The sequence below is a fragment of the Rhincodon typus genome, chromosome 29, assembly GCF_021869965.1.
Source record: "Rhincodon typus isolate 14 chromosome 29, sRhiTyp1.1, whole genome shotgun sequence".
Taxonomy (NCBI): domain Eukaryota; kingdom Metazoa; phylum Chordata; class Chondrichthyes; order Orectolobiformes; family Rhincodontidae; genus Rhincodon; species Rhincodon typus.
This window is the reverse complement of record NC_063360.1, coordinates 19,527,550-19,584,217: the sequence shown is the minus strand read 5'-3', so window position 1 is coordinate 19,584,217 and position 56,668 is coordinate 19,527,550. Positions and strand designations below refer to the sequence as shown.

Below are 56,668 nucleotides of genomic sequence, written 5' to 3'. Positions count from 1 at the left end.
CAAAGAAGGACATGACTTGTACAAAGAGACCTAGGAGCTCTGATACATAATTCTTTGAAATTTGTGTCACAGGTTGACAGGATGGTTAAGAAGGCATTTAGCATGCTTGCCTTCATTGCTCAGACCTTTTGAGTCTAGGAGTTGGGACGTCATGTTGAGGTTGTATAGGATGTTGGTGAGGCCTCTTCTGGAGTACTGTGTGCAGTTCTGGTCACGCTGCTAGTGGAAGGCAGCTTTTAGAAAAGATTTACCAGAATGTTGCCAGGAATGGAGGGTTTGAGATATAAAAATAAAGCTGGGACTTTTTTTCACAGGAGCTTAGAAGGCTGATCTTATTGACGTATAAAAAAAATCAGGAGGGGCATAGAGAAGGTGAATAGCCAGGGTCTTTTCCCTAGGGTGGGGGTAAAAAAAAAAGTTCAAAACTATGGTACATATTTTTAAAGGTGCAACGAGACAGACTTAAGGGGTAACTTGAGGGGCAACTTTCTTAAAAAAAAGGTTCATGTGTGGAATGAACTGCCACAGGAAGTAGTAGATGCAAGTACAGTTGGAGGGGTGGCAGGATTGCCTTATAATTCACTGACATATCAAAAGTTTTATGTACCAATAAAATAAACGGGGCAGTAACCATTTTGCACTAAAATGTCATTCATCACTGATTCAGTTTACAATAATTTTTTTTCAAAACCGCTTAAGTGTTTCAAACCTATACTAATGCTGGATGGTTTAAAAAAAAAGATTAAAAACCATAACAGGCTTTACAAAAAGCAATGTCTGGAATTGAATAATAGATTGGTCTTTATTGAACTACTATCACAGTCGTAAAGTTTAAAGAAAACCCGAAGCCTTATTTTCATATTGTGATAGTCACTATGCAATTAACTATATATTACACAATAGTGTTTGAAACGAATTGCAAATCTCAAAACTTCAAATACTTGTTGCATATCCAAAGTACTGGGTTTATTCCAGCAATCACATGGGCAGGAGAACTCATTTGAGAAAAATGATCCACATAGATAACCCAGACTGCAAAGTACTTCATGTAAATTAAACAAAATGAAATATTTGGTGTCAATTAATAATTCCTGCATGAAGCCTTCTTAGTATGAAACCATAAATTTCTACCGTGGACAGAGTACAGATGTCAGGGTACTGGAAGAACATTTAAATTAGCCCCACATCATCAAAACCTGGAGGTCATAAACCATACTTTATAAAATATTTGTCTTCTGAAGTGTGGAAACTAAAACAGGATGATAGACCATGTAGGGAATGCTGCAGCACAAATTCTCACGTGGAATATGAAGGTGGATGAAGCAAAACTGTTGGGTAAACTAGCATCAATAATGAATGAAATTACTTGTTTCTCCCAACTAGCTATAGCATCCATCATAAACCAAGATGAAAATGAAGAGTTCATTCTTCTTATATTAAAAAAACCTGGCACATATTAAAAAAAAAGCGTACAGCGAGTGTAGGTAGAGTCGTAGTGATGTCACTGAACTAGTAATCCACAGCACCAGGCTAATGCACACATAGCAGCTGGTGAAATTTGAATTAAGATCTGGATTTAAAACGCTAGCCTAATGGCAACCACAGCTGATTGTCTTCAAAAACCCATCTGGTCCACTTATGCTATTTTAGGAAAGGAAATCTGCTGATTTTAACTAGTCTGACTCCAGTGGATGATTCTTGCCTGCCCTCTGAAACGGGCTAGCAAGGAACATATCTGCTAAAAGTCCAAAGAAAAGAATGAAACTGGGGAATGAAACTGGACAGACCACCCAGGAACCCAGAAGGAAATTATAAATGCAAATATATCCTTCCTCAACCAAAGTTCTCCTTATTAACATGTGTCCCCAAACCCAAGAGCACCAGTACTTCATAAAGGCAGTTCACCAGCACCTTCTCCTGGGCAATAAGCACTTAGCTTTTGTTCCAAAAGCTAACATGACTAACAAAGTTGGAAACAAGAACAAAGTGGAGAATAAAAACAAGAGAAAGAAATAGATAGAAGGGCTGAAAGAAGGCAAGGTAGGGGTACAGTGGAGAGAGACAGACTGACACAACAAGATGATGCTCAACAGCCAGTTTTTTTTTGCAAAAGTGATTAAGGAAATGAGATGGAGCATCCAGTTTTCACTCAGGAAAATCAAAAAGCCCAACCTGTTTTAATGATAATAGAGAAACATTGACTAGAACAACAGGCTTAAAAAAATCCATGGGATTGTGGGTGTTACTCGCAAGGCCATTGTTGTTGCCCATCCTAATTTGCCCTTAAACCTATTAGTTTACTAGGTCATTTAAGAGGACAGTAAAAGTGAACCATGTTGCTTCAAGCCTGAAGTGACCTGCAGGCCAGCCTGGCAGATTTCTTTTCCTAAAGAACATTAGATAACCTGATGGGTTTTGTGACAAATGATAGTTTCGCGGTCACCATTAGGAGCTTTCAACTTCAGATTTTATGAATTGAATTTAAAATTCCATCAGCTATGGTGGGATTTCATGCCCAATGACATGGACCACCACATTATCTTCATGATGCGATCTTTTATTTCAACAGACAAACATTGGTTTAAACATCTAATCTGGGCAAAAAAAAAAAAAGGACATCTCAAGCAGCATGACACACATTATGCACTGGTGTCAATCAGGTTACATGCTGAAGTTTCTAGAGTGGAACTTTACAGAGAGGCATATTTGCCATCACTGAACCAACAGAATTTCAGAAAGGCAGTGAGCGAGAAACAGACTAAAGAAAGGGAAAAAAAAAGAAAAAAAAAGTTATAATACAAGCAGACATTTCAGGACATGTATTCATAACCTGTGGAGAATTGTTTTGGTGGAAAATTTCACAGCCACTGACCTGTAGCAAAGCTTCAAATGTCAACTATTTTACAAATGATTAACATTTTTCTTTAATTAACAAGTCATTACTGACCTAATCACCATATACAAGAAGTTGCAAATGGGTGTAATTACAAAATTTCTGAAAGCATACTGCCCAAGATTAGGTCAGAAAAGCACAGTTTGAATGGGGCATTTCCTGATCTTATTTTCTAAAAAGGATTAAAAAGGTGAATGTAAACGGGTACAGATGTAAATATCACTTTTTTTCCCAATATATACTTCCCAATTTACACAATGAAAAAGTTAAATGAAGCTTTTTGCTGTTAAATTTAAGGTAAACCCTTTATTACAATGACATTGGGTATACAAGATTAAACGGACATTAAAAAGGAGGGGCATTCCTGTTATAAAAATGGCACATTTATTGCTACATTACTGTTATATACATGACAGTTCTCATTAGCTACTAAGACAAAAGGAAATGATTTAAACTACTTTTCTGAATACTCCAGCCAGCTGTTTTGATGCTTGTACAAATACAAAAAAGAAAACACAAGGAACTTGAGGCACTCAGCAACACAATCAGAAATCTAATTGTGCAACATTTAAGTACTGTATGGATGCTAGAAGAAGCATTGCCTAAAATGTAGTAAAATAAACTTCTGGAATCAGACATCGAGTAAAAATCTACAAAAAGTAACATTCAGAATCCAAGACATTTTCAAGATTTATGGTATAAAAGGATCGTTGTTGTGAAAATAAGCCAACTTTTTTCCTTAAATTTCACTTTGTAAGGGTATACTGCAAGTCTTTTCTTAGCAAAAAAAGCACTAGACAAAAAAGAGGCTTTTAATGAAATGTTAGGCACTGGTCATTTTTCATTCTGTTCACATTGCATCACAAGTACAAGAATGAAAAGGCCACATGTAATTTTTTTAAACTATTACATACATCTGCAATACTCAAAATGAGCTGAGAAATGTCACTGCACAATACTTAATGCAGTTCTAGAAATGTCAGGCATATTACCCTAAAATGTCAAAAACTTTGTTCATTCAGTTCCATGGTTTCATTGCCCGTTTTCCACTTGTTCACATCTTTTTTTCTAAAAAGTAAAAAAAAAAGTTATGTCAAAAGTACTGTGTCTTCTGCTTGGCTGGTGAAAGTCTGTGAATATGTTCAGTGGAAGACTGATTCCGTGTTTTATTTGTAATGGGTTCTTTTCCACAGTACACAGGCTGCTGCAGAAATGAATTCAGCTTGGCATGATGCAAGCCACGGATACACAAGTTGCTCACATCCTTATTAGATTCCACAACCAATTCATATGAATTTTAAACATTTTGAACAGTTCATTGTGCAGGAATCCTACAAAAAGGAGGAAATTTTTCCCACTCTTGAATAAGTCCATGACAAACCTATAGTCATAGAATACCTAGAATCTGCAACATTTTCTGTTGCAACATGGAAGTCTTCAAAGACCTTTCAATTTCTAAGTACACATTATGCCCAGCTACCTTAAAAAACTACAATGTAAAGTCTAATAATGCAAAAATATAGTTTTGCTCATTTTACATAAAATAACTCCCTACAAATGAATGAACTAGCTTTTGTAATGCACTCATTTTGTTGGCCCTCCAGATATACCTGATCATACAGGCAGGGCAAGAGAAGATCTGTAGAATATTTTGTCCATTGGCTAACAATTCCTCCCAGCCAACTACCAGGGAGATATGGAGTGGTTGAGTGTCAATTGAGTAAGACAAATATTTTTGCTGGGAATGCTGCAAACCAAGGACACCAAAAGTTCTCTTTTTAAAACAAAAAGACCAATTGCTTACAAAACAAGCAAAAAAGGACTTCTGAAATTTTGTTCCAAAACAACCTCACATCCTTGTAAGTTTCATTAAAACATACTGGGATTTAAAATAAGCTTAGGCACTAACTCCTTTTTTCCACTGTGGGGAAGATTTTTTCTTTGGGCTGTAGAAAAAACCTTTTTGCAGCACAGAAATCCAGTACTTCAACGATATATGTCGACTTTCCCCCCCCCTTTTTTAGATAGGTACAGCAAATGCATGGGTTCACATTTGCAATTCTGATCCAGAAAGGATTCATCAGTTTATCATCTTTTTGGCAGAACAAGGTTTCTTCCTTAAAAGAGAAAGATGACAGATGATGTGCACCCTCTTGCTCAACAGCTTCAGTTATACCAGGCAGAAGCAGCTGTGAGAAAGATAAAATAGTTAGGATATCTTACACGTTTTTACATTGTATTTGCAATTATCTACCCAATTTGAACTAAAAAGACTGCACTGATTTTTACAAGTGCATATATTGTTCAACAATCCAAATCTCCACAAGTGTTCACATATATGTTCAAAGCAAATAAGTAAATCCATTTTACACAATTATCAATTCTAAACTAAGGCAAGACTTTGAAAGAAAGTTGTAATTTTACTTGGGAAGAGTTAAAGCTACTGAATTGAAGTTTATTGTTATGAACTAAACAGCACACACAAAGAATAAAAATAGAAATTGCTGGAAAAACTCAACAATCATTGATTTAAATGGGGCAAGCTAGATGGTGCTAACCACTAAGCCAACGTGCCGTGGAAATTTATGGTTAGCACCATTTAGCTTGCCCCATTTAAATCAATGATTGTTGAGTTTTTCCAGCAATTTCTACTTTTATTCTTTGTGTGTGCTGTTTAGTTCATAATGATAAACTTCAATTCAGTCGCTTTAGAACTCTTCCCAAGTACAATAAGCTTCCACTGCACGTTGGCTTAGTGGTTAGCACTGCTGCCTCACGGCACTGGGGACCTGGGTTCGATTCCACCCTCGGGCGACTGTCTGTGTGGAGTTTGCACGTTCTCCCCCTGTCTGCGTGGGTTCTTCCGGGTGCTCCGGTTTCCTCCCACAGTCCAAAGATGTGCAGGCTAGGTGAATTGGTCATGCTAAATTGCCTATAGTGTTCAGGGATGTGTAGATTAGGTGGGTTTAATCGGGGGATGGGTCTGGGTGGGATGCCGTGTGGGTCGGTGTGGACTTGTTGGGCCGAAGGGCCTGTTTCCACACTGCAGGGATTCTACAGTCTTCTATGATTTATGAAGAAATTATATTCTCAAATGGAATCTTGTTCCAAGTTGATAAACTGCATATTTTGTTCAACTAGACAAATTCAAATTAGTCGGTCTTTTACACATTGAAAGTACTGCAAGAACGCAATTTGTACCTGTTATTGAACAGGATACTTTTAGTTATTTCAAAAAGCTCAAGGTTAAACAAGTATCACTCAACATTACATCCAAAGGAGATACAATACATTAATTTAAAATAAGTACTACCCTTTAAAAATTCTCTTTCCTATTCTTCTAAGGAAGAACTCCAAATGGAAGAATGTCCAAAATGTATTAGCAAAACTCTGGTTTGTAATCCAAAATACATTTCTTCAGACATGCACCAAACCTAAGCCACCAAAAAGGAGGCACTGCTTTATCCTATATCTGTGCAGTCTGAAGCAGGGCCCATTAGATCATTTATTGGGTCAAGAAGCCTAGACTTGTCGTATTTCTTCTGCTAAGCCAAGAACTCACCAAGGCAGACAGATGGCAGCAGAGGCTGACTACCTGGAGTCTATTTTATTTCAATAGTAATAAATGTACTGTCCCATCAGGGAGTTTTCACACCTAAACTGAATTGTACCAATTTGGATTGCTTATAAAACCTTATTCACATGGATTAAAAATCTGTTTCTCACTTTCCAGCATGCTACAGATTGGCATTTTACCTTCTACATGTGGCTCACTGCATTGTGATTATCTCCCAGACTAGGATGTGCAGCTGAAAGGGGCAGTGGCTGCTCTCCTACTACTGCAGATACCTTCTCCTCTTCCCTTCGTTTAAGGCAAGCAGCTTTAGGATTCAAATTACGTTCTAGAGAAAAAACAATGTGGAAAGAAAATACAAATCATAAAATTGTTAGAAATATAGCAAACCTTTGATATTCTTCACTACAATTCATCTTTCACAAAATTAAAAATATAAACATTGGAATAAAAAATACATCAAGATCTCTACCCTGCAATTGAATTCTTTTACAGATATTTAAATGACACTCATTGTAAAAGCACATAATCAAAGCATTATTTTGCTTCATGAGATCTGTAAGAGTAAACAAGTTTAATTCTGCTCACTACATACAATTTGTAAAGAAAATGTCAGTGCCAGATCAATGACTGATGACACAAAAGGCAATCTGACGAATATTTGAATTTTCAAACATGTAAGCCAGATAACTGTTCTTTTATTCAACATACAAATATTAGCCCAGATTTTGTAGCCAGTAGAACAATAACGGCCCTGACCTCTGGAAAAAGTTGTTCAAAGATCCCTACTTTGATGCCAAATCACGGAGACTGCCAAATGTTTAGTGACAGTAATGTTGTCAATTAGGACAAGCACCCAGTGAAATATTGTTGCAGAGAGGAAATCCATTAGTAAAAATTATTTCTCATTCTACATGAACTTTACAGGGAGCAAAATAAATGATTGGAACCTATACATTAGAAATTGAAATATTAGCTATGTTGAAAATATTAAAGACGTAGAATTTATATCATGATGGAAAAATCTGGCATTACACAAAGAGAAAACTAATTTTCCAGAACAAGAAAGGCTCATCAGTAGTCATGACTTAGAATGCTGAGAGAGAGCACACGAGAGGGGAGGGTCTGTTTCAGATTATTCAAGAGGAATTAAGAAGAGTGAGATAGTGGTGATTCAGAGTTCAGCTTACTAGTTATCAACCAAGAAAAGCTGTAGCATTAAAACACCTACTCCAGGTGAAAGCAAGTAGGAACTGAATCTTAATTCTGAGGATTACAGATGTGGGGGAATTGCCAATCAGAATTTTACATTTCCCGTGGAGTCAAATACATCGGGATTTCTGCATGGTCCCAACGTGCAATTCCAGCCTACGTTGCTGTAATGACCATCTGGCTATCAGAATATCTGATCATTAACAAAAAGGGGATTACAAAAATCATAATACAAATAATTTGGCATTTCCTGTAATTACCTTCACAATCCCTTTGCCAGACTGAAAACATCTACTACCATGCTCCACCTCAGATTAAATACCGTTGTTCATTAACATAAAGGCTTCAAAATGTTTTAATGGGAAGGGAACTGAGCTTTTCCTTTCAAACGTCTACTGTTCTTCCAATTTGGTTTCAGCAGCATAGATAGACAAATTTTCATTAAGTATCAGAGTCCAAGAAATGAGTTGGCAAGCTGTTCAACTATGAGGAAGAAGGATTGACAAACAATTTGAATTTGAAGTGTTAACATTAATATAAACATTTTGCAGCAGAAGTCCTGAGATTGCCATCAGAAGCAGGGACCCCAGCAATGTTGTCTTTGAATTAGGAAGATAACAAATACAGAGCTCAGAACAATCAAGTGATTCCACAGCCAACTGATTAGATCAAAGTTCTGCAGTTCTGCTATATACAGTTGTGAATCAAGAGCAATTAACTAACTAAAAAGAGGATGCTCAATGAACTTTCTCCATTCCCAATGACAGGAAAGTCCAGTGCATTGGCAGCATGCCTAGCAGAAGAGATGTGTGGGGGAAGCAAATCATCTCGGTTTCAGGACATGTTTACAATCAACCTTCAACTTTCATTTTTCTTCGGTCAGAGGGGTGGACATCTGTAATGATTCCATGTGCATCTCAGATAATGAAGCAATCTTGTACCGCATGAACAAGATGTGGGCAACGTTCAGGTTTGTACTCATGAAAGGCATGTAAGATAGGTCAGAGTAAGTCACACTGTTAGAGTGAGAGAAACTTGATGGGACTGAGAATGAGACAGAGTGAGCAACTGGGAATTTGGGCCAAAAAGGTGCTTTAATTAAAGGCTAACACCAAGGAATAAAGCGTGGGTTGAGAGGCTCACCTGTAGAGACCAACTGCAGCATGACATCACAAATGCAGGGAAAGCAGCTAATTGGTGGGTAGGTTTGGTCAGCATTTCTAATCTTTAAATTGAAAGTTCAGTATGTAGTTTGTGTTTAAGTTTTTAGACATTTTTTCTCCTTTTTTGAGAAATAGCTCTAAACTTCATAGCAAATCCATTCTTATTCTAGGGGTAACAAATAGTTTGTTTTAAAAAGAGTTAGGGGACAGGAAATCAGAACAGCCAAGTGAAGTGTATAACCTGTGGCATTTGTGAAGTTATGGGACATACTACATGTCCCAAGATAAACACATCTGCAGGAAATGTCACCAATGCAAGCTTGAACACTGTTTCAGAACTTGAATAGTGGTGGTTAGAATCACTGCTGAGCATCAGCAAACCAGAGGATCTGTGGATAGTACGTATATGGAGGTGGCCACACTACAGTTTAGAAGGTGATAGGCAGAGAGCTGAGGTGACTACCAGGCAAGTAGTGCAGGACTGCCCTGAGCCTAAATCATACATGCTAGGCAGCATTCCAATTTGGAAAGCGGAGAGGGTGACTGTTTCTTTGGGGCATGCAACTACAGCCAAATCCAAGCACCATAGGTGACTCAGCTGTACAGGGGTGGGGGAAGACGAATGGAAGAGCAATAATTATGAAGGATTCCATGGTTAAGGAAGCAGACAGGCATTTCTGTGACAGTAAACATGACTCCAGGATGCTCTGTTGTCAATGATGACACAAAGCAGCTGCAGAACATCCTTCTGGGAGAAGAGAATCAGCCAGAAGTTATTGTTGCTAACGATGTGTACAATATGGGTAAGAAGAGGGATGAGGTTCAGAAGGCAGGTTTCAGGAAGGAAATTTAAAAAGCAGGACCTTGAAAGCAGTAATCACAGGATTATTTCCAAAGCCACATGCTAGTGAGCACAAGAACAGGAGGAATGATCAATTAATTATGTGGCTGAAAAACTGGCGTAGGAGGGAGGGCATCAGTTTTCTCAGAATTGAGACTGGTTCTGGGGTGGGTGGCACCTGTACAATTGGATGAGTTACATCTTAATGGGATTGGATTTGATATTTTCAAAAAGCTATTTGCCAGCATTACTGTGGTGGGTTTAAACTAGTTTACCAAGGAAAGGGAACTTGAGGGATAACTTAAATCGGAAGACAGTAAAATTGGTAACAGGAAACTGAAAAGATGCCTGAGAGACTAGAAGAAATTGAGTATGCTTTGAAAGTAGAATGATACCAAGAAGACAAAGGTAATGGCATCTAAGTGCATGCAGCATTCACCATAAGGTGGATAATCCAAAAAAGTACAAAGAGATACATGGTACGATTTAATGGACATTACGGAAATTTGCTGCATGGTGACCAGGACTGGGAACTGAATATTCACAGATATTTGACATTTAAGAGGGACAGAAAGGAAAAAGGAGATGGACTTGAGCTGCTAAGGGATGGGTCAGTACATTAGTAAGGGAGGATTTCAAATTGTTCTTCCAATGTGTGGAATCTGTTTGGGTGGAATTAAGAACACAAGACCTAGAAGCAGTTCAACTAAAGGCAATTCAACCCCTTAAAGGCTGATCTCTCTCAGCCTCAACTCCACTTTCCTGCCCAATCTGCACAGCCCCTCACCCCATTATTAATTAAAAATCTATCTCCTCCTTAAATAAACTCAATGCCCCAGCATTCATTGCACTCTGTGGTAGTGAATTCCACAGATTCGTGACCTTTTGAGAAGCAATTTCTCATCTGTTTTAAAGCTGCTACCCCTTATCCAAAAACTATGACCTCTTGTTCTAGATTGCCCCACAAAACATCCTTTCTATGTCTACTTTGTCAATGTCCTTTAGCATCTTCTATACCTCAATTAGATCCCCTCTCATTCTTGTAAACTCGAGAATATAGACTTAAACTGCAAAATCTCTCTTCATAAGACAAACCCCTCATCTCTGAAATCAGAGGGTCAACAGGTATTGGTTGTAGTTATTTATGATACACGAAATAGTACAGTTCTAAGGATTATGTTATTAATCATGAGAGGAGAGAAGTTGGTAGCATGAGCAACACCGTTTTCATGGTTGACTTCAACATGCACAGTGAATAGGTAACCAATTGAGCTCTAAAGGATGCATTTCCAGACTATGGTAGGGACGATTTTCTACAGCAAAATGATGAGGAGCCAACTAGAGGACCTGCTATTTTAGGTCTACTTTTATGTCATCAAAAGGGCTAATCAACAGCCTTCTTGTAAAAAGGGCCTTTAGGGAGGACTGACCACAAATTGCTAGAACTCTACATTTTGTAGAAAGTGAGATAGTTTATTCTGAAGCAAAAGGCGTTTAATTTTAGTAAATAAGAATCATGAAGGCATGAAGTGCAAATTGGCTGAGGTTGATAGGGAAAGTACATTACAATGCATGACTGTACATAGTTCTTTAAAGACAATCCATTGACAGTTACATGATGTATAGCAACTGTACATTCCTTCAAGGTGCAGTAAAATAAAAAAAGTCAGTCAACTATGGCTAACAAGGCTTGCATAAAAGATTAAGAAAAGGCCTATAAAGTTGCCAGATGTAGCAGTAATTCTAGGGTCAGCAGAGCTATAGGTTACAACAAAAGGACCAAGATAATGAAAGGGAGAATAGGATATGAATGCAATCTAGCGAAAAAAAAACACTGTAAAAGCTTCCATAGGCACATAAAAAGAAGTCTGGCTAAAAGAATGTAGGTCCATTACAGGCAGAATCAGGAGAATTTATAATGAGCAATAAAGAAATGGCAGATAAGCCAAGTGATTACTTTGTATCTGTTTTCACTGAGGAAGGTGTCAGAAATGTTCCAAAACTAGAAATCCAAGTGGCTAGGGAGAATGAAGAGTTATAGAATCATACATACAGTCATACAGCATAGAAATAACGCTTCGGTCCAATTCGTCCATGCTGACCAAGTTTCCCAAACTAAACTAGTCCCACTGGCCTGAATTTGCCCCAAATCCCTCTAAACCTTTCCTATTAGTGTACCTAGCCAAATGTCTCTTAAACATTGTGACCGCACCTGCATCTAGCACTTCCTCTGGCATTTCCTTCTACGTAGAACCCACTGTCTGTGTGAAAAAAAAAAAAATTGTCTCCGGTCCCTTTTAAATCTTTCTCCTCTTACCTTAAAAAAATACTAGTTTTTTTTTAAGAAAAGAAAACGAGCCCTCGAGTTTTGAACTCCCCTTCCCTAGGGAAAAGGCATTTACCATTCATCCGGTCCATGCACCTCATGATTTTACAAGCCTCTATATAAAGTCACCCCTCAACCTCCTACACTCCAGTGAAAAAGTTCCAGTCTATCCAGCCTCTTCTTATAACTCAAACCTTCCAGTTCTGGCAGCATCCTTGCAAATCTTTTCTGAACCCTCTCCAATTTAATAATATCCTTTTTAATCGCAGGGCGACCAGAACTACATAATACTTCAAAAGTGGCCTCACCAACGTCCTGTACAACCTCAACATGTTGTCCCAACTCCTATGCTCAATGGTCTGAGCAATGAAGGCAATTGTGCTAGATGTCTTCTTAGCCACCCCGTTTACCTGTTACGCAACTTTCAAACAACTACGTACCTGAACCCCTAAGGTCTCTGTTTGACAACACTACCCAGGGCCCTACCATTAATTGTATAAGTCTTGCCCTTGTTTGTTTGCTCACAATGCAATACCTTGCATTTATCCAAATTAAACTCCATACATCAGTCCTCAGTCCATTGGCCCAATCGATCAAGATCTCTTTGTAACTTTTTTCACTGTCCACCAAATTTAGTGTCATCCACAAACATACTAAATTCTCATTTGTGAAGAAAAAAATCAGAGTTAACTCCGTTTTGACGAAGGATCACTGGACTGGAAACGTTAACTTTGATTTTTTTCTTCACAGATGCTGCCAGACCTGCTGAGCTTTTCCAGCAACTTCTGCTTTTGTTCCTGATTTACAGCATCCACAGTTGTTTCTTTTTTTCTAAACTCTCATTCAAATTGTTGATGTAGCAACAGTAAGGACATTATACTAGAGAATTAATGGAGCTATAATTTGACAGATCCTCCGGACCTGATGATCTACATCCCACAGTGCTGGAGGTGGTGGCTATGATGAAAGTCGATACGTTGAGGATTATCTTCCAAATTCGTATAGATTCAGAATGATTGCTGTGGCTTGGAAGATATCACTCTGTAAAAAGGAAGTGAGAGCGAAAACAGAACAACACACCTGTTCGTCTTACATCAGTAGTAGGGAAAATATAAGAATCTATTAAAAAGCCTGAGGTTAACAGATGCCTGGTTGATAATAAATCTGATGGGTACAGTCAAATGATGGTCAAATGGAAAACGATGCTTGACAAGCTGGTTGGGATTTAAGACGTTGCAAACAAAACGTAATAAAGGAGAGTGGGTGGAGTAGCATAATTAAATTTTCAGAAAGCTTGTGATAAAGACCCTACAGGATGCTGATTAGAAACATTAAAGCACATAAAATAGGAGGCAATATACAGACATGGATTCATGATTGGACGGTCATTTTCACAATGGCATGCTATGACTACTGCGTACTGCAAAGATCAATACTTGGGCCCCAGCTGTTCATAATACATGTATTATCAATGATTTGGGGGACTTGTATAATATTTCCAAATGAAGTAGGAGGCCTAACCTAATATTTCCAAATTAGCAGTTGATATGAAGCTAAGTGGGAATGAGTTTTGTGAGAAAAATGTGAAGTGGCTTCAGGATTTGGACAGGCATTATGATTTGGTAAGAACATGGAAGACGATGTGGAAAAATGTGAGATTGTCCACTTTAAAATCAGAAGAAACAAAAGGATCAAAGTATTCCTTAAAATGGTAAGGCATTGGAAAGTGTAAATGTACAAAAGGGACACAAGTGTCCTAGGTCAATAAATCTCTAAAGGTTATCATGCACATACAGCAAGATCTCAGGGGAGCTAATGGCATGTGAGCCTTTAACACAAGAGGATTTGAATACAGGAGTAGCAAAGACTTTGTTCAATTTGTAGAAAGTTGGTTAGACCACACCTGAAATACTGTGGGCAGTTTTGGTCTTCATATCTCAGGAAAGATATTATGGACATTGAGGGAGTGCAAAGAAAGGCACCAGACTTGTGCCCTAGATAGTGGGCTGACCGATGAAGAGTGATTGGGCAAAATACTCCTGTATTAAGAACAAAGAAAATTACAGCACAGGAACAGGCCCTTTGGCCCTCCAAGCCTGCGCCGATCCAGAGCCTCTATCTAAACCTGTCGTCTATTTTCCAAGGATCTGTATCCCTCTGCTCCTTGCCAATTCATGTATCTGTCTAAATACATCTTAAATGACGCTATCGTGCCCACCTCTACCACCTCCGCTGGCAATGCGTTCCAGGCACCCACCACCTTCTGTGTAAAGAACTTTCCACGCATATCTCCCTTAAACTTTTCCCCTCTCACCTTGAAATTGTGACCCCTTGGTAATTGAGTCCCCCACTCTGGGGGGAAAAAAGCTTCTTCCTATCCACCCTGTCTATACCCCTCGTGATTTTGTAGACCTCAATCAGGTCCCCCCTCAACCTCTGTCTTTCTAATGTAAACAATCCTAATCTACTCAACCTCTCTTCATAGCTAGCGCCCTCCATACCAGGCAACATCCTGGTGAACCTCCTCTGCACCCTCTCCAAAGCATCCACATCCTTTTGATAATGTGGTGACCAGAACTGTACACAGTATTCCAAATGTAGTTGAACCAAAGTCCTATACAACTGTAACATGACCTGTCAACACTTGTACTCAATACCCCGTCCGATGAATGAAAGCATGCCGTATGCTTTCTTGACCACTCTATCGACCTGCGTTGCCACCTTCAGGGTACAATGGACCGGAACACTCAGATCTCTCTGTGCATCAATTCTCCCCAGGGCTTTTCCATTTACTGTATAGGTCGTATTCTCTAGGGTTTTAAAGAACAGAGGTGATTTAAGGGGATAAACAGGGTAGATGTATTTAACATGTGTCCTTTGGTTGGTGAACCTAGAACAAAGGGGTATCATTTTAAAAAAGTGGTGGAGGCTACTAGGATCAGAGAAGAGGGAAAAATTTTTTGACTGAGCTGATTGTGAACCTTTGGAATTCTCCACCACAGATGGCCATGGAAGCTCAACCTTTGACTATGCTTAAGGTAGAGACTGATAAATTTTGGATTGCCATTGGCATACAGGCATATGGGATGGAATGGTTAAAAGCCATTGAAGGGTTCAACTCAGCCACGATTGTACTGAATAGTGGGGCAAGCTCAATGAGCTGAATGGCCTACTCTTATATCCTTTCTTTCTATTTGTTCGTCAAATGTCAGCCAAGAATGATTTCAAGCAATAATCTAACAAACCTACCACTATTCACCATCAACATCATCCTGGGGTCACCACCAACCAGATATTTATTTGGGATAACCACATAGACACAAGAGTTGGTCAGAGCTGGACTCTCCACATGATTCCAGTGGCTGCCATCCAGCTAAAAGGAACTAGTCTGATGAAATACACCTTGCCTGGAAGGCAGCAACTCCATCAACAGTCTAGAAGGTCAACATCATTCTAGAAAAAAAACAAAGCAGTCTGCTTGACTGGCTTCCCAACTTCACACTGTCTGCAGTTCTGTATTATCTATAAACACACTGCAGCGACTTGCTGAAGATCCTTCAACCTTTAATACCTGGAGAAGCAGGCAGCAAGTACAGGAAAACACCATCACAGAGACTCATCCAAGAGCCAACTTTAATTATTTCCCCTTTTCATCACTTGTAGGGAGGGGAACATTTCATCCTGTATCTTCAGTCCCAAATGGTTGATCTTCTTTCACCTTTATAGAAAAGAAGTGCTGCCCAAAATTGGCTTGTTGACTCAAAAGCTTACCACATCAGGAGATGCAGTACAGAGGGAGGACATTGTGCATGACCTAATATGCATGTAAGTTCAGATAAAGGCAAGGTTGAATTTGGCAACTGTTCAGGTTTGCAGACAGTGGCCACTTCGTTGCAATACTAGAAAACTGCTGGCACTCCTGTGACCATACTCCAATAAAAATTGCCATGTCGTGGAGGAAAGGTAGAGAGAAAGTGCTCCTGGCTAGGTCTCTATTTCTTTTCAAACTACAAACCAAATGCTGCCTTCTCTTCTCCTCATACCTAAATAACTAAGCCAGAGATACAATGTCATTGTATTGTATTTGATTTACTTTCTGGATATGGGAAGGAGGGAATGTTTGTGCTAAAGTGAGTAATCAAAAGCAGCAAACAAAATCTTGGGCTGCACAAAGTCCTAAGAAAGAGCTAAATCATTCCCAGGAAGACTTCACCTTCATCAGTCTTCAGATTTCCAAAAATCCAAGCTCAACATTATTCCCACGACGTTTCTCATTTACCCTGTTTTCTCTCCTACTTTTCGCCAGTTTTGATGGAATCTTGCTTCTAGTCCTTGTTTCATCACCTCAAGTTTCCCCAAATTAAAATGTCTAACTTGTCACTCTCAAGTATTTTGTCTAAATGACAGACAAGATGTTTAAAAATGGGTTTACAATTCAACAGGCTTTAACAATTATTAATCCCACTTCATATTTTAAGAAATGCATGTGCGTACATATAAATACCGCAATTCTGGCCTTACCCATGTACATGAAATCAGAATAAATTTATAATGAAGGATTTAGTAAACGTCTACTACAAAAGGTCAATCTTGATTAAGGTGATCTCAGAAGTATATTTTTTTCAAAGTTAGGTTACCTAGCTCCTATTGCTGTAAATGTCGTGGGTGATAATCAATCAGCACAATATATTTAAAATGGTAGGATTAATCAGTGCTTGCTGATTACTGTTACTGTACACTACCTCGTACTTGCTGTTCAAGGCAGAGAATGACCTGGACGGCCTGCTGCAGGATGATCAGTTTGGTTTGAGCCTTATCAGTTTTTAAGTGCATCTGACACATGCGACCCAACTCTTTGAAAGCCTCATTAATGTCTCTGACGCGAATTCGCTCCCTCATATTATTTGCCAATCGCCTTTCACGGTCCTTCATTTCTTTTTCTTCGCCTGTAAAGCCTTCATCATGACTGCAGGATTCAGTGCCAACAGGGTTAGTTAGGGATGGCAATTTTGCAGAAGCTGTAATCCTTTTGTAGGCACATAAAAATATGAATACTATCAAACTTTTATAAGATACACCTTTACAAAGCTTCAAATTTAAAGTTTCATAAAGGTGGTAAAATTTATTTTAACAAATCAATTTGTATTTCTGAATTTGCTAATATTGATGGAGTGAGATGCCAAAATACTGCACACAAATTTTGTCAATAGATGTAATCAAGGAAGCCCACAAAAGGATACGCTGACCTTTTATCTTTGAACCAACAAACTGTCACACCCAGAGCAAACAGCTAGAAGAGATAGGTACAGGAGACTATATAACCCTTAGGAAATGCTATTTATGCCTCACAGCCCTAACTATATTTACAAATTTATAACAGCTTAAATTTATTTCCACAAATATTTATAGATTTTCTTGAAGGGGTTGGAAGCCAATTCAGGATGAATGACTTATTGTAAAGTGAAAATAAGTAGCATTCATTAGGTTTAAATTCTCCTAAGTAAAGGCAATTAACTTACAGAAGAATCTTCATTTGTAAAAGCTGCTCTCAATTATATTCAATTGCTGGCATGTCCGATTATTGTCAAATTTAGCTTTCTTCTTATTACGGGTCCTTCATATTAGATTCTCGGCAGCCAAATTTACTCCTTCCATTGCAATAGCTAAAACAAATCAGCACCCTTGAAAGTCCAAAGATTCCAATAGCTCACTATAAAGAATTAAATCCTGGAAGCATTTCTATAGACTATTGGCAATTCACAGGTGCGCCAGTCTACTTATTTTTTGAATTCATCTTTGGACATGAAACTCAACCACTTAGTGTTGCTCGATTTTCTTTCAACACTGCTTTTGTTCTCCAGGCATTCATGTTCCCATTTGTCACTTTTGTTCTCATCTTCCCCTTGGTATCATGTCGAGACAATATGCCACAATCATGTAAATTTGTATTAACCACTATTAATTTGTCATAGCAATCTGTTATTTACCTTGTGTGCAAAGTGAGGCCAACTAGGAATTATTTCTTACCCTCGACGTTCAGGGTAATTTCAGGAAACTAGAAGTACATTTTTGCAATTTAGACTGGGATTGAATAGGTCAAAACTCCAGTAAATTTGTCAGTTGTAGAAGCCTACTAATTTAAAAAGAGCCAGACCCTCAGGTAAATCAGAATTTGGATCTATTACAGCATCAACAACAGAATCAGAGTTGCCAGACATGTCAGATTGAATTCTTTACATTTTACGTCAGTTCCCTGCTTTGAACACTGCCAAACAGCAAGTACGAGGTCAGAATGGAACCAGTGAGTGAGTGACAATGACTTGGAACCATCCAAGGCAAGAACAAGAGAGCAGAAAACATGGGTTATGGAAATTAGAAAAGAGCATGACTAACAGCAAAGACTGGCTGTATGGAAACACTCCCGAATCCAAGTTTGTACAGCAAGCTGCAAAGGAAATATTAAGCGGCATAAATATGCCAGGATATTCATACATGGCATGCATTTAATTGGGGAGGAGGGGAGTTAGAGAATGGGATAAGAAGAACACAGAAGCAAGGTGTACAGGGCTAGATGAGTAGAAAATATTCTCAAGCAGGATATTTCTATAAAAACGGTGCAACGGAAACATAATATATTTTTGCTTCATCACTATGTAATGTTGAGAGAAGCCAGGACATCAGGTTAGCCTAGAGGCAACCTCTGAAAGCTGAATCTAACTCAATTTAAATGGACTACAAGCTATCATGCAGTCATTCCTTCCCCGACTTTACTCTTGGAATTTTACCGGTTTTTGTACATGTTTGAGGTGATGGAAGTTGTGACAATTTAGCTAGAAGTGTAATTAACAGTTACTGCTCTTCAAAATTAGGCTCTCACCATAAGCACAGGCTAAACTGAATGCAATCAATTGCAATGTGGAAGGCAAAATTTGCCACATTTCTTTAAAAAAGCAGAGGTGGAGAGAAGACAAGGTTTGTGTTCAAGATTGTTCACAACTTGCAGTAAAGCTCTATTTTTCAGGAGCATACGTTCATACTGCACAGCTGGAATAAATGTCCAATATATGACCATGGACTCAGCAAACGCATGAAGGACAACACAGAGCGTCTTCCATTAATGCTCTATTTTTTTCCCCTTCTTGTTTGAAATTACTCTTAATAGTGTCATCACGTCTCTAGTAGCTTGCTCAAACACCTATTTTATTGAGCAAGGCTGTTGAGCATGTTGCACCACACACAAGCCCAATTCTGTCCTTGCAAAATTTCCAGATACATGCACATGTCGATCAACATTCATAAACGCGCAGCCTTCTGTCGGTACATGACACAGAGATGAGTTTATCAGGCATGACTCTTAAAAAATGAGCTTTGAGTTCAATCAATCAGTCTGGAACAAATTTTTCTGTAGTCATAGCTTTTCAAATTGTTTGGAATGTTTGGAACAGACATGCCTGCACATACAGTTTCGTTAACTGTATTTAAAAAGGAGGCCTCTAGTTCATGCCATCTTTACCACTTCAATGGGCAAGAGAACAAGTGCAAAATTGAATCATAATTTTGTACTGCATTTAAATTTGTTGTGGAATAAACTGCTAGGATAAATGATATGCATTGCATGCAAGTGAAAGTTGTGTAAAACAGGATCAGGATCTTCAGGACAAATGGGGAAAATAAGCCTTTGGCATGTTGTATTTCAAGTAGAGATAGCTCCATGCCAGTTGACATCACTATGACCAACTGACCTCTGACTTGTTGTTCCAAGTTGAGAATGACTGATACAGCCTGGTGGAGAATAAGCAGTTTTGTCTGTGGCTTGTCACTGTTAAGGTGGAGTTGACACATGCGTCCAAGTTCCTTGAAGGCCTCATTGATGTCACGCACACGAAGGCGTTCACGAGCATTATTAGCTACTCTCCTTTCCCGCTCTCTCTCTGCCTTTTGCTCTGGGGCAAGGTGTTCATCATCATCTTGACTACTGACCAAAATATAATAAAAACATCCCTCAAGTACAAGATATCAAGTGCAAATCGTAGCGGCAATCATATGCTGAATTCAAATATTTGAACTGAATAATACCTTCAACTAATAATCACTTTAACATACCAAGATATTAGGAGGATACAATGTTCATACATTATTTTGACGGCTGCAACTCGATCAGCAATAGTTCACAATGTATAGCCCAATTTATCACGCAAGTATGTAAAATAAAAGCAAGTTACTTTTTGAACAAAAAATATTACAACTCCATGCATTATATAGTTTGTGGATTTGAATCTTAAATTATTATTATTTGTGCACAAGCCTGTATTTCACTTGCAAATAATAGGCAAAATTGTGGAATATTTGATACATCTGCAAGACATCTCACCTTAACTTAATGCCTGTTCATCACATGATTGGGTTTAGAACTCTAGTTAAGAAATAGTACACTTAAAATGGAACTTCAAGAACATACAAGTAATTTTATTTAAAAAAAGGTTTTTGTTAAAAAGCCAAGTATTACATTCTACTTTTTGGCGATTGAGAATATGATTTCTAACTGTTCTTATTTCAATTTCAACTCTAATGATAGAAGAATTTGTAACTCCAAATACCTACATCCTAAAGATTTCTAAATGTTATCAAACTATAACTTAAAAAGGGCAACTCTTCGGAAGAGTCAACAAGGCGCTAGGAACTGAACAATCTTATTCTGTGCTGTACTGTTCAATGATTGCTCAGGGAGATCAAACGTACAGGGTACTATCTGCCATCCCAAATAAAGCAGACAAACCTGGAAGATTGAAAAGCAGCAGACCATATACGATATTAATCATCCTGTCCATGTCAAAATGGGACTGAAGCAATACAGTGCAAGATTGAGCTCACAAACCCAAACTACAGGACAGAAAAATTATGTTGATTTTACCAAGCTGGGATCAGACTTGAAGGTCACATCTCACACACTTCAACAGGAAGCATTCCTGTGTTGTGTCTCGATAATTTGCTATGTTCCTTTAAGAGCAGGCTTCAAATTGAAGACTGGAAAAGCATGATGGTTGATTGGCCCTATAACTGAGTAAACTGCTGGCACTCTTGCAAAAAGCCAGTTCGACTACCAGATTTGTTTTTTGTTTAATTCACTTGTTCAATGTGGACTTCGCTGGCTGGGCCAGCATTTATTGTCCATCACTAGTTGCCCTTAAAATGATGGAGATCTACCTATTTGAATTTCTGCAGGTAAATCCACAATGCTATTAAAAGCAGGGAATTCCAGGATTCTATCCTAACAAAACTGAAAGAATGGTAATAAATTTTCAAGTCAGTATGACGAGTGGCTTGTAGGGGAACCTGCAGGTGGTGGTGTTCCCATGCATCTGCTGCCCCTGTCCTTCTAGATGGCTGTAGATTTGGAAGGTGCTGTCCAAGGATCTTTGGAAAATTGCTGAGGTTTCTGATTAGTGGTGATGATCTCCACATATTGATAGTGGGGGATCCAGTAATGATAATGCCATCAACAGTCATGGGGTGATGATTAGACTCTTGCTGGATAAGGTGCAGCATGAATATTACTTGCCACTTTTCAGCCCAAGTCTGGATATTGTCCAGGTTTTGCTGCATTTGGGCACAGATTGCTTCAGCATCTGAGTTGTCGTGAATGGTGTGGAACATTCTACAATCATCAGTAAACGTCCCTGATTCTGACTTTGCCTCTGCTAAAGTATGGGTGGCGATATAAGGTTAAAAATGATGAAATTCTAATGAAACCAATGTAATATCGGCACTTTGTTGAGATCTCAATGGCAGGAGGGTGATTTGTCCAAATCCCAATGGCTTTAAATTTGTACTTGAAATACCAAGGTTAGCCAGGTGTTTGAAGTTTAAGATAGTAATTGTGGCACAATAGGACTGACTCGCTTCCCATTGGAGTCATGTCTGCAATGGCTTTCACATTCTGGTGTTAGTTCTTTATATTCTCCAGCATCAAATGCACCTACACCTGCTCCTTCCTTAAAAAAGGATGCATGATTGACAGCTTTGCTTTCAGTTCGAAAACAATTCATTAAACTATAATCATAAATCAATCATGCCTCTTGATTAAGACACCCCGATAGGCTGTAAGGTGACCATTCATGTGGAAGACAACAAGTGTTGTAGCACCGCGAAGTGTACCTCTGTCCATACTGATAATACATGATAGATAAAGTTATCACAGCACTAATGTGCACTTATGCTCCGAGCTCAAATCTTCCTTGAAATGAGATCTTGCTGGAATAAAACATTAAGCAAAATTATTGCACTATTTTTTGGAAGCCCATGAATCAATATTCTGTCATTTATCAAAGAACTCAATCAGCAGTGAAAAATTTTTGGATGGAGGAGAGAGCGAAGGTTTTGGAGGGAAGAGAAACAAACACATTAAAATAGCTTCAAAGCAATCAAAGTCTTAAGGACAAAGTTGCAATGCTATAGATGGTCATGTAAATTTTTCCCCAATTTTTCATTTAATGTTGAAAAGCAATACGTTCCATTTCAAATAAGTAGTTGGGAAAATTATGATCTCCCCTACGTGCATTACTGCACTCCTACATTTAAGATTATAGGTGCGGTGGAGGAAAGTGGGTAGTATAATTTATTAATAAATAACTGGTTCAAATTAGCAGGACAGATGAGGTGTCTAGACTGCAGTACATGAAAACTCCGTAGACACTATTGTGATCCAAGGCAAACATGCTAAGTGTTCGAAGTTTCAGTAGTTTCAGCTAAAAAGTTTGAAAGCTGGGGGCTGTACTACAGACACTGATGCATCACAGAGGGCAGATTTTGTTGGATTCTTAAAAATGAGGAGGCAGCCACTTTACTGTAAGATACAGTATTCTAATTTGGTTATTGGTCATAGTCAGGAAGAAGTGACTGCAAGTGAAGCAGAGGGCAGGAGGAGTGTCAGCTTAAGACCAATGTCCTTGCAAATTGCTCAACCAGGGCAGTAAACTAGGCTGTAATCTAAATGGTGGGGCCAGAGATCTAATGTGGAAAGATGTGGCACGTCATAGTGACAAGGCAAGAGATGAAAACAGCAACATGGATCAGAGAATGGCAAGAGGATATAGAAAGAAAGAAACCTAGAGACAAAACCGATGGATTTGTATGGGAATACATGGGCGGCACGGTGGCACAGTGGTTAGCACTGCTGCCTCACAGCACCAGGGACCCGGGTTCAATTCCATCCTCGGGCGACTGTCTGTGTGGAGTTTGCACGTTCTCCCAGTGTCTGCGTTTCCTGTGGGTGCTCAGGTTTCCTCCCACAGTCACAAAGATGTGCAGGCTAGGTGGATTGGCCATGCTAAATTGCCTGTAGTGTTCAGGGATTTGACACTTAGCGGGGTAGGTTTGGGTGGGTGCTGAGGGTCGGTGCGGGCTTGTTGGGCTGAAGGGCCTGTTTCCTCACTGTAGGGATTCTTCGATTCAGAACAAAGTAAACAAACTACCAGTACACACTGAATTAAATAAATACAATCCAATAGCCATTTAAGAGACATCGCCACAGTATAAGGACTGTCCTGATTATAGAAGAAAATATGACTTTGAAGAAAAATTGGAAGCTAGGTAAAAGGTTAAGGGCTAACATTGTTAATAAAAGATGGCATTTATATAATGTTTAGACAGGAATTCAAAAGTTCAGAATGTAGAATCAATTTGGATGGAAATGATAAATACTAGGAGAAAAGTCAGTATTGACTGTGGTCTGCAGGCCCTTTAACAGTAACCACACTGCAAGACAAAGTACACAGGTTGACCTTAATGTCTATACAAGCAGAGAAAATCAAACTGGCAGCGATCTGGATAAGGAATTCATAGTTTTTTTTTAAAAAAGAGGAGCACATTTTAGAATTGACCAGAGAGGTTATATTCGACTTGGCAGTGTGTAATTTGATAGGCTTAATTAATAACCTAAAAGTAAAAGGGAGCAGTAACCAATATTATTTCACATTCACCTTAAAAGAGAGAGAAATGTGTCTAAGACTAACATTTTAAACATAACATTTAGCTTCAGCCTTTTACAATCACAATGTTCCAAAACATTTTACAGTTAAAACTCCTTTCTGTTGGGCATTGTCAGATATGCGAGGTGGAAATAGGCATTTGTGAAGAGAAAAGTGATTTGGATCCAGACAATACTTTAACATGTAACCCATACCCTCAAATTACGAAGCTCCAGCTACGTGCTAAAAAGGAGAGTGCCAAGTCCTTGTTTGAACTTCACCTAACTGTAGTGTTCAAACTGGTTGCAAGTTGAGCTCTTTCCATTTTGCCATACTCAACTGGGGTTCTATAATAATTTCATATAAGTGCAGCATTGTGCACTTAACTGAATTGAGAGTTTCAAAATTAAACAGGTTTATAAATATCACAAGCAAAATACTACATTTACAAATCCACCTACAAGTTACCAGACCCCATATATGCAAAAGGAACCTAACTCCAGAAATAAAGACACAACAAAGAAAGTGAAATATCATAGGATTGCAGGCTCTATCAGCTAGGATGTAAAATTCAAGTTTCAAGACAAGAAGTACTGAACAGATAATCTGCCAAGTGAACACTAACTAGTAACCAAACTGGAAATCTGATCCATATATCTTTACACAACATACTTCCAACTATTCACCCACTGAGTCATTGGGGAATAGAGACATGCAGTGAAAAAGGACTTTTGTTTCATTGATAAGAATGCAAATTCACAAAAGGTGTTCAATGTACGTACTTCTGCAAGTGTTATTTTCAGTAACAGCTTCCCCAAACTCTGCTGACAACATCCCAATTGTTACCAAACAATGCAATTGTCAAATTTACCTGTCATACTGGCCAAATATACATGGTCAAAATAGATATTGATGAAAGTATCACTACAGATGTCTTGCCAACATATTCAAAATTTCCACAATTTTTCATTAAACACTATATTACATATTCAATATTTTCAAGCAGTACTGCTTAACTGAATTAATCATAAAAGTTAAAAAAAATGTGCATACATGATTGCACAGCTTTTACTGAGAATTACCCCAGACCAGGCAATTGGAAAAAATATTCTAGAACAATAAAAAAAGTACCTTGTTCTTGATGCCCTTGATGACATTTTGGAATCTTTCCTCTCATCTTCTGATTTGTCTTCAGAACCTGAGGAATTGTGATTTTCATCATCCTCCTTTTCTTCTCGTTTAATGTCAGCGTTAGATTGACTAACACTTGATCTCTGCAGACCACTGGACATTCCTAAAACAGAATGCAAAACAAGAAAGTTACATTTTTGATTTAGCTACTAGTTGATCAAGAGGAAATAAAAGAGATAACACCATGTGGGAGCTGGAGGAACAAAGCAGGCCAGGCAGCATCAGAGAAGCAGGAAAGTTGACATTCAAGTCGGGACCCTTCTTCAGAAATGGGGAGGGGGAAGGGAGCTCAGAAATAAATAGACAGAGGACGGATGGGGCTGGGGAATGTAGGTGGGACGGCGATAGGTTAGTGCAGGTAGGGAGTGGTGGGGATTGGTCAGTGAAGTGGAAGGGGCGAATAGGTAGGAAAGAAGATGGACAGGTTGTGTCGGGTCAAGGAGGCGGGGATGAGAGGGAGGGTCGGACATGGGAGGAGGCCGGGGTGGGTGGCGGGGACAGATTTTAAAACTGGTGAAACCCATGTTTAGGCCATCAGGCAGTAGGCTCCCGAGGCAGAATGAGGTGCTGCTCCTCCAGTTTGCGGGTAGCATCATTGTGACACTGGAGGCGGCCCAGGATCAACATGTCACCCAGGGAGTGGGAGGGGGGAGTTAAAATGGTTTGCGACTGGAAGGTGTCGTTTGTCGCGTAGAGCGCAGGTGCTCTACAAAATGGTCTCCGAATCTCCGCTGGGTCTCACGTGGCCTGCTGTGTTCCTCCAGCTCCACACTGTTATTTCTGACTCCAGCATCTGCAGTTCTTGCTATCTCTGAGGAAATAAAAGGGGTTTGTTCACAGATGAATTTTCAAAGTCATCCAGTAATGGTTCAGGCATAGACAAACTTTACAGCTATGATCTTTTAGTAATTTCAAAACAAAGATGCTTACACCCTATACTTTAAATTGTACTGTAACCCTGACAGGAATTTTATAAGCTTCAGTGCAGAAGCAGCAGTACAATCAGGAGGCCTTCAGTGGAGGCCACGGAAACTACAGCATTATAATCAGTGTCCAAATGAAAGCACTGCAGTTGCACAGATACAGGACGTATCATTTCTGATGTGTAAAGCAGAAATTATTTCTTCAAAGAATTAATGTAAAATAAAAGCAGGTTTATCAATTTAAAAAGGGAATTACTTTAGAATCCTCAGTGAGGCACATATACAGCCAGGTGCTACTTGAGTGTAGCTAGTTGAGAAGTGGCTAATGACTATGGTGACCAAGAGCTGGTAGAATAACAGATTTTGCTTTGTTAATCAGGATTATGTAAAAGGGAAAGAACCTAACTCGAGCAAAGCAAGACTTCGGAGAAGCAGATAGTTGGAAGGCCAGGTAAGATTTTTTTAACAATAATATTGCTGTTGCTTTTCATATTGTTCATATTATTCACTTTGTTTCTACAGGAAAACACTGAACATTAAATACTCTGGCTACCCTCATCCAAAAAGAATGAGAATGCTTTCAATGTGAGGAAGGAGTCTTGAACTCCTTCAAAGTAAGGTTAGGGAGGGAAGAGGTCAACAGTAAACATTAGTGTTTTTATTTGTATTAAATGCCTCAATCAGGAAATAAATTGCCTAAATCTAGTCAAAAGCATACCCGTCTACTTATTGAACAAACTACAGGTAAGCCATTATTCCCTACTGAAGTACCCAAATATTGATTGAGAGGATCTCATATCTCAGTATCTTTTGCAAACAATCTTTATTCCTCTATCCTTTAACTGTATTTACCTGACTTTTCATACACTAATTTTTCATTCATGAACAGTACAGAAGGTGATGCTTAAACATGAAAATTCTCCTCGTCAGATTATATCTTAAATCAAAAGACTAGAGACAATTTGTTCTCAAATGTTTGCATTTTTGCTAACCTATAACTAGCCTATTATTAGCTAAGGGCTGCCCACAGTAATTAAGTTTTCTCAGCCTTCATGCAGTAAATCAATTTATCTCTAGTACTCTCAAACTGCACAGCTTGGATGAGTAACACCAGGTGATAAGGCATTAACTGAATCCTTACATTTGCAATAATACATCACTGTGAAGTTTCAAAAGATCTCTGCCGGTTTACAGTTTGTTTGATATTTACATCTATCTTGAAAGAAATAAGTGCAAAATACAATTCAAATATATTGATACACCAATACTAACCACTGTAGGTTTCTTGTGGTCGGTTAAGGTCTGACAATGCAGTAGTTTGTGATGGGAGTGCACGACTAGGCAGAACACTAGCATTACTAGATATTCCTGTACCTTCTTCATGAGCTGCAACCTGAAAAATAAATTTATTTTAGGAATAACGTTTTGCACAATCTGAAAGCTAAGCAAAATAAATGATAAAGGGGCATTAAGATGAATACCCCAAAACCTCAAATAAACAGAGCAGGTTTGTGGAACCTAAGAGAATTAAAAGCTGCGGGACAACTGTGCAATGCTCAAAAGGTCTACACTGATACAGGAGCTGTAATTTGGGTGAAATGGTAAACTAAAGGTCCATCTGCCATTTCTGGTGGATGTTTAAAAGGAGGTTGGACATATCTAAAAACACCAAGCGAGTTCTCTGGGTTACTTGAACAATACTCTCTCGCAATCAATGCCAGTTAAAAACAATGAGAATTATGATCATTGCTGCTTACAGGTTCTTCCTGTGACCGACTTAGCTGCTGTTTTGTCCACAACAGTGTCTTAACTTAGAAGTAAATCTTACTGGCTAGGATATACTGAGACCATGAAAGACTAAATAAATAAAGTTTCTTTACCCAGGAGTGGTGGATGCACGGAATGCACTGCCAGTGGTGGTGGTAGAGTCTGATACATTAGGGACATGAATGATAGTAAAATGAAGTGTTTGCAGGTTAGTTTGGTCTTAGAGTAGGACATTAGGTCGGCACAACATCATGGGCTGAAGGGCCTGTACTGTGCTGTATTGTTCCATGTTCTTCTGGCTCTCTAATTTCAGTACTTCATTTACGTTGTGCAACCCAAAATTCACCACAGTGCTAAGTAAACCCTACACTGAAATGCAACATTTGTATCAAGAGAAACCACATGTGTATTGAGTTTGTGCTCCCATTTCCAAATCAGCTAAGATTGGATGTGTAGTGTTTGTACTAAATCTGTGTTATTAAAATATGTCTATACTTGTTGTTCAATTTGAATGCCAGGAAATTGAGCCAGTTTCCAAATTGGATAGACACATATTTGGCCTCACTCAACTCTCAAAGAGTTTTGACATAGGACTCATTCTGAAAACAAATAAAAGACACGATAAAATGAAATAAATACTTTAGAATTGCAACTGTGATTCTATATTTAGACAGATACTCAGCTAGCCACCTCACAAAGATACAGGATGTCTTCCTTGAAAATCTCGAACAGTATCAGCATTGCAGGAAGTTACATTATGTTCTTTGATTATCTTTGGCTGTAGATTTGAGTGAGTTCTGGCTGAGGCTGAGATGTGCAATGACTTATTATGCTGGCACTAGAGTCTAACAGTTGTTGTAAATACTCTCTCTCAAACAACTGACAAGTCAAAAAAGAACTCAGGCAGTTTTCAAAAACAAAGATACTTCACAATTTGTCTAAACTGCTAACTTTAGAGAAAACCATGCAAGAACCAAGGAACATTTTCCCCTGCACATTGCTGCAGACAAAAATAGAAGCTAGAATCCCAAAACAACTGCACTGCAACATAGGCCAGCCAAGTAGATGAAGGAGGTTTCAAGGGGGAAAAAAAAGCATCATGCCTGGTTCAACTGTTTGGAAGGAGATCATATTTACATTTGCAAAGGATCAAAAATACAAGAGAAATTTTGCTAAAAATATGATCAGTTCTACATAATAGAACTTTAAATATAAAAACTCGTGTTCAGACAAATACTGTCAACTTTTGTTTATTAAGTAGCATGAATGAAGCTTTAACCCTTGGAATCCTGATGGTTACAAAGAGTTTTGATAAGATGACACCTTGTAAATAATGTTAGATACATTCAGACAGCAACAACAAAAAAAGGACCTAAAACAAAGTTCACCTTGAAACTCTGCCATGAGGAAAAAAACCTTGTGACTTATCAGTTTCTGCACAGAAATTCATTGTTGTTCACTAGAACATAATAATACTTGTATATATAAATTATGAAGGAATAACTCTCACCATTGAATGCCTATTGGCTGACATCAGTCCTGGGGGTGTAAATCCTGGACCTATACCTCCAACTGGGCCATTGTGTGATGGTCCTATTAACACATGCAAGTCACCATGGCTACCAGGCATGGCAGTTGCAGATCCAACAGCATGACTACGCAGAACATGAATGGCATCATCCAGTCGGTCTAGTCGATCCTCCATTTTATTCTGCTGCTTAGAAAGAAATGAACGGTTCAAAGTTTTTTTTTTAAATTGTTAATTACAGAGCATACCTTTAACTTGTTTTGACAACAGCAGCAAATTTAGTACAGTTAAGATCAAATATTGTACTTATGTGAAATGTATAAATTAAGGAATTTGCAATTATATTATGCTTACTGATCTACAAGGTTATATCCTATATACAGGTCGGAAAAGACAAATATATACCTCACAGGTTTGTCAAGAACTTAAGAGTTTCAGTTCATGAAAAGCACTACATCAATACAATATTGCTCTAATAATTGTATTAGAACAATAAAAGCAAAAGAAGTTGTTTGGGAGCATCACCAGATGTCCATCTTGAAATGGTGCCAACAAGGAAAAAGACTCCTAAGGTCTAAATTCTATCCACTTTCTTGGTTGGACAATAAAGATCGATCTACAGAAAAGAAAGAGAAGCCTTTGAACTGTGGATGCCAAGACATATGCCAAAAAGCCATAAACATGAAGAGGTGTTTGAAACTTCAGGAGCAAGAAGAACTGAAAAAAAAGGCATCCAGAAAGGAAGACATTTTGGCCACTTGATCACAGCTGAAAAGCTACAGAGATCTGTCCTTGAGGGTAAAGTGGAGGGCTGCACAAAGATGGGTTAACCTGTACATCCTTGGATGAAGGATGTCAGAGTTGTTGTAGATGAGGTGGAATCACCCCTCCCATCGACCAACCAGTCGCACCAACTATCCCAGTCCCTCTATCACCACCATTCCGCTACCACCCCTCTGTCCTCTCTTTATCTGCAGCAGCCCCCACCCCACATCCAGTCCTGAAGGGGAATACCCAGAACGTTGACTTCTCCTTTCCTCCAAAATGCTGCCTGGCTTGCTGTCTTCTTCCAGCCTCCTGTCTGTCTACCTGCTGTTCAAAGTTCAATTCTCAACTTCAACTCTCAGCTCCAAACCAAAAATGAGAATAGCAAAACAAACAGTAATGGTTTCAACATAGGAAACTTGCTTCTAGCACAGTAACACAGGAGCAAGTGTCTAAGCCTGTAACATTAATGCAGCATAATTACTGGTGAGTTGCTCACAATTAGCAACTCAAAGAGAGAACTTCGACTCCTTTCTAGTAAAACCACGAGTGTTGTGGTACAAAACTAAACAGATGAGGTGCCCAGTTCAATTCCTGCCAAGTTATCCAGACTCAGATGGAGCATCAAAGCCTCTCTGCGAAGGCAAGAATGCAGACCTGAAGCATTGAACAAATATGGGCAGATATCAAAGGGTTGTTGGCATTTGATCTCCATTCCAGCAAAAAAAAAAGAAGTGTTGTCAGATGCAAAGAAAATAGGTCTACATAGTGTTTTTCATCACCTGATTACAAAAAGTAGGTTCACAGATAGGGCTGATCGAATTTGGCTTGATGACAACTTTTCAGTTTAGATTGCTTAAAAGAGGAACTTGCTTTTCAATCAATCACTCCAAAGCAGATACAAAGTATTAAGAAACTCCAAGTACCTGCTTGGTTTTATGTTATTGGGTAGACATCTTTCACCATTGCGTTATGCTTATTAATGTGAATTGCTCTTGCAAGATTGAAATTCCGAACAGTGTAGAAGCAAAACGTCAAGATATTGAAGATTTAAAGATGGGACACAAATAAAACAGGCATTAAATCTTTAGCTATTCTAAGTAGTGTTTTGTAGAAAAGACAAAGTTTGCTACTGCACACAGTTGTACCACTTGATAGACAGAACAAAATTCAATGGCAATATTTCCAGTTTGATAACAACATAACATTTGCCAAGGAAGGATTAACATTTTGAGCCACCAGATCACATCACACTTAATACAGATATTTCTGCTATATTGCGTGTTTTGTTAACACGAATTGGTGAATAATGAGACGCTGTTTGGATAACGCGAACTCTGTGGTACAGGTACAGCGATTTTCCTATAACATTTTCTCCAGTGATTTTCTATAGCGCGAGGTCACACAAGAACGCAACTATTCAGTTATTGGAGAACTACCTGTACTTTGATGGGACACAGTTTAAATCCAGAAACTATGCATTCTTTTTACTTTATAAGACGGACTAAAGCCACCAACCTTTTCACCAGTTTAAAAAAAAAAGGGCTTTAAAGAAACAGAGCTTCTCTTACTAGTCACATTTCCTCCAATCCATTGGATCAACATTTCCAAGCAGCAGATTCTCTAAAGACAAGTGTAACATAACTTGTCTTACAATGCATTAAAGAGTATTTAATAAAATGGTGGCATGAGGTTGAATTTAAAAAGTCAGAAAAGGAGCAGGGGCTGTGGTGAAAAAGCACACAAACACAAAAGACTTTAAGAACGTGAAAACCTGGGAGGGGCTGTAAATCATAAGTAATTTTGAGGGGATGTTCTAGCCAGTAGGCGTACTGGAGCCCAAGGAGAACACACTTGGTGACATAGAAATATAAAACGAACAGTAAACATTATAAATTGAATGAAGGAACATCATATGTCCAAAATTTACACATTAAAAGAACATTCAAGAGATAAAGCTAGGATATGGATAATCATGAGTGCAATATTCTAATAATTCATCAGAATGGGAGATTGATGGAGTTTGGTAAGGATGGGGATTGTCATACTCTGAACAGATTACAGGTTGCAGTAGATAAAGACAAATAGCCAGCAAAGAATTATACAATACTGAGGGGCCCCGAATAACGTGGACATGGAGAAGATGTTTCCCTCGGTAGGACAGACTAGACACCCAAGGGCATAGTCTCAGTGAAGGGATGACCTTTTAGACCCGAGATGAGGAGGAATTCTTCAGCCAGAGGATGGTGAATGTGTGAAACTCATTTGTTGCACAGGACTATGGAGGACAATTCATTGACTGCATTTAAGATAGAAATAGATTCTTGATTGGCAAGGGGACCAGGGGCTACAGGGAGAAGGCAAGAGAATGGGGCTGAGAAACATGAACCAGGATTGAATGGCAGAGCAGACTCAATGGGCCAAATGGTCTCATTCTGCTTCTCTCTTTTATGGTCTAAAAGGAAGGCAAGTTGCGGAGATGAGAAACAGATGGACTATTGCCTCAAAACAGAAGTGGGAGAAGTAGGGTTGAATACAGGATTAGTTCAGGTGACAGATATAGATATGAAAATGGAAGCTCAACTCAAGGAACAAAGGTGGTCATTGAGGCATGTACCTCTGGGCTAAGTATGAGGTGACAGCCTGGGAGCCCACCACAGCCAGAACCAAAAATGACCACTTCAGTTTTACCAAAATAATGTTGGGTGTGGAATATGTCTGGATTCAGGACAGCGCATGAGACACAGGGAGTGACAGTGTGTGTGTGAGAGCGACACCCAGACAGCGCGAGAGTGAACACGTGCGAGAGCAACACCCAGGGAGTGCGAGAGCAATAGAAATAGCTGCTTCAGTCTGTTCTGACTCAAATGGCTCACACAGAGAAGTGACAACTGTAACATAAATTCCACAAAGCAAAGCATCTAAAAAAAACTGATGTACAAGTTTGTCAAGAATTCAATTAAAAACTCAAGCTTGAAGATAAACCTCAAATGAGAGGATGAGAGGATGGCACAGATTACACTTTCATTAGAAGTGTTCATGCTTTTGAGTTGCTCTTTGACAAACAAAAATAAATGAATTAAAATGTTACATAAGCTATAATTTTTGAAACAAAATAGAGGAATCAAGCATGAAAATCCTACCAGATTATGTACTGTTCCTTCATAATTCGGCGATAAAGCACCTTGGCCTCCAGATCTAGACCACTGACCTGTACCTATAAAATGATAACTACTAGTGAGGCTTTGTTTACTCAAAATCAATTCCACAATCTTAAAGTGAAACTGGTTTACTTAATTCTCACTGGATCCAGTTCTGAGATCTAGAACTTTCAGTAAAGATGCACATTACAAAGCGGCCTAAGTTCTTCAATATTTATATCCCCGTTGATCACCATTCACTCCATTCACCAACAGTATACACTGATTGCAAGGCATTTCATCTACAAGATACACTGCAGCAACCTCCTGGAACTTCTTTGACAGCAACTTCCAAAGCTACAATCTCTATCACGAAGAATGAGGGCAATAATCACAAGAGAACACAGCACTTTCAAGTCTCATTCCATGTCATGCACCCTCCAGGCCTGGAAATATGTTACTAATCTTTCATTGTCAGAGGGAGTGAATTTAAGGATTTTGACTCAAACAGCAAAAAAGGGAATAGCTAGACAATACGAGCTGCAATTGTTCACCAATAAAAAGGTGAAATAGTGATATTAAAAGCTGGCCTGACGAGCACATCCACATCCCATGCAATGACTGAAGGCAGAAAATACCAGTTATATTCTATTTAAAAATTGCTTCAATTTAAGCTTTGACCATTAGATGGTGCAACTGCACTATATTCAAGTTTAATGGAACAACTATGTATACACATTTCCAGGTTAATGGCTTGGACAAATGCTAACCATAACATTCTGAAAGAGAACACCTGAATTTTCAATCAGCTCATGGGGGAAAAACAAAACCACAATTTACCTGCAATTGCCTGTGGAGACCCAACTGGTGTTGATGGATTTGAATGGAAGTTATTGCTGGTGTGATCTGGTGAATAGATCTGGAAAACATTAATGGCCAAAATGAAGTTATTCTTTTCAACATAAAGACGGCTTACTTAATTGCACTCACGAGGTTGAATTCACACTGAACATTGTAATGTTTATTAACTACATTTCAAGTACCAATCTAAATTTAGCTGCATACAAATTCTAATCTGCAATAAGCTGATTCATGTTAATTAAAGACCTTTAACTAAATCCTTACTTTAAAATGACTTATTATGCAAGCTTACCGAGGCTAGAGCCTTTCCCAGTGCATCACAGGTTTGTGGGCTGCCAGCTGAGCTTCCTCTGTTAGCTAAAACCAGAATAGATACATTAACAGGAAACCCAGCAGGTAAATACAATAAATATTTTATGTTAGGCTAACAGATGTATCTGAATTCAAATAAACTATATGAATCTATCATTTAAATAAATCAATTTAACAGAAGCATGCATTTTTCAGACAAAGGCCTCATCATTTATTTCTTAAAGACTAGGATACAAATACAAATGATGTTCATGTAACTAAATATGGCTAACAAAAATAAAGCAGTTAATTTAGTTAACAAAATTTAACAATAAGTGATGGACAAGGGTGAAAAGCTGTGAAGTTTGAATGACACCACAAAAGATGGAAACTCATTTAAAAAGGACAAAACAGGCAAATGCATTACTCCATTTATGCACAGTGACAAATAGGCTGAGCAGTTAGATATATTAATGGTTCACTGTTTTGAAGTCAGGACACCACAACCTACACAAAGTTAGGACACTATGAAAATTTACTTTCAAGTGACCCAAAATCTGTTGAATGTTACTCCGATCCACCCTATGACAAGACCATTCTTCAATTCACTCCTAAGATCTGTACTTGATTGCTTTCCCCCACCCTTTATATGCAAGGTACTTAGAAGGACCAATTATTTTAAAAGTGATTTGTCATTGAAGGTTACCAAAGCTATTGCATCAATGGTTTACAACCCAGGATTTAACAAGTCCACACCTCCACTTGTATGACAAGATTATGGCTTGGATTTTGTGGTAAGAGACAAAGCATGGCATGGCTGCTGACCTTAAAAAAAATTCCCCATGAAGGTCTAGCCAACTCTGACAAGGATTTTTCCTTTCCTGACAAATTCAACTCTGATACCAAGTCAAGGGGATCTTTAAGTGTCCAGCGACATCAGTAGCAAAGCCAAAAAGCATGTAAAGTAGCCAAATCTATTGAAGCCTCAAGCACTTTATTCTTAATTTTCAGATAATGAAGTAAACGGTGATTGATTATTTTAGCCTCTACCTCATTCCAAACATTTAAGCATATTTTACAAGTTCAATTGTTTTCATGACAATGGATAAATTGGACACTCTAGCTTCCCAGGAAAAAGATTTTAGCAGTAATTATAAAGTTAATATACTGTTTAAAAACCCAGTTAAACCTCATTCAATCGAGTGTACCTTTCTTCTAAGGTACTTACAATGAGACCATTAATGTAATAGTGGAAACCCTTGTCAAATCATCAATATCCTGTTGGTTGCATCTGGGGCTAGGACCTGGACAGCATGCCCTCTGAACGAGTGTCGAATCACGGTCAGCAACATCTACATTTCCACTTTATTCTGCACATGCAGAAACTCCTAAAGTTGCCCATTTGTTAGGCTATAACACTGTCTCATTTCAACTATGTGTATTCACCTAGAAGCACTGGTTTACCAATCTGCAATGTAGTCAGTGCCCAAAAGGAGTGCAAGTTCAGAATCAATGCTACAATGTTCTCACTCCATTTGTAAATATAGTCCCCATTACAGGTGGGATAAATGGATTCACTTTAAGGAGAAAAAGGTTTGGCATAAAAAAAAAATCATGAAGAATGCCTATCCTTTTAAAGAACTTCCAACTTGTGTGATCCCTCCCAACTCACATCCAAGGGCCTGTGGTCAATTTTCCACTGTGATCACCAGCAGGAGCAATGCAGCAGAGGAACAGTAAAGAAATCTATATTAGCATCACATACTCCTTTTCCTTTACTAAAAACAAAAAAAATTCAAAGAAAGGTTTTTAAATATCTAAGAGTAGGTTCCAAGCATCAAAAATTACAGGGAAAGCAGAAAAGAAAAGCCATAGAAGAACCCATCATCCATGGAAGTTCAGAAGTATAAGGTTTAGTAAGTGGTGAATATCACAAAGATTAAGGAAATTCAGGGAAAGGAAGTGAATCCTTTACTTATATCTGCATGCAACTTATTTTAGCAGGCAGAACCTTTGCCAAATTTCTAATAAAATCATGTGACTCCACATGATAACTTACAATTCCCTACGTGAAAAAGCACTAATTCAATTATAAAGTCTGAGTTATACAGCACGGAAACAGACAGTTTTGGTCTAACCAGTCCATGCTGACCATAATCCCAACCTAAACTAACTCCACCTGCCCGCGTTTGGCCTATTTCCTTCCAAAGATTTTAACCATGTATTTATCCAAAATGTCTTTTAAACATTGTAACTGTACCTGCATCCACCACTTCCTCTGCAAGTTCATTCCACACACTGATCACTAAAACAAAAATTGCCCCCATGTCTCTTTTTTTCCAAATCTTTCTCCTTGCAACCTAAAAATATGCCCCCTAGTCTTGAAATTCTCTACTCTCTAGCTTAATATTATCCTTCCTTTAACCAGGCGACCAGAACTGGATACAGCACTCCAGAAAAGGCCTCATCAAGGTCTTGTACAACCTCAACATAACTTGCATTGGATACTACCGCTAAAAAAGGAATTTCTCCTCAATGGCTAGTAGCTGCCTAACTCAATAAATTATCATTGTCTAACAGATTTTCTCACATTCTTCACAAGACAATGAAATTGATTTTCATGCATACATTTCTGGCTATCCAGAAATTATATTCCAAGTGTTAGCAGAAAGTAATATTTAATATTTCTTATTACAGTTGGAGTTCAGACATCATTTGGCCCAGAATGTTAAATGTGTTCTGAGGAATTCCTGCATGTTGAATTTAGGCGGTGTCTTCTGAATTAACTAGGTTTAACATTAACTTAAGATACAAAATTCGTGTAAAGGATAGTCACTTTTATGCAATAAATTCTACAATGGCATTTTGACTTACTTCTTGGAGAAATACATTACAATATGGTGCTTTGCAAAATGGCGATCAGATATGGTTGTACTGGGTGTCAGTGGAATGCAACATGATCAAGAGTTCACTTCCCACTCCCCACCCCATCAATGAGTTTTACTACAGTCTTACCTTATTGGAGAACTATTCTTACATACTAATATTTCATGCCAAATTTGTTTTTAAACTAGCAGATTTGCAATTTGTACAGCCAAAAATTTTTGGTACTTTTATGTTGTAAAATGGACCACGGCCAAACCATGCCAGAAGTGAAATGTAACACCACGAATGGTAATCTCTTTTTCTGATTACAATGGTGAGATTTCTTAGCGAATTTTGCAAATTTGCTAAAACTTTTGCTTCTTATAGTCACAATGGTCTTACCAGACCATAGGGTCTCTCTCTCTCATTAGAGAGAGAGAGAACTGAAGGTGGTTTAATTTGAGCCTCAGGAAAGAGAGTTTGAGGAGAATCCTTCATGGTAACTTCAGCCTCTGCAGGAATTGAACACATGCTGCTGGAATCACTCTACAGCACAAACTAGCAGTCTAGCCAACTGAACCAAACCAGCCCCCACCTCAATGACTATAAGGTCAAAACATTTAACAATTTCAGTCAGTTCAAATATAAATTAACTCTATGTGTAGACCAAAAAAAAGTTATAAACCACGCAAAACACAGCTTACATTAGTTTAAACGAATCAAGCTTGGATGCTGAGTTTAATAATCAGGTTCAACCAGGGCCAATTATTTTTACCATTTTGTCTTACTGAAATGCATTAACCAACTCAGATCCAAAGAGAGAGACAAAGCTAAACAACAGGAAACAGAATATGGAGGGATCTTGTTTGTACTTGTGAACTGTCTGAGAAAACATCTTTATTCTTTACACAAAGCATTTTTCAGCGATTGCTGAAAAGGAAAGGAGCACTGCATTCAGCGAAATGATTCATTCTGAAAACAATAAATAACCTTTGGAAATGCTTAAACTTGGGGCAGGGCTCTTCAACTGTAGCAAAGATGCATGAAGGAAAACCTGGTTCTCCTTCCTATTTCTTACTGTCTTAAGGTCTACCATTCAGGACAAAGCAGCCTGCATGATTGATAGTGCATCCACAAACAAACAATTGGTCATTCCACAGCTGATGCTCCATAGCAGCAATTTGTACCATCTACAAGATGCACTGCTGAAATTCACCAAGGCTCCTAAGGCAGCACCTCCCAAACCCATGACTATCATCAGTTAGATGGATAAGGGCAGCAGATGTATGGGGATAACATCTCCAAGTGTCCCTCCAAGCCACTATCACTCTGATTTGAAAATACATCACTGTCCCTTCAGTGTCATTGAATCAATCACCTGGAACTCCCTAATAATATTATGGATTTACTGACACCAAAATGGATGGTTGCAGTTCAGGTGCCTCACCACCACCTTCTCAGGGCACAGAGCTGGGTAATAAATTCTGGCCCATCTAGTGATGCTCATGTCCAATGAATGAAATTTGAAAAGCCTCGACAATCAGTTCAATGCAAAACCGACAGTAACGTTGAAGTTGGTACCTTGTAAACTTGGGAATATAAAATGAAAGCTTTAACAATGGTAACTGAATAAAAAAGGACAACATGTGCTTCATTCACATGAACAGATCAAAAGATTTATAGAAATCATGCATTAAAAGCCATACATACTCATGATGGTTTCTGTCCCACTGATTGGTGGTGTATGAGATGAAACACCATATGCAGTTGAACCTGCATTACTGGAACAGTGGAAACCAGACATAGATGGAAGACTTCCGTTAACTTCTGTTGATGGCACACTGTGTATTGGGTAGCTCTGAAAAAGAAAAATTGTAGAGGTACAAAGCTCATTCGCCAATTTTCCCAAGTGCTGAAAGTATGTGGTTACACTGATTGTTCAAGGCAATTACTGTCAGTGTTAAAAACACATTTCATGAGAGAGAGTTTGCTTTTTAAATAAAAAAAATCCATAAATAACAGGTAAAAGGAAGTTGTCATCATGAAACTAAGGCTGGTTTAAGACTTTCCCCTTATTCAATACTTGGATCAAGATGCAATCCAATAAGTCAGTATGTGCACAGTTTATATTCCTAACTTCATGTGTGCAATCTCCGTCCCCTAAAGCTAATAAAAACTTTTATTACACATTTTCAACATATCGTCAAAGGAAGGCTTAAAAAGTAAAAATAGCTTAACTAAAGTTGGCACAACAAATTCATATCCATGATTTCTCTTGGAGGCTTCTAATCTCAATCATGCCATCTTTGGCAAGTAACAAGGGAAATGTTTAATTACAGAACAAAGCATGGAGGACTCCCTGGCTCTCATTGAGTTTACTAGCAGTACATTACTAAGTTACCCTGGTGCTACATCTTTGAAGAGGCTACAAACAAGTGCCTATTATAACAACTTGTGGAATTAGAACAAAAGATGAAAACAAAAACATACAAGGATTTCGAACCATCATACCACTAAGCTGTATTTCAAAATAGAAATGTTAGATATCCATCAGCTACATAGAACGTTTTCAAATATTGTGATTCTCAAAATTGATAGAGAAACTAACAGAACAAACTATGACCATTTTTAAAACATTTTCTTGCACTAAACTCCAGCTCCAAGAGACAGTTAGACACACTTAGTAGCATGCAGGAGGCTTGTTTATGGTATTCAGCGATATGGAAACAAAGTAGGTAAATGAAGATCTGGTACAGATTCACTACATTATCTCCGAATGGTAGGTCAGGCTCAAGAGGACTCTTCCAGCAACAGGTAGACTATGTGAAACAAATTTGGCTGTCGCTATATGGCTCATTTATGAGGAACTGAAATGTGAAAGCAGCAAAGCTCAGTACTAATCAGGATTTTCACTTCGAGAGGATGGCTATTGTGGGAAATAGGAAATTCACACAGCGCAATCGCAATGCTTCCTGGAGGTTGGGGCTAAGGGCATTGTTAAATACAAATCTGGAATAATCATATCTGACCTCTGAATATTTAATGTGACTTTTATATCCTAAATAACAAATAGGTTGTACTGTCCAATGTATTACATTCATTGCAAATTGTATTCCTTGCTTTTTAGGTGAACAAAAATACAAGTGTCTCATGGTCATAAAGACAGATTTTGTTTTTTTAAAATTCTTTCTACTATATTGCCTGAAGACCAGGCACATAAACAAAAACATGGTGGTGGTAGTGCAGAAGGCAAGAGAGACAAAAATAAAAATCAGATTGGTATCTTTCTCCACCATTGATGCAAATCCAGATCAGTCAACAACTGCAGAAATATAACAGTGGTTGAGCACTGTTGATATACTAACTTACACTGTTTAAGCTGTTTATTTCAGTCTTTCAGCTTACCACAATGAATGTCTGGGGCCTCAAGAGGTGGAGTAAAAATATACAAAAGATTTCCCCAAGGAGGTAGAGGAATTCCACTTTTCTCACCTTAAAGAAATGTGAATGGGCTGCGAGTTTATTGCAAAATCCAAAATTATAACTACTACTTTCATGCTGTGCCTGCTCCTAATGACCCAAAACAAACAGAAAAATTCCTGGCTGATAAATATCAAAAACTTGCACTGCACGCAAAGTCAAGAATGAATTTTCAGTGAGTGTTACAGGATTTAATTTTCGTTGTAAACGAATAAAAAGCAAGTGTAATTTAACAATAATTTCTTTAAAAACCAAATTTAAAAAGTTGGTGTTTGATGGTTCATTATTTTCCAATGTGGTTTAGCCCCAGCCGAGCATGAGGGAACATGACTCATGGAATGCAGTTTAAAATATCCCCATTTTGATAGTTCTTGAAATGACCTTCAACCTGAACAATCAATGTGTGTCACTGGACCAAGAAAATCATGTTGGATAAAAGTAGTCATATCCCAAAAAGAAACATTATTTTTCATGGGGTAAGTTGACAAAAGGAAAAAAGGTGTCGAGCAACTCTGCTGGCATTAATAGCGAATTTGTTTATATAAACTTTCAGAAATAATTCACTGTGATATGCATTTTGAGATATATACATTTGACTAGTGCTTAATGTACATCAATCATTCTGTAATAAAAATTACTCGAGATAAGAAAATAAATGTAAAGAAATTGGCTATTAAACGTTCCAAGCAAATTGCTAAACCATAAATGCTGCTGAGTTTGTTTAAAAATAGTTTTTAATAGCAGTCCTAAAACTGCTTTGGTTTGCTCAAAGCTCATTTTAAATAATGCTGAATAAAACTGTATCAGCATACTGATTTGAAGGGGATCTTTTTCCATAAGGCTATCAAAGCTGACTTTAATAGTTCAGGATGAGTTAAATGATTCAGTGATAATCTAACACGTGAATAAACTTGTGCAACTAGAATTGGTAATGCTTGGTTTTCACATAACAGCTTTGCCATAGGCTAAAATCGTCTGGAATCAGGAAGAAATACTGAGAAAAAAAATGAAAACAAAAATCAACAAGCATTTCCAATCTAGGATCATTATTCTGGAGGCAAACCTCACTTACCAGGCGTTCCTGTGAATGAAGGTTGCTGTAGCCACCAGATTGAGACAAATGGGATGAAGAATTTGCCATCAAATTTCCATATCCCGGTTGGCCTATTCCACTGGATGAGGTCCAAACATCAGGACCATTGGGAATACCATCTAAAATGTAACAAGAAGCTTACTTACATAGCCATGGCACACAGGAGCAAAAAGTTTAATTATTCACCCTCTTAACTGGCCAGTTTGTGTACAGATAAAACAAAATAAAAGTAAACCAAATCACTCCTGGATAAAGCATTATTTTCTTTCTAGTTATTCATTGCATTCCGTGGATATATGCTAAAACCTAAGGTGACCAATGGGATCTGTTCATATCAATGCAGGATGAAAACGGCCTTTTAATTATCTATACTTTATTGAACCTAGACTAAGATTTTTCCTTTTATTTTAGGGGTGGGGAGGTGGTGGTTGTAGGAGTAGAACAATAAATACTCTTCTTTCCCTAAAGTGAATTAGTTCACAGTCCTAATCCAGTTCCTAGTGGGCATTAGCTTATAGATGAAAGTCATCCTTAATGAAGTAATTTGTGTACAATCAGATAGGCTATAGGATAGCATGACACGACAAGGGGCAAGTTCCATGTAGGGTTCTGGATATCACCTTCCACTTTCAAGATGCACCATTATTGGGGCTGATGAAAAGGAACTTTCATTTGTGTCTAATAACAGATACCTTGTTTAGAAGGACTAACTGCTAGTACTAAGTTGCTAGTAAAAGGAAAATAAAACAGAAAAAATTGGGAATATAACCTGCATCTTAAAAGCTGTTCTGCAAGCTCCACTTGCAATCAATTGCAGTAGAGTCTGTTTCATCTAACTTGCTCACATTGCAAGTTATGTACAGAAATTATTTGCCACTCTGAGGCTGCATGTTGCTCAAGCGAAATGGGATACACTTTGGAAGACTGCTCTCTGCACAACAGGCAGAAAAATAACTGAGCAAGATGGTATTAAGGTTCAGCATCAGCCAGAGGTTGGTGCTGTGGCAATTATTTAAATTAGAACAGTACCAAATCACATAATTGACAATTGTTGAAAAACCAGTAAAATCAACAGCTTAACTGACATAATTCTTTTGTACCCCAGGCAGACTGTTCCAAGACCTTATCGTCCTTAACTGTTACGTTTATAAATCAAATCATTCTCAATTCCCTAACCAAAACTATTTGTCAGGATTCAAGCCCTACATGGGAGCAAACAAAGAGAGTAGAAATTGTGCACGGGCTAAAATAGGACGCAAAAACTGGTTTGAAAAGTTACATTCAAAGACTTGAACAATTGCATGGATTCTTGAGTTAGAATGATTTTGTCCAATACCCAGAGAACAAAAAGAAATGGAAGAACCCATCCTGTTGGTACCTAATTCCTCATTGTAAAGGAACCCTATCCCGATGTAAATTAACTTTACAGGGCAAAAACAGAGAAGACTACACAAAAGCAATGCTATGCACTCAAAACGTGCCCAATATTATTAATCAAATGTGAATCAGGAATTGCAATTTACTAAAGAGAAAACAGAAAGCATTCACCAGTTCAATGCTGATTAATTCAGTTATCCATGATCAGCTTTTTACCTTGAATATAGAAAGAGCCTGGAAATATAGAACCTGAAGGTTTGGATGAAGAATATCCAGATGTATCTCTGCTATATTCTTCACTTGATGTTGATGCGTAGACCTGCATTGGAAGGCAGAATATAATGTTAATAAAAATGATAAAAACTGAATCAAGGTCTTTAGCTAAATTTCTATAGTTTTTAATGCCATTTAAACCCAAATAATTGAGCATCCCCCCCACCCAATGAAATCTAAGGATTTTGTAATAAACATCTTTTTACAATTTACATAACCATAATTAGAGAGGTTACAAGTAACCCATCCTGTTGCAGTGGCAGTCAATGACCATCTCAAAGAGAAATAAGCAAATAATTTCTCCATGACAGTCAATGGCACTATCATCGTTAGACTCCCCACTAGCATCCTAAGGGTTACTATTTACAAGAAACTGATCTGGACTGACCATATAAATACTATGGCTCGAAGAGCAGGTCAAAAGCTGAGAATTTTGCAGCAACTTATTCATCTCTTAACCAGCCCCATTCACCTCAAAAGCCTGGCCACCAAAATGATCAGCTCTCAAAGGCCTCACCCTTACTCTTACTACACATTCTCAAATGGAGGTGGGGTAAACAACCTTAAAATTGTCAAGCGATCTGTTCATGAGCAGCAGTCAAAAGTGGCTTTGATGTGAATTAGCATCAGATTGCAGCAGATGGATAATGCAAAGTGGGTTTCTGGTCTCACTTCAGAACTGTGACAGAATGGAGGTGGACGCAGAGTAACAGGAAGATCACTAGGGAAACCCTTAGTTAACAAGGCTGGCGGTGAGTGTCAGGTGAAAGCAACCTTGAGGGAGTCCCCCCTAAGAAAAGGATTACATCAACCATTTACTCTATATAATATTGTAGATTTTACTATTTGAAAAAAGGGCCTTCAACTGAAAGCATTTCAAATCTATGCTTTATACTCCTTCCTCAAATTTCAAGACTAGGCAAAACAACGAGCCCTTAGGTCACAGAGATAGTAGGAACTGCCGATGCTGGAGAATCTGAGATAACAAGGTGTAGAGCTTGATGAACACAGCAGGCCAAGCAGCAGAGGAGCAGGAAAGCAGAGGAGTGTGGAAGTGCAGGGAATCCACAACTTCCCCTCCACAGTGGTCGAAAACGCCCTCGACCGTGTCTCTCGCATTTCCTGCAACTCATCGCTCACACCCCCTCCCCGCAAAAACCACCAAAACAGAATCCCCACAGAATCCCCCTCATCCTCATGTACCACCCCACCAACCTCCGGATCCAACGCATCATCCTCCGGCACTTCCGCCATCTGCAATCTGACCCCACTACCAAAGACATTTTCCCCTCCCCACCCATATCTGCTTTCCGGAGGGACCACTCTCCCCATGATTCCCTTGTCCGCTCCACACTCCCCACCAGCCCCACCATCCCCGGCACTTTTCCCTGCAGCCACAGGAAGTGCTACACCTGTCCCTACACCTCCACCCCTCATCCCCCATCCCAGGCCCCAAGAAGACCTACCACATCAAGCAGATGTTCACCTGCACATCTGCTAATGTGGTATACTGTATCCGCTGTTCCCGATGTGGCCTCCTCTACATCGGGGAAACCAAGCGGAGGCTTGGGGACTGCTTTGCAGAACACCTAGGCTCGGTTCAAGACAAACGACTGCACCTTCCAGTCGCGAACCATTTCGACTCCCCCTCTCACTCCTTGGATGACATGTCCATCCTGGGCCTCCTGCAGTGTCACAACGATGCCACCCAAAGGTTGCAGGAACAGCACCTTGTATTTCGCTTGGCAACCCTGCAGTCCAATGGTATCAATGTGGACTTCACAAGGTTCAAAATCTCCCCTCACCCAACAGCATCCGAAAACCAGCCCAGCTCATCCCCGCCCTGCTAACTTGTCCTTCCTCCCACCTATCCACTCCTCCCACCCCAAGCCCAACCCCCATCTCCTACCTACTAGCCTCATCCCGCCTCCCTGACCTGTACATCCTCCCTGGACTGACCTATCCCCTCCCTAACTCCCCACCTACACTCACCTTTACTGGCTCCAACCCCGCCTCCTTGACCTGTCAGTCTCCTCTCCACCTATCTTCTCCTTTATCCATCTTCTATCCGCCTCCCCCTCTCTCTCTATTTATTTCAGAATCCCCTTCCCCTCCCCCATTTCTGAAGAAGAGTCAAGACCCGAAATGTCAGTTTTCCTGCTCCTCTGATGCTGCTTGGCCTGCTGTGTTCATCCAGCTCTACACCTTGTTAGCCATTAGGTCACATCCACCTTAAACTAGGAGTGGGCACTTTCTCTGGTCTTCAAAATTCTTGCTTTACCCAGATTCCATTCTCTGGCCCCTCATCCTTTCTTCATGACATCAGCTCAGTCAACTGTTTTACTCTATTCACTGACTCTAAACTAATATCATCCGAACTTGCAGGACTTCACTTTTCACAGGTCCAACCCAGGCAATGTTAGATGGAACTGCTATTTGGCTACCCAACCTTTACTTTGAACAAATTGAATACCAAACCTCCAATACCACCTCCCACTGTCCACTGGTCCATGATCTCATCACCAGACATCAGGCCATCAATTTCAAGACTATCTCTTTTTGCAATCTCACTTTCACAGCCTCCAACTTCCACTATCCAAAACTGCAAAGTTCAGTCACTTCCTTTGGAAACTCCACAAAATGGTTCTACCATGGTAGACCACCATTTCAGCCTGTTCTGGCCCCACAGACCTAATTTCTTCCTTTCCAAACCATAATTTCTCCCCTATTCAGTGTCGTCCCATCTGCACTGAGTTCTTAGTCAACAATTTTCACCACTTTTACATTTTCACCTTTTCATTTTGTACGCCCTATTCCTTCTAAGCTCCACCTCCCACCAGCCATACTTTCCTTACTCATTTGTTTTATTTAAAATTCATTCGCTACTAGTTACGCCAAACCCTAAAATGGCCTCAAACAAAAGGCGCCGGGCGCCCTTTTTTGAAACCCAAACAGCCAATGGTAGGTAGCTACACCCAGTACCCTTAGAAAGGCATTCTAACTCAGCAAGGTCCCGCGAGTGCGCACTCACTACCACTGCCTGGCCTTTTTCTTCAACTTTTCTGATAACTCCACTTACTTGCACCAAATAAAAAGTGCTTCAATCAGGACCTGAAAAGGGTCCTACTTCTACCTGCCTTTTAATGGGACAGGGGAACATTATTTGTTCTAGTCCTACTCAGGTCTGCTCCCTCACCACTTTTGCCATTACAATGTTAACTTCTGGACGTAATAAACAGAGTGCGCGTAGGCACATCGTTTACAGAGGCAGCAGGTAAAAAAAATTACATTTGAACAAAGAAAAGCATAGAGGCCTGGGTTTAAGTCCCACCTGCTCCAGAGATGTGTAATAACATCTCTGAGCAGAGTGATTAGAAAAGCAGGTTAAAATGATACATTTGCGTGTGCTGTTAGCAATACAGACAATCATTACTCATCTCTAGTCATGGTTAGCTATGCTCTAGGATTTGATGTGTCTTCTTGTGATGCAATGGTAGTGTCCCTGCCCTAGACCACAGAGGCCTGCGTTCAAGTCCCACCTGCTCCAGAGGTGTGTAATAACATCTCTGAACAGGGTGATTAGGAAAAATAGCTCAAATGAAAAGAAAGCATAAATAATTAGGAAAATAAAGTAAAGCATACATATAAATATTTAAATTAGAGTAACAGATCTGAATGATTCAGGAATATTAATCTTTTAAAATAGACTTCAATAAGAAAAGACATTAATATGCAAGTTATATGCCAGATTTCATACCTGAATATCAGACAATGTTGAATTTGTACAAACTATTGATTAGATCATAGCTGGAATGCTACGTGCAGTTCTAGAGTCAGAGTCATGGAGATATACGGCACAGAAAAAAAAAGAGAGACCTTTGGGTTCAAATCGTCCATGCCAACCGGATATCCTAGATAAACCTAATCCCATTTGCCAGCATTTGGCCCATATCCCTATAAACCCTTCCTATTCATATACCCACCCAGATGCCTTTTAAATGTTGTAATTGTACCAGCCTCCACCACTTGCTCTGGCAACTCATTCCATACATGCACCACCCTCTGCGTGAAAACATTGCCCCTTAGGTCTCTTTTAAGTCACGCCCCTCTCGTCTTAAAATCATGCCTTCTAGTTTTGGACTCCCCTACCCTGGGGAAAAAGACCTTGCCTATTTACCCTATCCACACCCCTCATGATTTTGTAAATTCTATAAAGGTCACTTCTCAGCCTCCAACACTCTAGGGAAAACAGCCCCAGCCTATTCAGCCTCTCCTTATAGCTCAAATCCTCCAGCCCTGGCAACATCCTCGTAAATCTTGTCTGAACCTGTTCAAGCTTCACAACATTCTTCCTACAGCAGGGAGACCAGAACTGCACACAGTAATCCAAAAGTGGCCTAACCAATGTCCTGTACAGCCGCAACATGACCTCGCAACTCCTGTACTCAATGCACTGACCAATAAAGGCAAGCATACCAAACACCTTCTTCACTAGATAGACAAACAGGAGGCTGGAAGAACCAAGCAAACTAGGCAGCATCTGGAGGAAAGGAGAAGTCAACTTTCTATTACCCTTCTTCACTTTCAAGAACTATGAACCTTTGCTCCGAGGTCTTTTTGTTCAGCAACACTTCCCAGGACTTTACCATTAAGTGTAAAAGTCCTGCCCCGATTTGCCTTTCCAAAACGCAGCACCTCACTTTATCTAAATTAAACTTCAACTGCCACTCTTAGGGCCATTGGCCCCCCTTATGGGAAGTATATTAGAGGAAAATGTTCAGCCACATTCATTGAAATGATAAAGAATTGAGAGTTTAGGATTATGAAGTACAGCTCAAGAAAATTGAGGCAATTTCAATGATCTGAAGACGACTAAGGAGGAGTGTTGGCTTTCAAATCTGCACGACTTGCTTATTAATATCGAACAGGGTACAAATCAGTGGATTGTTCCCACTGATTACTGAACTGAAAAAAAAGCCCAGATTCCAGATCGGATGAACAAATCAAGTTGGAAGATTTATTTTCCCTACAGAAGGGGTTAGAAAATCCAATATCTTCCCATAAGATGATTAAGGTAGATTATATCAACTAAAGAAAAAACATGTACATTATAATTTGCAAATTATAAAAAGTATATAAAGATTGGTGGGAAAATAGCATCCTTCTATAATTCTTCCCTGTTACGTCAGCACCAACGCAGGAATGATTGGCGAAAAGGACTCCTTTAAAATTTTACAGGTTCTATTATTTGTTTGATAAATGCCAAAAAAAAGTCTTAAAAAGGAACATGATGTTTTATCTTTTCATGTTGCAAAGCAAGTAGGAGACAGAGAATGGCACCTTTACAGATGGTTATTTTAAGAATTTCCTCGAATTAAATTACATATTTTTGAATCATTAAGAAGCATGCAGTTACGTTACAAAAGCTAAATGTAGTTAAAGATTAATGTAATTAGCTTGCTATCTCAAGACCAGACATGTATTTACACTGTGTTCTTAATATAATAGACTAGCCAAAAGCACTGCAAGGCATATAAAGTTTAGAATTTGGTACAGAGCCACATAAGGTCGTTATTTTAGGACTAAGGCCAAAAGCTTGGTCAAAGAGCTAGATCTAAACAATGCCTCAAAAAGGGTAAGCAAAACAGAGAAATGTAGAGAGGTATGTGGAGGGAATCCCCAGTTCAGGGCTCTGGCAGATCAAGGTGAAGTAATTAAAGTCAGAAATTGTCAAGATGCCTCAACTAATGCAACTGATTGAGGATTGAGAGGATGGAGATTAGAATGATAAAGCACAGGAAAAGTCTCAATCAGATTTGAAAACAAGGGTGAGGATTTTAAAATTAAGGCACAGTTCACTGGGAGCCAATGTAGATGTGTGATAAAATAGGCAGTAAGTCAAATGGTGTGAATTAAGCCATAAATAGAAGATTGGATAAAGAAAACTGGATGAGCTCAAGATTAGAGAGGGCAAATCATGGGATGTGGTCAAGTGTACACTGGTGCACTGTAATCAATTCTAGCGAAAAAGACAGGAGTAAGGCATTCACCCCATTGAGCCTGCCCCGTCATTCGATACAAGAGGCTGATTAAACACCAATACCTTTTCTCACTGCATCCTCATAACCCTGTATGCCACAGTTAAGCAGAAATCAATTTTCTCTTTAAACACAAAGATCAAGCTTCCACAGCCCTCATTGGTAAAATAATTTTGTCTCCTCTCAGGCCCAAGTGTCCCCTCTACTGTTAAATTGTGTCCCCTGGTTCAAGACTCCCCAACCAGGGGAACCATCTCACCTGTATCTATCCTGGCTGTCCCTTTAAGTTAGTTGTAATTTTCAATGATATCACCTCCTGTTCTTTGAAACACTGGAGAACACAGTCCCAATTTACTCAAACTCTCTTGATGGGATAGTCGCATCATCCTAGGATGAAGTCTGGAGAACCTTCCTTGTACTCCCTCTGTAGCAATATCATCTTTCTTGAGATAAGTAGACCAAAACTGCGCACAGTACTCTGGGTACAGTCTAACCAACTTTCTGTACAATTGAACCAAGATTTCACCTCTTCTGTATCCAAATCCTTTTACAGTAAATACCAACATACCATTAGCCCTCCTAATATCTTGCTGCATGTCATGTAAGCCTTCGGAGCTTTAATGGTAAGAATACCTAGGTCCCTTTGTACATTTATACTTTCCAATACCGTACTGTTTAAGAAATACTCCACACATTTGTTTCTCCTACCAAAATGCATTGTCTCACATTTTTCCGTATAATATCCCATCTGCCGTCTTTGAGCTTATTCACCCAGTCTGTTCAAATCTTATTGGACAGACTTTGTATTTTCCTTATAACACATTCTCACTTAGCTTTGTATCATCTGCAAATTTAGAAAAATTGGGCCCCACCTTCAAATCTTTGATACGTATTACAAACAGTAAATACTGTTCTTCGCGGTACCCCACTGATCACAGTCCACCAACGCGAGAATGATCCATTTTCCCTCTCCGCTGTCTGTTGGCCAATCATTAATCCATGGCAGCACATTGCCTCCTATAGCACATGCTTCAGATTTCTCTAGCCAACCTCTCCAATGCACTTTCCTTCTAACTAGCCTCCAGTGGTAGATTTTATCAAATGCACTGAAAATCTAGGTATACTCATTCATAGAATCACAGAATCCCTACAGCATGGAAACAGGCCATTCGGCCCAAGTGTCACACCGACCCTCTGAAGAGCATCTTACCAAGGCCCAAGTCCCTATCCCTGCATTTCTCATGGCTAACCCATCTAACATGCACATCCCTGAATATTATGGACAATTTAACATGGCCAATCCACCCAACCAGCACATCTTTGAAGTGTGAGAGGAAACCTACACAGACATGGGAAGAACGTGCAAACTCCACACAGACAGTCGCCCAAGAGTGGAATCAAACCTGAGTCCCTGGCGCTGTGAGGCAGCAGCGCAAACCACTGAGCCACACTGCCATCCACTGTGTCCATACTAGTCAACTATACTAATCCCATTTTCCAGCTGTTGGCCCATAGCCCTGGAGGCTATGGCAATGCAAGTAAATATCTAAACACTGTTCAAATGTTACAAGAGTTTCTTCATTGCATTCCTCTATAGCCAGAGCTTCTCTCCTCAGGTAAGGAGAGCAAGTACTCCAGATATAGTTGCACCAAGGTCCCGTACAACTGTAGAAGGGCATCTTGCTCCTGTACTCAAATTCTCTTGATGCAAAGGCCTTATTCACTACCTGCTGCACCTGCATGCTTGCTTACAGCAACTGGTGTACAAGGACACCCAGGTCTTATTGCATCTCCTCCTTTCCCAATCTATCAAAAAAATGCCTTCCTTTGCTACCAAAGTGAATAAACTCACATTTATCCACTTTATATGTCATCTGCCATGCATTTGCCCACTCATTCGACTTGCTGAAATCACACCAAAGCATTTATGCATCCTCCTCACAGTTCATCCTCCCACCCAACTTTGTGTCATGTGCAGACTTAGAGTCAGAGTCATACAGCATGGAAACAGACTCTTCAGTCCAACCAGTCCACGCTGACCATAATCCCAAACTAAACTAGTCCCACTTGTCTGCACTTGGTCCGTATCCCTCCAAACATTTCTTAAATCATGCACTTAACCTAAATGTCTTTCAAACATTGTAAATGTACCCGCATGCACTACTTCTTCTGGAAGTTCATTCCACACATGAACTACTGTGTAAAAAATATTTCCCTTGACTTCTTGCAAATCATTCTCCACTCACCTTAAAAATATGCTCCCTAGTCTTGAAATCCCCACTCGAGGGAAAAGACACCTGCCATTCACTTTATCTATATCCCCTATACTTTACAAACTTCTAGAAGGTCATCCCTCAACCTCCTCTGCTCCAGTCAAAATACTCAGACTATCAAATCTCTCCTTATAATTCAAACCCTTGATTCCCAGCATCATCCTAGGAGATCTCTTCTGAACCCTTTCCAGCTTAATACCCTTCCTATAAAGGATGACCAGAACTGAATACAGTACTCCAGAAGAGATCTCACCAACATCTTGTACAACCTCAATATAACATCCCAACTTCTCCTCAAAGGTCTGAGCAGTGAAGGCAAGCGTGCTAAACACCTCAACCACCCTATCTATATGTGATGCAAACCTTGAAGAATTATGTACCTGAACACCTAGGTCTCTGTTCTATAGAAAGTAACTTGGAGAAATAACATTTAGTTCTCTCATTTAAGTCAGTAATACACATGAATAGTTGGGATCTAAGCACTGATCTCCGTGGTATCCTGCTGGTAGCTGGCTGCTACTTAGAAAATGACCTACTTATTCCTACTCTAGTTCTCTATTTGTATCAGTACACTACTCCCAATCTAATGTACTTTAGTCTCTTATGTGGGATCTTAGTGAATACTTTCTGAAAGTCCAAGTAAATCACATCCACTGGTTCCTCTGGTCAGCTCTACTAGTTACATCCAAAAGATTTGTCAAGCATGATTCTCCTTTTGTAAATCCATGCTGGGTCTATCCAATCCAGTTATTGTTTTCCTAGTGGTCTGCTAGTAAATCTTTTAAAATGGACTCTAGTATTTTCCATACTGCTGATACCAGGCTAACTGGTACGTAATTCCATTTTCTCTCAGCCTCGCGTTCTTTAGATTTTGGTACAGGACCACATAACCACCAATCCTTCCGATGAAGCATTACTGACCTATGGAATGGGAAGAGAAGCAAGTTCACTCCGAAAGATGACAGCCTCCTGCAAAATTTTAACTTTATCATTCAAGGTAGCTTCCATTTCTGGTCTCATAGGCCCATCAATATTGCTGCTTTTCAAATCCAAAGTTGCTATTCCAAACTTGCTCACAACTCTACATCATCGCAATCTTATTTCATACAATTGAAAATAACCTAAAAATATACAAATTCATTAGCTCTCCTCTAATCAATTTTGTTAGTAATATGTCAATGACTCCAAGTTTGTGAAACACAATTTCCCATTCCCATGTCCAGCCCTCCCTCTTATCCCCACCTCCGAGACCTAACACAACCTGTCCATCTTCTCTGCCACCTATCCCCAGCCATCCTACTGACCAATCCCCACCACTTCCCACCTGCACTCACCTATCACCATCCCACCTACCTTCCCCAGCCCCACCCCTTCTGTTTATTTCTGAGATTCCTTCACTCTCCCCATTTTTGAAGAAGGGTTCTGACTCAAAACATCAACTTTCCTGTTCCTCTGATGCTGCCTGGCCTGCTGTGTTCCTCCAGCTCCATACGGTGTTGTCTCCTCTTCCCATTTGCAAATGCATGCTGATACTGCCCAATAAGATCATTATCAACCAAGTGTGTACTAAACCCATCCTTTGTAACAGATTGTAGCATTTTCCCTACAGACTCCAGGCAAACAGGTCTGCTTTCTAATTTTCTCTCTTGCTTCCTTATTAAATAATGAGGTGACATTTGCTTCCTTACAATCCACAGAAATCATTCCCGAAGAAACAATTTTGAAAGATAGTTGATATAATTTTGGTTCTCTACAGCCATCTCCTTTAACACTATGGGATGTAGACCATCTGATTCAGGGTATTAACAACTTTCAGCCGCAACACAACCTTTATACTGAAGCTAGCCCGAAACATCAGCTTTCCTGCTCCTCTGATGCTGCTTGGCCTGCTGTGTTCATCCAGCTCTACACCTTGTTATCCCAGATTCTCCAGCATCTGCAGTTCCTACTATCTCTAGCCACTTGGATGTCTAGTTATTGGAAATGTCTTCCTTAGTGGAAGAGGCACACAGTAATCCATCTTGGTGAATAACCTGCCTACCGTTTTTCTATTCCCCATTATAAATTCTCTGTCAAGGCCCAAGTTGACACCAAGTCTCAGTCAGTTGTCAGGGACAGCATGATGGAATCAATGGCTAGGGAATGAAATTGTGATGTGGACTGAAGGCAAATGGTTTATCTTTCAAATATTTAATTTGACAAACTTTATGCTGAATGAGAAGTATTTGACAATCAAAGGGCTGAAGGAGATGCTGTGAGGTGGAGTGGTCATCATCATAGATGATGAAGGGAACATTGTGTATTTAGAATATGATGCAAGGGGAGCATGCAAGTAGGAAAATAGGAAGTTGACAAGGATAGATCTTTGGATTAAACCAGAAGTTGCAAGAGTAGGAAGAAAAGCCACTGCCCCGGCTACAAATTAAACAACAAAGACCCAGACTGCAAATTGCAAGCACTTGTATTGTGCCAGATCTAACCTAGAAATGTTTGATGTCAACATAGTTTCCCAAAATGGATTGTGAATGATTCACAAACACCAAAGTCCTGTAGCTCAAGCAAGTTAAAATAAAAATTGCATTCATTATAGCAGGTTAAAATGGAACAGGTTACTGGGTTGAATATGAATCTAGAAAAATTGACTTAAAAAAAAATAATCTGATTAAATAGCAAGCATCAGGAAGGGAACTGAATGATGTACATCTACTAACTCTGCCATCTGGCCATTTCTGGCATCTGTCCAGCTTTAAACACAGCTGTGCAGGAGGAATGCATGTATCATATTCTAAATAAACCTGATGAGGCTAGAACATTATCTGCTTGCAACTCAATAGTAACATCTGTAAAAAGGTTTCAATTAAAAAAAAAAAGGTGCTGACTATTTTTTATTAGCTTGAGCATTTGCTTTGCAACAGGGCAAACAAACTAGAGTCTCAGTTACAACTAGGTATAAAAGTGACGCTTCGAAATTAACAAAAATCCTATGCACAGTGTTGAGAAACACGACTATACCATGAAGATTCCTACTGTTTCTACAGGTATATTTATCCTGAAAAATCATTTTACAAATTGTGTGAAATTACACCCATGAATTCAAGCAGGGACAAAATACAGTAAAAGGTTCTGAAAATATAACATAAAAATCAAGAATTAAAAGCTTATGGTAAGAGAAAAACTTCTAACTCTGAAGAGAGATTGCCATTGACCACAAAGTGAACTGAACTAGCCAATAAAGGCTGCAGCTAGCAGTGTATGTCAAAGGCCAGGAAACCTGCTGCAAGTAATTCACCTCCTGAATCCCCAAACCTTGTCCACCATCCACAAGACAAGTCTAGAATACGATGGAATACTCCCCATTCTATCACCCAAGACAAAAAACAGACTGCTGGACTGGCGCCACATCCAAAAATATTCACGCCTTCCACCACAGACAAGCAATAGCAGCAATGTATAACATCTATATGATGCACTGCAGAAATTTCATTGAGGATCCTTAGACAGCACTTTCCAAATCCACAACTATCAACATCTAGAAGGAACAGGGTAGCAGATGGATGGGAACACCACCATCTCCATATTCTCTTTCAAGCCACTCACCATTCTGACTTCAAAATATATCACTGATCCTTTACTGTTGCTAGTTCAAACCCTACTTCCATCCCTCCTCTCGTTATGGGTGCACCTGCCCTAAAGGACTGTAGCAGTTCAAGAAGATAGCTCACTATGACCTGCTCAATGGCAACTAGCAAAAGGGCAACAAATGGAGGCCCAGTAAGTGAAGCCCATATCCCACGAATGATATTTCGGGTTAATTAGCTAGATTCACTTTCTCAAAAAAATAAAGGATGACATTGGTCAAAACTTTGAACAGGCACGGAGGGCCAACTGCGATGTTTTGAATGATTCCAAGTTCACAGGTTTAAAACAGAGAAATGTAACTGCATTATCAATCTATGTAACAGCAGATTAAAAAATGCTCAAAAAGCCAGAGTTTAAAATTAAACCTAGGATCAATTTGTTGTTTAACTTCTCCCACCTGAGGCATAGAAGATAAGAACTGGTAAAGGAGGATGATCTGACACAGTACTTTAAAAAGGACAAGGAACACGACAAGTGGATATAAAGTTCAAATTTAAAAAAAAACTTAACGGGATGCAGGAACTTTGGAAAATATTTAAATTTGCTGCAAATTCCAAATTACTGCTTTCCAGATGGTGAAGATACTCCCCTGTGCAGTTAGAGAGTAAGTTAAGATTTTTACTGAGCAACGATAAAAGGACAAAATATGTTCCCATTTCAGGATGTGTAGCTTCGAGAGAACTTTTTCGTCTCTCATCTTTCTCAATGGTAGGGCTCAAAGTGAAGAGGTTGCCAGAATCCAGAATTCAGCTCTGTAGGAACCTCAGCCAACACCCTTGTCCAGTAGGGCGGAGGTTCTTGCTGTTAGTGTGGATGAAGGCACAGCCTGGAGTGAAAGCGAGAAAACTGACCAAAGCACATGGGTCAGAGAACCATTTAAGTGAGGGAGAAAATAAAGAGATAAGAGATATTTAGTAGGATAGAGGAATACACAGAGTCCTAAGGTCTGCGTTGTCTACCTGGTACCAAGGTTAAGGTTCTATCTTCCGAGTTCAGAATGAACTTTGAGTGGGAGGAGAATGATCCAGTAGCCATGATCCACGTAGGTACCAGTGACAGAGACAGGTCAAGGTAAGAGGTTCTGAGGGATTACGAGCAGCTCAGAACTAAATTAGAAACCACAACCCTGAAAGGTAATAATTTCCAAATTACTACCTGAGCCATGTGCAAATTGGCTTGGGGTTAAAAA

General features: G+C 39.2%; 1 protein-coding gene across 7 annotated transcripts; it reads right to left on the bottom strand.

Annotated features, from left to right (window-relative positions):
• Nucleotides 1-3,170: 3,170 nt before the first annotated feature.
• On the bottom strand, nt 3,171-43,583 carry LOC109914581 (transcription factor 4-like). Of its 7 annotated transcripts, none has more exons than XM_020514183.2 (12): nt 43,473-43,583; nt 41,859-41,998; nt 39,017-39,164; nt 34,443-34,507; nt 34,130-34,208; nt 33,293-33,366; nt 29,367-29,573; nt 27,362-27,482; nt 25,107-25,269; nt 19,752-19,984; nt 6,650-6,795; nt 3,171-5,082 (listed from the first exon to the last, which is right to left on the bottom strand). In XM_020514183.2, the coding sequence occupies exons 1-11, from the start codon at nt 43,579-43,581 to the stop codon at nt 6,653-6,655; spliced, it is 1,482 nt and encodes a 493-aa protein (XP_020369772.2). In that variant the 5' UTR covers nt 43,582-43,583; the 3' UTR covers nt 3,171-5,082; nt 6,650-6,652. The 7 variants fall into 7 exon arrangements, with proteins under 7 accessions (XP_020369772.2, XP_048469820.1, XP_020369768.2 ...); XM_048613863.1 differs by having other exon boundaries at nt 3,171-3,961; XM_020514179.2 differs by having other exon boundaries at nt 19,752-19,981.
• Nucleotides 43,584-56,668: the final 13,085 nt, after the last annotated feature.

What these genes read in the sequence shown, in the direction of transcription:
- LOC109914581 (XM_020514183.2), bottom strand. Translation starts at nt 43,581, where the DNA reads ATGCAGGTCTACGCATCAACATCAAGTGAAGAATATAGCAGAGATACA. An exon ending in TGGGAAAGGCTCTAGCCTCG is followed by an intron (nt 34,209 to 34,442) that starts GTAAGCTTGCAT and finishes AATGTTTTCCAG; the next exon opens with ATCTATTCACCAGATCACAC. An exon ending in GTCTCCACAGGCAATTGCAG is followed by an intron (nt 33,367 to 34,129) that starts GTAAATTGTGGT and finishes ATCATTTTATAG; the next exon opens with GTACAGGTCAGTGGTCTAGA.